We start from the raw sequence: 72,089 nt of genomic DNA on the forward strand, positions 1-72,089 counted from the left end.
TGATCATTTGGATCTTGGTTAAAAAATTGCCACACTACACTCTTCCTACTATGGAATACCTTTTCAGACATTGCACGCTGTGCTACTTTCACCGGATGGCCACGCTGTCCTAAAACTGTTTTTGTTTTTGACAATTGTTTTTGGCCTTATACGGGCCTGCCAGATGACAGCTGTTGTGATGTAGATGGCTGCTGCAGATCATCCTCCTCCGCTTCTGAGCTACTGGCAGCGGCACCCTCTTCCCCCAATGGCTGCCAATCTGGGTCAACAACTGGGTCATCTATCACCTCCTCTTCAATGTCATGGGCACCTTCCTCTGTGTCACCGTGTAAGGTGCTATAGCATTCGGGACGGGGCACCATAGTCTCAGCAGGGTCAGATTCTGGCTCAGTACACTGGGAGGGCAATGTAGTGATCTGAGTCAATGGAACAGCATAATTATCTAGCTGTGGCAGTGCATCAGTGCACTCCATGTCCGATTCATCTTATAATGGGCAGTTAAAAATTTCCCTTTCTAACCCAGGCACGGTATGCGTAAAGAGCTCCATGGAGTAACCTGTAGTGTTGCCTGAAGCATCCTTCACTTTTGGTTTGGGTGAAGGACACAAGGAAACGTCTTGTTCCTGACCAGGAGCATCCACTGACGACTCGCTGCTTTTATATTTGGAACTTTCTGAAGAGAAGGCGAAAGAGCTAGAGGCTGTCAGCAAGGAAAGCCAAAACTTTTTCCAGCTGCGCCGGCTTTAAAAGCTGTTTTCCTACTCCCAGATAAGGGAACCTTTGAGGCCTTGTGTAGCCAGACAATGATGCTGGCTCAACACCTCCAGCCTTAGGTGCTATTGTGCTTTTGCCACTACCACCAGATGAACCACCACCACCACCACCATCAGTACCAGAAAATCTAACCAAACTAACAACCGTTATATGGTACTGTAAAACAAGTTAGAAGCTGTATATAAACTTGTTGAGAATTTAAATCTCCCTTTTTTTGGGGAGACTGAACCAAAACTCAGGCCCAGTGTATATAACAACGCAATCTAAGTGGCAGAAAGTGGCTGGCTGATATACGACAAACTAACAGGACTAAAGTATATCCACTTTGTGAGAATTTGAATCTCCCTTTTTTGGTGGAGACTGAACGAAAACTCAGGCCCAATGTAAATAACAATGCAATCTAAGTCACAGAAAGTGGCTGGCTGACATACGACAAACTAACAGGACTGAAGTATATCCATTTTGTGAGAATTTGAATCTCACTTTTTTGGGGGAGACTGAACCAAAACTCAGGCCCATGTATAAAACAACACAATGTAAGTGGCAGAAAGTGGCTGGAAGACATAAGAAAAAATACAAGGACTGTAGTACAATTTCAATCTCCCTACAATGATCTCAGGAAAAGTATGGCAGCAATAAAAAGGACTGCTGCACACAAAAGTGTGGACAAATAAACAAGATAACTGTGCAGAAAGGAGCTACAGGATTTTTGCTTTTAAAAAAGCAGTTGGTTTGCACAGCAGCGTGCAAACAGCAATGCAGCTAGCAGGGAGCCTTATAAGGCAGCCTAATAAGCTACAGAGATGATGCACAAAAATATAGCCTCCACTGTCCCTGAAAAAAAAATGGTGGTGTTGGACAGTGGAAATCCCTACAGCACAAGCAGTTTGGGGGTTAATCTTCCCTCTCTAACTATATCCCTTCTTCTGATGAAGCTGCAACAACCTCTCCCTATGTGAAGATCGGCAGAAGTAAGATGGCGGCCGGCATGCACGCCCCTTTATAGCCCCTGTGATGCCGCAGAAAGCAAGCCAATCACTGTCATGCCCTTCTCTAAGATGGTGGGGACCGAGACCTATATCATCATGCTGCCCACACTCTGCGTCCTCCTTCATTGGCTGAAAAATGGTGCTGAAAGCATCATACAAAACGCGACTATTGCACGCAGATCGCCGACCTTATGGTTGATCCCACACTAGGATCGGGTCGGGTTTCATGAAACCCAACTTTGCCGAAAGTTTGCGATTTTTTAATTTGTCCGATCTGTTTCGCTCAACCCTACTCCTTTTAATACGGCTTCCAGCTGTGCTCGGGCCTCTTCCTGTTCCAGGTCCTTGGCAACTTCCTTCTCCTGCCATCTGAAGGGGAACCATTGGTCCAGTTCCTTCAGCTGCCAGCTTCCAGGGCGTGGGACCGTTTCTGCCCGGGCTGCAGACCACTCCTAGTCCTGGTGTCCTATGCGTCCTTGATAGGACATGCTTCTTCTTTGCATCATTCCAGGTAATGGCATCTCTCCTTCAGACACGCTGGCTGGTCCATGTGGGTCTCACCCATTCATGGGTGGAGTCACTTCCGGCTGCTCCATCCATTTCTTCATATTCTACTCTAAGGGCTGAGGCTTCTTCTTCGGCCACACCCATTTCATGTGGGCACCAGACACAATGGGATGTGGCCTCGGCTCAGGCTACTGTCTCTTCCATCTTCATGCTCTTTTCTTCTCAAACACCCAGGAAGTTCGGCAATGCCCTCAGATTTTGCACCACTGACCACTTTCTTCTTGTCAGTGTTCGGCACTATCTTAAAGTAACTCAGCTGCCATCTTTAACTTCTTCATAGCTGACATTTCTAGGGCTCATTCGGTTTTACATACTAGGCATTGGCATCCTGCCAACTATGCCAATTTTGAAAGGTGGCAAGGATGGTAGATGTGGCAACTGGCTGTACTGTTCCCACACCCTGGTGCCTCACAGATGAAACAACAAGTTGTTTTAGCTCTGTATACAGTAGGATACTCACTTCAGCTGCTGGAGTCTCCGCGATTCCTGTTACTTCAGCCTCTGATCCAGGAGTCACACAAATCACTCTGTACTCCATGCTCTTGTTCAACAGTATATTTTTACTTAATATTAGAGCAGTCTTTACTTCTGCATTACACATCACATGCAGAGTCATCTTCCTATCTTTACCTGTCATCTCGACAGGCCCTGTTCTAACTAGCAGCTTACTATACCCAGCAATCTCCACCATAACTTTTGGACAGGGACTGGGACTTGGGCCCCTTACTGCTACAGCAGCTTTTTCCCCATGGCTGTAATCCTCTGCTCTATCACTGCTAACACGTCCTGCCCATGGGCACGTTGCCCAGGCAGCTGACTCTAATCAGGAAGTATCCTGACTAAACTTCCCTGCTCTCTGCTGCCCCTCCAATTTTCTTAAGCCCTGTGCTTCCTACCTCCTACTCTATCCTATGCTGTCCTCTATCACTAATGTGCCCCCCTCTATTCTACCCCACTGTTGTCCTAAACTACCTAAGATCCTATTCCAGCCCAAATCCTATAAACAGTACATAACATCACAGTATACAACATTACATATCACATCAATAACACTAGGTAACCGCACATGACATTAATAAACAATGAGATGTAAGTGTATGAACATTGATTAAGCGAAAGGGGGCATGTGAGGGTCCCCACCACCTCCTTACAAGAGAGCCATAAAAATACTTTTAATCAGGAAATTCCATAGTTTGTCTATCTCCTGTTTATTTTTCTTGATATTTAATATTGAATATGCCCAGTGTTGCATATGGAGAAAAACTAGCCACTATCAGCAACAGAATTTTCAGGTGCTGTTGGGCTCCCTCCATCAACAGCAGTTGTGACTCTACCTACAGAAGTATATCTGCTTCTAGAAGAATATTTGATCAATCGTCAGGTCAACTCTTATTCATCACAGCACCAACCACTTCTTCTAATGACAACATCTTTGACACTCTGACCAGTTCCATTGTTCTGATCCATATGTCTGGTCTAGAGTTGAGCGACCTTGACCTTTTTAGAGTCGAGCCGGGTTTTGCGAAACCCGACTATGTCCAAAGTCGGGTCGAGTGAAATCGGCCGATTATGACGTAAAGTCGGGATCGACCGAAACACGAAACCCAATGCAAGTCAATGGGGCAGCATAGTCGGCAGTGAGTGGGGGCCAGGAAAACACCTAGAGTGCCCATTTTAATGTCAAAACCATCCATTCTTCTTAATGAAGCTTGTCAAGCGTAATTTACCTTATAATAATTGGAAGGCATTTGAAATTGGGGGTCATTTGGCTAAAGTTGTGGGGGGTAGGGCTGGTTCAAGTAATTAGTGGGCCCAGGAAATCTGGACCACGTCACGGCAGTGGAGCAGGGAGAGGTAAGTATTTCAACTTTGCAAGTGCTGTGAACCTGAGCAAGCAGGGGGGGCCCACTCGTTGGCATTGGCACTGGCACAGGGCCCCTCAAAGTACAGCGGTGTGTTTGCACGGCGGGGGCGCCTCCCACCGGCAGCAACACTTTTGCGTACTATGAGAGGCCCTGTGCCAGTGACGTCGCCAACTAGTATTCCTCCCCCCACCTGATGAAGGAACCTGCACTTTCATCTGCACCTTCCTCTTTGTCCCCGTGTAAGGTGGTATGGTATGCGGGAAGAGCAACCTGACTTTCAGCAGGGTCACAATGTTGTTGTGTAGCGTGCACGGGGAATGTTGCGTTATGGGTCAATGTACCAGCAGACTCATCTATCACTGGCTGGGCAATGGGCACGATGAAGTGGAAACACAGATATAGGCCCAAAGAAGAAAGTGGGCTAAATGCAGTTCAAAATTGGTAACACAGGAATAACCAGGGGGCATTGCAGTGGAGGACAACTGGAATGAGAGGCTGACACAGAGAGTAGGGCCAAATCAGTAAGTAGTCGAAATGCAGTTCAAAATTGGCAACCGTAGTAAACAGGCGGCACAGCTTTGTTCAGTGGAGGAGAACAGCAAGGAGTGGCAGACACCGATAGTAGGCCCCAAACCAACTAGTACGCCAAATGCAGTTGTTCCATTTAACCACAATTTAATGAGAGCCTGAAGATAGAAGCTCAGGAAAGGCAACCTGGGGAACACCTTGGAGTGTAACACACCATCTCTCTCCACCCCATACCCATTTTGTATGGCCTAATGCAGTGTACTTTTCTACAACTACTAAACGAGAGTCGGAAGACCGAAGCAATGGCAAGGAAACCTGGGGAACACCTTAGAGTGTAACACACCCTCTCTCTACACCCCATACCCAATTTGAAGGTCTAATGCAGTGCAGTTTCCAAGAACTACTAAACGAGAGCCGGAAGATCGAAGCTCAGGAAAGGCAACCTGGGGAACACCTTGGAGTGTAACACACCCTCTCGCTACACCCCATACCCAATTTGAAGGCCTAATGCAGCGTAGTTTCCAACAACTACTAAACGAGAGCCGGAAGATCGAAGCTCAGGAAAGGCAACCTGGGGAACACCTTGGAGTGTAACAAACCCTCTCTCTACACCCCATACCCAATTTGTAGGCCTAATGCAGCGTAGTTTCCGACAACTACTAAACGAGAGCCGGAATATCGAAGCTCAGGAAAGGCAACCTGGGGAACACCTTGGAGTGTAACACACCCTCTCTCTACACCCCATACCCAATTTGTAGGCCTAATGCAGCGTAGTTTCCGACAACTACTAAACGAGAGCCGGAATATCGAAGCTCAGGAAAGGCAACGTGGGGAACACCTTGGAGTGTAACACACCCTCTCTCTACACCCCATACCCAATTTGAAGGCCTAATGCAGTGTAGTTTCCAAGAACTACTAAACGAGAGCCGGAAGATCGAAGCTCAGGAAAGGCAACCTGGGGAACACCTTGGAGTGGAACACACCATCTCTCTACACCCCATACCCAATTTGAAGGCCTAATGCAGCGTAGTATCCAACAACTACTAAACGAGAGCCGGTAGATCGAAGCTCAGGAAAGGCAACCTGGGGAACACCTTGGAGTGTAACACAACGTCTCTCTACACCACGGAAGGGATGATTCTTAGGAAGGAAGGCTGTTGGAAATAAGCATTGCGCGTCCGAGGGTGATTAGATTCTTATTAGGTATATACTCACCCTCGGACGCGCCCTGCTTCTTTATTTGGAATGAATGTTTATTTGCAATGTGGTGTTGACTTTCTCTATTATTTTGGTAATTAATGATTTTATTATTTTCATTATTTTGCATCTTCTCGGCAATAATATAAAGAAGACGCGACAGGACAACACTCGGTGGATGCCATATGTGTGTTTTCAATTTAAAAAACCTTTCAGTTAACTACTTGCAGGAGAAAGTAATTGTAGCTGGTGGCCATTTTTAGTACTGTACCAGATTTTAGCTGTTTGTTTGTTTTTAATGTCAAAATGTCTGCATTTGATATCTCACCAGTATTTTCTTTTTTATAAGCAAAATCCTTTTTTTTTTATTTTATGATGTTGGTTCAAGGGGTACACGGGCAGCAGTAGACAGGTCAGTGGAGGCCTAGTGGAAGGAGGGACCGCAGACAGGCTTCGAAGCCCTAACATAATAAATTGGGCTGCCTGTAGGCAATTTAAAATTGGTTCCAGGGGAACACGGGCAGCAGTAGACAGGTCAGTGGAGGCCTAGAGGAAGGAGGGACCGCAGATGCGCCAATGTTTCCCCCATACCAAATTTGTAGGCCTAATGCAGTGTAGTTTCCAACAACTACTAAACGAGAGCCGGAATTTCGAAGCTCAGGAAAGGCAACCTGGGGAACACCTTGGAGTGTAACACACCCTCTCTCTACACCCCATACCCAATTTGAAGGCCTAATGCAGTGTAGTTTCCAACAACTACTAAACGAGAGCCGGAATATCGAAGCTCAGGAAAGGCAACCTGGGGAACACCTTGGAGTGTAACACACCCTCTCTCTACACCCCATACCCAATTTGAAGGCCTAATGCAGTGTAGTTTCCAAGAACTACTAAACGAGAGCCGGAAGATCGAAGCTCAGGAAAGGCAACCTGGGGAACACCTTGGAGTGTAACACAACGTCTCTCTACACGACGGAAGGGCTGATTCTTAGGAAGGAAGGCTGTTGGAAATAAGCATTGCGCGTCCGAGGGTGATTAGATTCTTATTAGGTATATACTCACCCTCGGACGCGCCCTGCTTCTTTATTTGGAATGAATGTTTATTTGCAATGTGGTGTTGACTTTCTCTATTATTTTGGTAATTAATGATTTTATTATTTTCATTATTTTGCATCTTCTCGGCAATAATATAAAGAAGACGCGACAGGACAACACTCGGTGGATGCCATATGTGTGTTTTCAATTTAAAAAAACTTTCAGTTAACTACTTGCAGGAGAAAGTAATTGTAGCTGGTGGCCATTTTTAGTACTGTACCAGATTTTAGTTGTGTGTTTGTTTTTAATGTTAAAATGTCTGCATTTGATATCTCACCAGTATTTTCTTTTTTATAAGCAAAATACTTATTTTTATATTTTCTGATGTTGGTTCCAGGGGTACACGGCCAGCAGTGCCCTGGTCAGTGTAGTAGTAGTTGAAAGAATGGACCGCAGACAGGCATCGAAGGCCTAAAATAAAAACACATGGCTGTAGGCAATTTTAAATTGGTTCCAGGGGTACACGGACAGCAGTGGTGTGGTCAGTGGAGGCCTAGTGGAAGGAGTGACCGCAGACAGGCATCGAAGGCCTAAAATAATAACACATGGCTGTAGGCAATTTTAAATTGGTTCCAGGGGTACACGGGCAGCAGTGACCTGGTCAGTGTAGTAGTAGTTGAAAGAATGGACCGCAGACAGGCATCGAAGGCCTAAAATAAAAAAATTGGGCTGGCTGTAGGCAATTTTAAATTGGTTCCAGGGGTACACGGGCAGCAGTGGTGTGGTCAGTGGAGGCCTAGTGGAAGGAGTGACCGCAGACAGGCATCGAAGGCCTAAAATAATAACACATGGCTGTAGGCAATTTTAAATTGGTTCCAGGGGTACACGGACAGCAGTGGTGTGGTCAGTGGAGGCCTAGTGGAAGGAGTGACCGCAGACAGGCATCGAAGGCCTAAAATAATAACACATGGCTGTAGGCAATTTTAAATTGGTTCCAGGGGTACACGGGCAGCAGTGACCTGGTCAGTGTAGTAGTAGTTGAAAGAATGGACCGCAGACAGGCATCGAAGGCCTAAAATAAAAAAATTGGGCTGGCTGTAGGCAATTTTAAATTGGTTCCAGGGGTACACGGGCAGCAGTGGTGTGGTCAGTGGAGGCCTAGTGGAAGGAGTGACCGCAGACAGGCATCGAAGGCCTAAAATAATAACACATGGCTGTAGGCAATTTTAAATTGGTTCCAGGGGTACACGGGCAGCAGTGACCTGGTCAGTGTAGTAGTAGTTGAAAGAATGGACCGCAGACAGGCATCGAAGGCCTAAAATAAAAAAATTGGGCTGGCTGTAGGCAATTTTAAATTGGTTCCAGGGGTACACGGGCAGCAGTGGTCTGGTCAGTGGAAGTCTAGTGGAAGGAGTGACCGCAGACAGGCTTCCAAGGCCTAACATAACAAACTTGGGCTGGCTGTAGGCACTTTTAAATTGGTTCCAGGGGTACACGGGCAGCAGTGACCTGGTCAGTGTAGTAGTAGTTGAAAGAATGGACCGCAGACAGGCTTCGAAGGCCTAACATAACAAACTTGGGCTGGCTGTAGGCACTTTTAAATTGGTTCCAGGGGTACACGGGCAGCAGTGGTCTGGTCAGTGGAAGTCTAGTGGAAGGAGTGACCGCAGACAGGCTTCCAAGGCCTAACATAACAAACTTGGGCTGGCTGTAGGCACTTTTAAATTGGTTCCAGGGGTACACGGACAGCAGTGGTGTGGTCAGTGGAGGCCTAGTGGAAGGAGTGACCGCAGACAGGCATCGAAGGCCTAAAATAATAACACATGGCTGTAGGCAATTTTAAATTGGTTCCAGGGGTACACGGACAGCAGTGGTGTGGTCAGTGGAGGCCTAGTGGAAGGAGTGACCGCAGACAGGCTTCCAAGGCCTAACATAACAAACTTGGGCTGGCTGTAGGCACTTTTAAATTGGTTCCAGGGGTACACGGGCAGCAGTGGTCTGGTCAGTGGAAGTCTAGTGGAAGGAGTGACCGCAGACAGGCTTCCAAGGCCTAACATAACAAAATTGGGCTGGCTGTAGGCACTTTAAATTGGTTCCAGGGGTACATGGGCAGCAGTGTATGGTCAGTGGAAGTCTAGTGGAAGGAGTGACGGCAGACAGTCTTCGAAGGCCTAACATAACAAAATTGGGCTGACTGTAGGCACTTTTAAATTGGTTCCAGGGTAACACGGCCAGCAGTGGCCTGGTCAGTGTAGTAGTTGTAGAAAGAAGGGACCGCAGACAGGCTTCGAAGGCCTAACATAACAAAAATGTCAAAACAATGGTATTGTCAGTGCCAGGCATTGAAGGATGTCAGCGCCTAGACTACACATTGGTGAAGCTGTGAGAGATAATTTTGCTAGTGGTAGAGCACTGTTTGAGCTGGGGGGGGGAACTGTCTTGTGGCCGGCGTTACAGGCACAGGGCCCCTCATATTACAACGGTGTGTCTGACGTTGGGTGCGCACCACCACCGCCAGAGACACTTTATTGTACTATGAGGGACCCAGTGGCAGTGCCGTCGACCAAAAGCGGCCACACCCACCTCTTCAGACAAACAGCACTCTCAAGGGTCCAAGCGCAAAGTGGCGATAGCACGGCCCCGTGTGGGGAGTTTGGCCATTTCGTGAGGTGGAAACATGTCGTATGCTGGACAATCAGGTGAAGAAAATTACGAGATTGGAAAAGTCATTCAGAATAGTCCACAGGCAAGACCTTTTCATAGGAAAGCTAGGTGTCAGCCGGGCAGGGTGGGGCAAAAGATTTTGAAATCCAGTTGTGGTTCATTTTAATGAAGGTTAGATCATCTACATTTTGGGTAGCCAGACGAGTCCTTTTTTCTGTTAGTATTGAACCTGCAGCACTGAATACTCTTTCTGATAGGACACTAGCTGCCGGGCAAGCAAGCTCCTGCAATGCATATTCTGCCAATTCTGGCCAGGTGTCTAATTTGGATGCCCAGTAATCAAATGGGAATGACGGTTGAGGGAGAACGTCGATAAGGGATGAAAAATAGTTTGTAACCATACTGGACAAATGTTGTCTCCTGTCACTTTGAATTGATGCTGCAGTACCTGTCCTGTCTGCGGTCATAGAAAAATCACTCCACAACCTGGTCAGAAAACCCCTCTGGCCAACGCCACTTCTGATTTCTGCCCCTCTAACACCTCTGGTCTGCTGGCCCCTGGAGCTCGTGTGAGAACGATCACGGGCGCTGTGTGCAGGGAATGCTAGAAGCAAACGGTCAACAAGAGTTGATTGTTTTGTTGCTAATATTAGTTCCAAGTTCTCATGTGGCATAATATTTTGCAATTTGCCTTTATAGCGAGGATCAAGGAGGCAGGCCAACCAGTAATCGTCATCGTTCATCATTTTTGTAATGCGTGTGTCCCTTTTGAGGATACGCAAGGCATAATCCGCCATGTGGGCCAAAGTTCCCGTTGTCAAATCTGCGGTTGTGCTTGGTTGAGGGGCAGTTGCAGGCAAATCTACGTCACTTGTGTCCCTCAAAAAACCAGAACCCGGCCTTGCCACGCCACCAATTTCCCGTGCCCCCGGGAAAGCTTCCTCATTAAAAATATACTCATCCCCATCATCCTCCTCATCCTCCACCTCCTCTTCGCCCGGTACCTCGTCATGTACACTGCCCTGACCAGACAATCGCTGACTGTCATCAAGGCTTTCCTCTTCCTCTGGTGCAGACGCCTGATCCTTTATGTGCGTCAAACTTTGCATCAGCAGACGCATTAGGGGGATGCTCATGCTTATTATGGCGTTGTCTGCACTAACCAGCCGTGTGCATTCCTCAAAACACTGAAGGACTTGACACATGTCTTGAATCTTCGACCACTGCACACCTGACAACTCCATGTCTGCCATCCTACTGCCTGCCCGTGTATGTGTATCCTCCCACAAAAACATAACAGCCCGCCTCTGTTCGCACAGTCTCTGAAGCATGTGCAGTGTTGAGTTCCACCTTGTTGCAACGTCTATGATTAGGCGATGCTGGGGAAGGTTCAAAGAACGCTGATAGGTCTGCATACGGCTGGAGTGTACAGGCGAACGGCGGATATGTGCGCAAAGTCCACGCACTTTGAGGAGCAGGTCGGATAACCCCGGATAACTTTTCAGGAAGCACTGCACCACCAGGTTTAAGGTGTGAGCCAGGCAAGGAATGTGTTTCAGTTGGGAAAGGGAGATGGCAGCCATGAAATTCCTTCCGTTATCACTCACTACCTTGCCTGCCTCAAGATCTACAGTGCCCAGCCACGACTGCGTTTCTTGCTGCAAGAACTCGGACAGAACTTCCGCGGTGTGTCTATTGTCGCCCAAACACTTCATAGCCAATACAGCCTGCTGACGTATGCCAGTAGCTGCCCCATAATGGGAGACCTGGTGTGCAACAGTGGCAGGTGCGGATGGAGTGTTTGTGCGACTGCGGTCTGTGGACGAGCTCTTGCTTCTGCAGGAGGACGAGGAGGAGGAGGAGGAGGGGGTGCGAACGGCTACAGACAACTGTTTACTAGACCGTGGGCTAGGCAGAACTGTCCCAAACTTGCTGTCCCCTGTGGACCCTGAATTCACCACATTTACCCAGTGTGCCGTGATGGACACGTAACGTCCCTGGCCATGCCTACTGGTCCATGCATCTGTTGTCAGGTGCACCTTTGTGCTCACAGATTGCCTGAGTGCATGGACGATGCGCTCTTTAACATGCTGGTGGAGGGCTGGGATGGCTTTTCTGGAAAAAAAGTGTCGACTGGGTAGCTCGTAGCGTGGTACAGCGTAGTCCATCAGGTCTTTGAAAGCTTCGCTTTCAACTAACCGGTAGGGCATCATCTCTAACGAGATTAGTCTAGCTATGTGGGCGTTCAAACCCTGTGTACGCGGATGCGAGGCTAAGTATTTCCTTTTTCTAACCATAGTCTCATGTAGGGTGAGCTGGACTGGAGAGCTGGAGATCGTGGAACTAGCGGGGGTGCCGGTGGACATGGCAGACTGAGAGACGGTGGGAGATGGTATTGTTGCCGCCGGTGCCCTAGATGCAGTGTTTCCTACTACGAAACTGGTGATTCCCTGACCCTGACTGCTTTGGCCTGGCAAAGATACCTGCACAGATACAGCAGGTGGTGCGCTAAATGGTGGTCCTACACTGCCGGAAGGGATGTTGCGTTGATGACTAGCTTCATTGGCCGAGGGTGCAACAACCTTAAGGGACGTTTGGTAGTTAGTCCAAGCTTTCAAATGCATGGTGGTTAAATGTCTATGCATGCAACTAGTATTGAGACTTTTCAGATTCTGACCTCTGCTTAAGGAAGTAGAACATTTTTGACAGATGACTTTGCGCTGATCAATTGGATGTTGTTTAAAAAAATGCCAGACTGCACTCTTTCTAGCATCGGATACCTTTTCAGGCATTGCAGACTGAGCTTTAACCGGATGGCCACGCTGTCCTCCACCAGGTTTTGGCTTTGCCACGCGTTTTGGGCAAGATACGGGCCCGGCAGATGGAACCTGTGGCGATGTTGATGCCTGCTGTGGCCCCTCCTCCTCCTCTGCTTCAGAACTGCTGCCGCCTGCACCCTGTTCCCCCAATGGCTGCCAATCGGGGTCAAGAACTGGGTCATCTAATAACTCTTCTTGTACCTCCTGCGCAACTTCGTCTGTGTCACCGTGTCGTTCGGTGGTATAGCGTTCGTGATGGGGCAACATAGTCTCATCAGGGTCTGATTCTTGATCAGCACCCTGCGAGGGCAATGTTGTGGTCTGAGTCAAAGGACCAGCATAGTAGTCTGGCTGTGGCTGTGCGTCAGTGCACTCCATGTCAGATTCAATTTGTAATGGGCATGGACTGTTAACTGCTTCACTTTCTAAGCCAGGGACGGTATGTGTAAAGAGCTCCATGGAGTAACCCGTTGTGTCGCCTGCTGCATTCTTCTCTGTTGTTGTTTTTGCTGAAGAGGACAAGGAAGTGACTTGTCCCTGACCGTGAACATCCACTAACGACGCGCTGCTTTTACTTTTACCAGTTTCACGAGATGAGGCAAAAGAGCTAGAGGCTGAGTCAGCAAGATAAGCCAAAACTTGCTCTTGCTGCTCCGGCTTTAAAAGCGGTTTTCCTAATCCCAGAAAAGGGAGCGTTCGAGGCCTTGTGTAGCCGGACGACGAACCTGGCTCCACAGCTCCAGACTTAGGTGCAATATTTTTTCCCCCACGACCACCTGATGCTCCACCACTACCACTACCCTCATTACCAGCTGACAATGAACGCCCCCGGCCACGACCTCTTCCACTAGACTTCCTCATTGTTTTAAAAACGTAACCAAACTAACGTTATTTGTTGCAGTCACACAACTTACACGGTGAGCTATAACTTCAGTATGATTTAGCTACCCCTTTACAGGTTGGTGAGACCACAGCGAAAATCAGGCCCAATGTTACACACTCTTTTTTTGGTGGCTGCAAATTAGAGAGATGCCCCACACGCAGGACTGTCACTGAAGCACAAATGTTAATATTAATGTCACACTATTATTTTTTTTTTATTTTTATTTTTTTCAGGAACACTTTAGAAACCCCCCCCAAAAAAAAAAAAAGATTTTTGCAGGGAGAATTTAGAAAACAAATGTAACAAACTATATGCTTTCTATGGGCCACTGAGTGAGAGATGACGCACACAGGAATCAGGAGTGGCACACAAGCCCAGAGGCCAATATTTTTCTACCAATGATTGATGTAGTTATTTTCTCTGGTAGATTTTAGAACCCAAATCAAGGAAAAAAAATATAGGCTTTCTATGGACCACAATTGGAGAGAGAGAGAGAGAGAGAGAGAGAGAGAGAGATGGCACACCCAGGAGTCAAGACTGGCACACAAGCAGAAAGGCCAATATTAATCTCCCACTGTTTTTTTTTTTTTTTTTTTTTTTTTTTTTTTTCAGGGAGACTTTAGAAAAAAAAATAATAAAAAAAATATGATTTTATCAGGAAGAATTTAGAAACCAAATAAAATAAAATGATTTTTTCAGGGAGAATTTATAAAACAAATAAAAACAAAAATAGGCGTTCTATGGCCCACTGACTGAGAGATGACGCACACAGGAGTCAGGAGTGGCACACAAACCCAGAGGCCAATATTTTTCTACCAATGATTGATGTAGTTATTTTCTCTGGTAGATTTTAGAACCCAAATCAAGGAAAAAAAATATAGGCTTTCTATGGACCACAATTGGAGAGAGAGAGAGAGAGAGAGAGAGAGAGAGAGAGAGAGAGAGATGGCACACCCAGGAGTCAAGACTGGCACACAAGCAGAAAGGCCAATATTAATCTCCCACTGTTTTTTTTGGTTGTTTTTTTTTTTTTTTTTTCAGGGAGACTTTAGAAAAAAAAATAATAAAAAAAATATGATTTTATCAGGAAGAATTTAGAAACCAAATAAAATAAAATGATTTTTTCTGGGAGAATTTATAAAACAAATAAAACCAAAAATAGGCGTTCTATGGCCCACTGACTGAGAGATGACGCACCCAGGAGTCAAGACTGGCACACAAGCAGAAAGGCCAATATTAATCTCCCACTGTTTTTTTTTTTTTTTTTCAGGGAGACTTTAGAAAAAAAAATAATAAAAAAAATGTGATTTTATCAGGAAGAATTTAGAAACCAAATAAAATAAAATGATTTTTTCAGGGAGAATTTAGAAAACAAATAAAACCAAAAATAGGCGTTCTATGGCCCACTGACTGAGAGATGACGCACCCAGGAGTCAAGACTGGCACACAAGCAGAAAGGCCAATATTAATCTCCCACTGTTTTTTTTTTTTTTTTTCAGGGAGACTTTAGAAAAAAAAATAATAAAAAAAATGTGATTTTATCAGGAAGAATTTAGAAACCAAATAAAATAAAATGATTTTTTCTGGGAGAATTTATAAAACAAATAAAACCAAAAATAGGCGTTCTATGGCCCACTGACTGAGAGATGACGCACCCAGGAGTCAAGACTGGCACACAAGCAGAAAGGCCAATATTAATCTCCCACTGTTTTTTTTTTTTTTTTTCAGGGAGACTTTAGAAAAAAAAATAATTAAAAAAATGTGATTTTATCAGGAAGAATTTAGAAACCAAATAAAATAAAATGATTTTTTCTGGGAGAATTTATAAAACAAATAAAACCAAAAATAGGCGTTCTATGGCCCACTGACTGAGAGATGACGCACCCAGGAGTCAAGACTGGCACACAAGCAGAAAGGCCAATATTAATCTCCCACTGTTTTTTTTTTTTTTTTTCAGGGAGACTTTAGAAAAAAAAATAATAAAAAAAATGTGATTTTATCAGGAAGAATTTAGAAACCAAATAAAATAAAATGATTTTTTCAGGGAGAATTTAGAAAACAAATAAAACCAAAAATAGGCGTTCTATGGCCCACTGACTGAGAGAGAGAGAGAGAGAGATGGAACGCTTAGTACTGGCACACAAGCCCAAAGGGCAATATTAATCTCCCTTTTTTTTTCCAGGGAGAATTTCTAAAACCCAAAAAAAAAAAAAAATAGGCTTTCTATGGCCCACTATTTGTGAGAGAGATGGGACGCTCAGGACTGGCACAGATGGCACGCTCAGGACTGGCACAGAAGCCCAGAGGCCAATATTAATCTCCCTTTTTTTCTGGTAGAATTTATAAAACCAAAAAAAAATTTAAATAGGCTTTCTATGGCCCACTATTTGTGAGAGAGATGGCACGCTCAGGACTGGCACAGATGGCACGCTCACAACTGGCACACAAGCCCAGAGGCCAATATTAATCTCCCTTTTTTCAGGGAAAATTTATAAAACAAAAAAAAAAAATAAATAGGCTTTCTATGGCCCACTATTTGTGAGAGAGATGGCACGCTCAGGGCTGGCACAGATGGCACGCTCAGGACTGGCACACAAGCCCAGAGGCCAATATTAATCTCCCTTTTTTTCAGGGAGAATTTATAAAACCCCCAAAAAAAATAAAATAGGCTTTCTATGGCCCACTATTTGTGAGAGAGATGGGACGCTCAGGACTGGCACAGATGGCACGCTCAGGACTGGCACAGAAGCCCAGAGGCCAATATTAATCTCCCTTTTTTTCTGGGAGAATTTATAAAACCAAAAAAAAATTTAAATAGGCTTTCTATGGCCCACTATTTGTGAGAGAGATGGCACGCTCAGGACTGGCACAGATGGCACGCTCACAACTGGCACACAAGCCCAGAGGCCAATATTAATCTCCCTTTTTTCAGGGAAAATTTATAAAACAAAAAAAAAAATTAAATAGGCTTTCTATGGCCCACTATTTGTGAGAGAGATGGCACGCTCAGGGCTGGCACAGATGGCACGCTCAGGACTGGCACACAAGCCCAGAGGCCAATATTAATCTCCCTTTTTTCAGGGAAAATTTATAAAACAAAAAAAAAAATTAAATAGGCTTTCTATGGCCCACTATTTGTGAGAGAGATGGCACGCTCAGGGCTGGCACAGATGGCACGCTCAGGACTGGCACACAAGCCCAGAGGCCAATATTAATCTCCCTTTTTTTCAGGGAGAATTTATAAAACCAAAAAAAAAAATAAATAGGCTTTCTATGGCCCACTATTTGTGAGAGAGATGGCACGCTCAGGGCTGGCACAGATGGCACGCTCAGGACTGGCACACAAGCCCAGAGGCCAATATTAATCTCCCTTTTTTTCAGGGAGAATTTATAAAACCCCAAAAAAAATAAAATAGGCTTTCTATGGCCCACTATTTGTGAGAGAGATGGCACACTCAGGACTGGCACACAAGCCCAAAGGCCAATATTAATCTCCCACTGTATTTTTATCAGGGAGAATTTATACACCCCACAAAAAAAAATACAGAAAAATGAAAAGGCTTTCTATGGCCCACTATGTGAGAGAGATGGCACACACAGGGATGGCACTCTAGCAGAAATGCCAAATTGCCAATCTTAATCTCCCACCAAAAAAAAAACAAAAAAAAAAACAGGGAATGTCCTACAATTACTATCTCCCTGCCTGCAGTAATCTCAGCCAGGTATGGCAGGCAGCTACTATCTCCCTGCCTGCAGTAATCTCAGCCAGGTATGGCAGGCAGCAATAAGGAGTGGACTGATGCACAAATGAAATAAAAAGTGTGGACAAACAAAAAAGATAGCTGTGCAGAAAGGAAGGAACAAGAGGATTTGTGCTTTGAAAAAAGCAGTTGGTTTGCACAGCGGCGTACACACAGCAATGCAGCTATCAGGGAGCCTTCTAGGGCAGCCCAATGAGCTACAGCGCTGAGGGGAAAAAAAAAAAAAAAAAAACTTCCACTGTCCCTGCACACCGAGGGTGGTGTTGGACAGTGCAAATCGCTGCAGCACAAGCGGTTTTGTGGTTAATGGACCCTGCCTAACGCTATCCCTGCTTCTGACAAAGCGGCAGCAACCTCTCCCTAAGCTCAGATCAGCAGCAGTAAGATGGCGGTCGGCGGGAACGCCTCTTTATAGCCCCTGTGACGTCGCAGACAGCAAGCCAATCACTGCAATGCCCTTCTCTAAGATGGTGGGGACCAGGACCTATGTCATCACGCTGCCCACACTCTGCGTTTACCTTCATTGGCTGAGAAATGGCGCTTTTCGCGTCATTGAAACGCGACTTTGGCGCGAAAGTCGCGTACCGCATGGCCGACCCCGCACAGGGGTCGGATCGGGTTTCATGAAACCCCGACTTAGCCAAAAGTCGGCGACTTTTGAAAATGTTCGACCCGTTTCGCTCAACCCTAGTCTGGTCCAATATACAATCATTATCATCATGATTATCATCAACACTGACTCATTGTATAGTAGTAGTGTAACCTTGCTTCACCCCCTGTTGAATCCCAACCTTAGATTTGCTCAAAATGCTATTATCACTTAGACTGGTTCGTAGGTCCTATACACCACATAGTCATCGCTATCATCAAAATCTTCATCATCCCTGAAATGACTGACAGTTGTTTCAGTGTGGGATATGTCATTTAGCTACTTGCCTACCTACCCACTCCAGATTCCCACCACAAGATTTGCCCTCACTCAAAGGGACACTACCATCTCGTCTTCCACTGCCAGAGCCCCTACCACCACGTCTGAAAGAGTCACTGATACAGCTATTAGTTTGAATAATGTTCTCTATCTCATCTGCTCCACCTCATCTGAGTACAACGGCTGATAGTTCATCTCATCCAATAAATCAATTAGAAAACATTGTTGTTTTGAACTATCTTCCTTAGCTCCTGGAGTGCTATGAGGACTAGAGGGCTGAAAAAGACAAGGTGTCTTTGATGAAAGTGAATCTTTGCAAGGTAAAAGATTAACAGTTATGGTGGAGGAGGAAGACTGTGCAATACACCAACTCACACTGTGGTAGGTAAGCAATGTGCCATATATTCCATAATATTGTCTGCTTTCTTCCACTCATATGGTTGCAGGAGGCAAAAGAAGCCAATTATGAGACCTGCGCTTGCTAGTACTACTGCACAGACAATTGGTGCCAGTTTTGTTTGTAGTGCTGCTTCTGGGTTTCACTATTTATTGCCAGATGAATTTTTAGGTTTGTTTTTTCACATTACCACATCCAATTTCATTGCCACGTTTTCATTTACTATACATATTTTACAAGACTATTATTAACTTTTGTCACTGTCAACCACAAAACTTTTTATTATAATGTATTAGTATTATTATTATCTTTTTTTTATTATTATAATAATAAATAATATATATTATTAAAACTTTTTATTATAATTTATTACTATTATCTTTTATTATCTTTTATTATTAGTATTATTATTATTATAAACTTGTGTCACTGTCCTCCTTTCCCAAAAAAGACTGAACAAGAAATGCTAGTTACACATGCAAAACTCCAGCAGTGGCAATAGGCCACAATATTGTTGATTCTTGGATGTCAAATTTAAAGTAGGTGTGCAAAATAGAAGTAGTTTTGTGACACTCACCCTTGAGAGATAGATATTCACAGATATATGGATTTTTAAGAATTTTGCAAATGTGAGGGTGGGGTTAAATACAATTCTTTTCCACTTTTAAAAAAAAACTTAACAAGAAATGCTATATGCTTGTCCAAAATAACAGGAGTAGCTGTATTTGAGTGTATGAATAAAAAACACATGCACACTTTGAGAGGTAAAAAACCAGGAACCAATTAGCGCTATGGGAAGAATACGCAATAGGAGGGATTTAACCACTTTTGAATGTATTCATGTCTTATTGAACGAGTGGTAAAATTTGTGTTGACATTTTAACATTCAGACACTACATATGCTAAGGAGTAAATATGACCAATGAGCCTACCGTGTCCATCTATATGTTAGTGAAATCAATGTTGCGGGAACTGTCTACCCACTGTTGGGAGAAGCTGGATTGCACTAAGCCAAATATTACTCCATAATCATATACATGGATAAAATATTATAAATAGTGTACCTGCATAAACCGCAAAAGAAGTTTGCACCAGCTTAAATTTTAGCCAGTATATACAGTGGGGCAAAAAAGTATTTAGTCACTCAGCAATAGTGCAAGTTCCACCACTTAAAAAGATGAGAGACGTCTGTAATTTACATCATAGGTAGACCTCAACTATGGGAGACAAACTGAGAAAAAAAAATCCAGAAAATCACATTGTCTGTTTTTCTAACATTTTATTTGCATAATATGGTGGAAAATAAGTATTTGGTCAGAAACAAACAATCAAGATTTCTGGCTCTCACAGACCTGTAACTTCTTCTTTAAGAGTCTCATCTTTCCTCCACTCATTACCTGTAGTAATGGCACCTGTTTAAACTTGTTATCAGTATAAAAAGACACCTGTGCACACCCTCAAACAGTCTGACTCCAAACTCCACTATGGTGAAGACCAAAGAGCTGTCAAAGGACACCAGAAACAAAATTGTAGCCCTGCACCAGGCTGGGAAGACTGAATCTGCAATAGCCAACCAGCTTGGAGTGAAGAAATCAACAGTGGGAGCAATAATTAGAAAATGGAAGACATACAAGACCACTGATAATCTCCCTCGATCTGGGGCTCCACGCAAAATGCCACCCCGTGGGGTCAGAATGATCACAAGAACGGTGAGCAAAAATCCCAGAACCACGCGGGGGGACCTAGTGAATGAACTGCAGAGAGCTGGGACCAATGTAACAAGGCCTACCATAAGTAACACACTACGCCACCATGGACTCAGATCCTGCAGTGCCAGACGTGTTCCACTGCTTAAGCCAGTACATGTTCGGGCCCGTCTGAAGTTTGCTAGAGAGCATTTGGATGATCCAGAGGAGTTTTGGGAGAATGTCCTATGGTCTGATGAAACCAAACTGGAACTGTTTGGTAGAAACACAACTTGTCGTGTTTGGAGGAAAAAGAATACTGAGTTGCATCCATCAAACACCATACCTACTGTAAAGCATGGTGGTGGAAACATCATGCTTTGGGGCTGTTTCTCTGCAAAGGGGCCAGGACGACTGATCCGGGTACATGAAAGAATGAATGGGGCCATGTATCGTGAGATTTTGAGTGCAAACCTCCTTCCATCAGCAAGGGCATTGAAGATGAAACGTGGCTGGGTCTTTCAACATGACAATGATCCAAAGCACACCGCCAGGGCAACGAAGGAGTGGCTTCGTAAGAAGAATTTCAAGGTCCTGGAGTGGCCTAGCCAGTCTCCAGATCTCAACCCTATAGAAAACCTTTGGAGGGAGTTGAAAGTCCGTGTTGCCAAGCGAAAAGCCAAAAACATCACTGCTCTAGAGGAGATCTGCATGGAGGAATGGGCCAACATACCAACAACAGTGTGTGGCAACCTTGTGAAGACTTACAGAAAACGTTTGACCTCTGTCATTGCCAACAAAGGATATATTACAAAGTATTGAGATGAAATTTTGTTTCTGACCAAATACTTATTTTCCACCATAATATGCAAATAAAATGTTAAAAAAACAGACAATGTGATTTTCTGGATTTTTTTTTCTCAGTTTGTCTCCCATAGTTGAGGTCTACCTATGATGTAAATTACAGACGCCTCTCATCTTTTTAAGTGGTGGAACTTGCACTATTGCTGACTGACTAAATACTTTTTTGCCCCACTGTAAATTCCATATAGAAACATATATAAAATTAATTAATGACAACCTCTTACGCCTGTGTCAATACCTACATGGGAATGAATAATGTATTTGATAGTATGCAGTCAGAGGAAATCCTTACTGCCCACATTTACCATATAGAGGTGGTTGGTGAAACTGGAACAAAATATAAGACACAAAAGTTCATATCTATCCGTACTAGCTGAAATAGTCCCGGTGACTGGGTGTCCTGAATTTAATAGCTGCTCACTCCGGGCAACAGTAGTAACAGAAATGGTCCAAGGTGTTTATTCAAATGCTCCAAGGATGTTGATTTAAGATTCCGGGCGGCTGGTGGCACGCACCTGTTACGTACAGTGTGAGAATACTAAGTGCAACACGAGGGAAAGAGAGGGAGGAAGCCCAAACGCTAGGGAAAGGGGGAGTGGAGACCCCCCTAGGCAGATCTAATAGCACCCTGCCTCCACTACCATCTCAGTATGGGTTCCACACCAATCACCAAGCAGGAAACCTAAGCCTTATATAGCCCTAGAGTTGGGCTTTCAATAGGGAAAGGGGGATGAGCACTGGTCAGACCCCACTGTACACTAAACGCATGAAGGAAGACAAACAAGCTTGAATAAACTTAGCTTGAGCAGACTCCAGAGAGGTAGCAACAAACATCCTCCAAGAGCACCAGAGAGGAAGCAAACCGAACGCTATACTGTAGTTTCAAGCCTTCACAAGGGAAAATGTGAATGTCACAGGTGGTTCCCTGAAGCAGACTGAGAGACTATAAACATCCAGGTAGAAGTGTGTCAGTAAGAGTCTGAGGAAGGTTGCCATAGAGTCCAAAAGTCAGAAGGATTAAGAAGTTGCTTGTAATGCCCCAACGTCACAGTGGTTGCAGATTAATGGACCAATTCTTAATAATATCATCTGTTATTAATTAACAAAAACACTTTGAGAGATAGACAGCTGCTTAAGCCAGTACATGTCCGGGCCGGTCTGAAGCTTGCTAGAGAGCATTTGGACTATCCAGAAGAGTATTGGGAGAATATTATAGGGTCTGATGAAACTACAGTAGAACTGTTTGGTAGAAACAAACCTCGTCATGTTTGGAAGAGACAGAATGCTGAGTTGCATCCAAAGAATGCCATACCTACTATAAAGCATGGGGGTGGCAACATCATGCTTTGGGGCTGTTTCTCAGCAACTGATCCGTGTACATGAAAGAATGAATTGGGCCATGTATCGTGAGATTTTGAGTACAAACCACCTTCCATCTGCCAGGGAATTGAAGATGAAACATTGATGGATCTTTCAGCATGAAGATGATCCCAAGCATACCGCCAGGGCAATGAAGGAGTTGCTTTGTAAGAAGCATATGAAGGTCCTGGAGTGGCCTAGCCAGTCTCCAGATCTCAAACCCATAGAAAACCTTTGGAGGGAGTTGAAAGTCCATGTTGCCCAGCGACAAGCCCAAAACATCACTGCTCTAGAGGAGATCTGCATGGAGGAATGGGCTAATATACCACCAACAGTGTGTGCCAATCTTGCGAAGACTTACAGAAAGCATTTGACCTCTGTCATTGACAGCAAAGGATATTTAACAAAATATTGAGATGAACATTTGTTAATGACCATAGATTTATTTTCCACCATAATTTGCAAAATAAATCTTGCCAAATCAGACAACGTGAGGTTCTGGATTTGTTTTCTCATTTTGACTCTCGTAGTTACAGTCTATCTATGATATCAATTACAGGCTTCTCTCATCTGTTTAAGTGGGAGAACTTGCACAATTGGTGGCTGACTAAACTAAAACATTTTTCTTACATAATTATTTCCCCCTTATCAAAATTAACTGCTCAAGAACAAGAAATGCAAAAACTCACTATAACATCTACAGTAGCTTGGGAAGTGTAGACTCTGTCACTGAGTTTAGATTATTTTTTATTTGCCTTCCTGTTTTCTTTTACTTCAAGAATGAAAAAAGGTGTAATTAAAATGCAGAAACTTCCAGCTACACCAAATCCCTCTGTGATTAATGACGCACACAGCTGTTGCCAGTTCTTTTCACATCTTTATTACTTGAATCTCTATATTAGTTTCAGAATAGTAGTTTTTGTTCAATATTTTATGTTTTTCTCTCTATATCTCTATTGCTGTGTTGGGAACTTTGACATCATCTCCGTATCATAAATCACCCTAAAACGGCTGTTGTGTTCCCTACTTTGGCTTTCATATTGGCTATGATAGTCTCTTCTGATTGACTGTGCTGTGACTTGTGATGTGATAGGCTCAAGACTTCAAATCATGGGAGAATTCTCTGGCTGATGCAATCTTCTGGTTTGTGTAAAAGGTTGCACACATCTTTGGCAATTTACAAATTATTCAAACCTGTCAGATCCAGCAATTTAAAGTTTGTTTCAAATCTATTTGCTCATCTCTAAGGTCTACTTCTAAATGCATGGAAAAAATGCATCAGTACAACTTTTTTAATTTTTAGAAAACTAATATTGCAATTAAATGGGTTATGAAGACATCTGTGGATCTCCATCCGATCACTGACCACAATGTATGCACTGGCCACGGGTCTCTTCAATCAGAGTATGACAATTTCACATATTTCTATGAAGTTTTCAGCTCAGGTCGGAAAACTTGCAGCCAGTCTATGCATTGTGGTCTGTGATTAGAGATTCATGGACATCTGCTTGAGCCCTAAGGCTGCTTTTCAGTGTGGCAAATCTGCTTTATTCTTAGGACACGTATACATGAAAATTATCAAGTACACAGTTACTCCAGAAAAAAAGCCACTGATTTAGCCACTGCTGAGGATTTGCCACATATATTATCTTTTATGTTGCAAATTGTGGATTTTGCTGAGAAATCCACAGACAAAATTGATGTGATGTGGATCTCAAATCCACAAAACTGGTCAATTTCATGGCTACTTCCTTTGCATTGTGGGTGTCACGACTCTGTTGTCAGGTGTCCCGAGACCAGGGGCTCATTCCCTGTCCCTAATGCTAGGGGCGCCCTTGCTCGCCCTGTTCCCTGGGTTGCTTCCAATGATGAACATGCCAGGGTTGCGTACCTTGCCTTAGCTCCTGAATCTGCCCTCAGTCTGTACACTTCCCCCACCCAGGGAAGAGGGGAGTAGTAGTATACAGTAGTACACCAACCAAACTAACAAGGTAATATAAACAGGGGTAATGAAAAAATACCAAACATGCAAATTTACTCACACATACAACAGAGGGATGCACCGGGGAGTGGAGGATGTGGTTAAACCAAAGTAGAAGAAGAGGGAATTATCACACACTCAAAACCTAGCAAGTCACAGAAAAATCCACCAACCACCTACTCCAATAACCACCAACAACAACCTTCAGCCATGCAGCAAAAGCTAGTTCTAACAATGAGTACAAGCCAGGATCCAGTTTACATAGGAGATAGGATTGGCTAACAGTGCACAGCTGCGAGCCTTAGCTCCAGGAGCTCTCAATAGAGTAGATCAAACCCTGCAGTGCCAAAAGGAATTTACAACATTTAATAAGAAGTTACCATAAGTGATTCTGATCAGTACAGGAGCAGGAGAAATCAGACACTGTGGTCTTCTGGCTCCTATTTGTCATGGTAAGCCTGTGAAAATGGGGCTAAGATTTTGGGAAATCTCACGCACAATAATTTATTTCTGAAATGCAGTAGATTTTCCATCTTACTAATTCACTATGTTTCTAGCCCGTGTGCACAACCTAGGAGATAAAAACTAGGGTGTGATATGTTTTACTGACTTTTATTGCATGCTAGAAGTGTTTTGCTTTACTACCCTACTGATTGTATATTGGCTCTTTCTTAAGTACTTTTTTCAAGTCATAGACTGGTGTCTTTTGTTGAGTGTGATTTGGGTTTGTTAACATTGTGCATTGGTAATTATTGTCTCTGGTTGCCCTGAGTTAAATTGAACTTATCACCTGATTCATTCTACTCAAAGCTGGTCAATTTTTGTAACTTCTTCCTCTACATTTGGAGATAAGATTTTAGGGAATCTCTCCCACAACACTTTAGTTGGGAAATTCAAAGGATTTTCTATATGTCAGACTGCTTCTCCCAGCACCACAGCAGGTGATTGACAGGCCTCTCACATAGCAAGGGAGAGGAGGTGTCAAGGCCTCAGAGGGTCCCTGGCCTGATCTGTGAAGTATATTTTCTGAGAAACACTGAATCGTGCAGCCTGGCTGCAGGTCATGCAGTCCGCGGTTTTGGCCGCATGAATAACGTGACATATTCCCTTTAAGATGTTTTTATACGAGGATATTTAAGTCTTGCAAATTGTGAGATGTGAACTTCATGATGCAGATGGAATTTTCTAGTAGATCCCACAGACATTAGAGTGAATTATGGGGTATTAGTAGGCCAAATCAATACTTTAAACTTTTGTCATGTTCCTAAAAGCATACAGAAACCACTTTTGGTGGCACATTTCTCTTGTTGAAAGAGGTTATTGCCAATAGGGAAGTCATAGAGAGGATTACTTGGTCTGCAACATTTTCTAGGTAGGCGGTATGTGTAACAATCACATGAATGTCAGGATTGCCTCAGCTGGCTTTCTTCTTATCATGATGTTTCCAGGTGCCATCTCTTCTTTGAGCAAATGATGCACATAAACACAGCAGTCCATATTTTGTAAAGGAAAACTTAATATAATATGTTTATGCCCTTGATGTTCGATTAGATGATGGTACAGTAAATGTTTAGTGGATATATACTATACACAATAGTCTGCAGAACATTTTGTACTCTTTTTAGTTATAACAGTAGAGGACAATGTTAAGAATTTCATTTTTTAACAAATTATTTAAAAAATCAAAAGTGAAGAGGTGCAACAAAAATAGAAGCAATTTGCAATCATTTGCACTTCTCTTATGCAAATGACCTGTTAAGAAGTGAAATGTTAGCATGTTTCTGATTAGCATATTTATGCAAGTGATTTATTAGCAGAACACACTTGAGAAAAATATATTCTAAAATGAAAAAATTACAAAAATCTGCATCACCTAAATTGTAGAAGTTTAGAACAGTTAAGAACAAACTCACATGAGGTTTTATTTATGCATCAGCATTTTTGATCAGTCTTTTATTAGTGCTTTCTGACACAACTAGGAGTTTCTCCAAAACACAGAACTTTCAATTATAGTTTTTCTCTCCAATCCTGGCTTTGGCATAAAAACAATGATGTAAGCTACAGACCAAATACTCATATGTAAATAAGCTCTTGATCAAATTTACTAAGAGCAACACAAGCTAATATTCTGGAACAATGTAGGGGGCATTTTGCTTTCCTGGAAAAGCATAGAGCGTGATATCTAAATATCTGAATTAGCCAAAAACTCTATGGTGAGAAATGTACAGAGATTATGGCTATATGTACAAGAAAATTACCACATTAATGATTAATATATTGCTCTTAATAATGGAACAGTATAAGTAAGCTCTTAATCTTTCTAATGCCTATTACTCACTTGCAAAATTGTATAATTTGCCGCACAGTACATGCATGGGATTTAGAGCTATGTATCAGAAAAACTACTACTCATCTCTACCCAATTTATATGGAATATAAATTCAACTATGATTTGAATTGTTTAGAGGCTGGGTAGAGGAACAACACATTTGAGGGGTAGCTGCCAAAATCACTACTGTACTCTAGTTGTGATCTTTAAAACCATCCAAGAAAGTCCCATCTACTATACTGTATTAAATAAGGCTTAAATAGGAGTTAATTGATCTGTCAACTTTAAAAATGTGATTACGTTCTATCAAACATTTCTTATAAAAGAACATGTCATAAAATAGGTAAGGTAGGTAAGTCAGATTTCATTAATTGATGTTGAGGTTGACATAAAAATTTGTGGGTAATTTCTTATGCTTACAGAACCTTGAAAAATTAATCATATCTAGGGATCAGCGAACCTGTGGATGTTGGGGTTAATTGGGCTGGGTCAAACTATAGTTGGGTTTGATATTCCAACCTGACCCCGAACTTGATCCCAAACCAAAACCCAATAGACGTCAATGGAGACACGTAGTTCAGTGCTTTAAAATGGCTGTAAAATGGTCATAGTAAAGGCTAATTGACTGCAAAAGGAAGCTAAGCGGGGGTAAGAGCAGGACAATTGCGCTGCAAACAAATGTGGATAGGGAAATTACTTAAAATAGCATAGCATGAAAAAAAGAAAAAATAATAAGCTTGACCCAGAAGGCGGAGGTCCAAGTGGAGAAGGAGGTGGAGGTGTACGTGGTGATATAGGTAGAAGAGGCAAGAGGTAATACAACACTGGATTTTGGTGTGTTTTTTGCTTCTAACTAATTTTTTTAAGTTTTTTTTTCTTTAACTGACATAAAAGAACATAGAATTAACTAAACAAAAACTAACAATGTAGATCCAGGAGGTGGCTGTCCAAGTGGAGGAGGAGGTGGACGTGGCAGTGTAGATGGGAGAGGCAAGGGAAGAGCAATCAAATACTGGTTTTGGATTTTTTTTAAATCTTTTCTTTTTTTTAAAGGAACTGCCTTAAACGGGTTATCTAGTCAAAACTGATAACTGTGACTGCAGACTTTGGAATCCCACAGCGCACACATTGTGCACTGTGGGTATTCTCTGGTTTCAGGCCACTCCTGGGAAGTGGGTGTGGTTTCGCTCTCCATACACCCTCTACTTTTCAACGCCCACTGGCCATCTGCATCACTAGTCAGGGTGCAGCCTCAGTTCCGTACAAGTGTTAGAAGCAAGGCCGCGCCAACTGGCCGGATGTATGTATAACTCGTACATACTCTCTGATCTCGGGTCTAAAACCAGCGAATCCACCCAACGTATTGTGGAATTCATAAGCCTGCTGCAACACAGAGTGACTGCAGACTTATCAGTTTTGACTGAACAACCCCTTTAAAAGAACATAGAATTAACCAGACAAAAATTAACAATGTAGACCCAGGAGAGGGAGGTCCAAATGGAGGAGGAGGGGGAGTAGATGGAGGTGGATGTGGCAGTGTAGATAGAACAGGCAGAAGAGAAGGTGGCCAACACTGTTTCAATTGCTTTTTTTTTTTGAAAAGGTCCAAAAAGTAAATGAATGGCAAATAGAATTTAAGACTGGCTGGGTGCAGCTGATATAATTGTCTAATCAGCCTAAGAAATTTTAATACATCGTGAGCCAAATTATTATGCAAGTTGGATTTAAGTGTCATAAAGATTTAATTGTTTTGTTTTCAAATAAACTCATGTATGGTATTGTGTCTCAGGGCTCAATGGATCACTGAAATCAATGTTAAACACATGTGATAATTAGTTTTCCAGGTGATTCTAATTAAAGTAAAACTACTTAAAATTGATGTTCCACATTATTAAGCAGGCCAAAGGTTTCAAGCAATATGGGAACTAAAAAGGATCTCTCTGCTGCTGAAAAGCGTTAAATAGTGCAATGCCTTGGTCAAGGGATGAAAACATTAGATATTTCACGAAAACTTAAGAGTGATCATCATAATGTGAAGAGATTTGTGACTGAAACAGAGCACATACAGAGTTCATGCAGATAAAGGCATAATGAGGAAGGTTTCAGCCAGACAAATTTATTGGATTAAGAGAGCTGCTGCCAAAATACCATTACAAAGCAGCAAACAGTTATTTGAAGCTGCTGGTGCCTCTGGAGTCCCTCGAACCTCAAGGTGTAGGATCCTTCAAAGGCTTGCTGTGCATAAACCTACTATTCGGCCACCCCTAAACAGTGTTCACAAGCAGAAACGGTTGCATTTGGCCCAGACATACATGAAGACTAGTTTCCAAACAGTCTTGTTGAGTGTCGAGCAACACTGGATGGTCCAGATGGATGGAGTAGTGAATAGTTGGTGGATGGTCCCAACAAGGCCGCAACTTCAGCAAGGAGGTGGAGGAGTTATGTTTTGGGCCAGAATCATGGGGAAACAGCTGGTAGGACCCTTTAAAGTTCCCGAAAGTGTGAAAATGACCTCTGCAAAGTATATAGAGTTTCTGACCGACAACTTTCTTCCATGGTCTAAAAAGCAGAAACATGCCTTCAGGAGCAAAATCATCTTCATGCATGACAATGCACCATCACATGCTGCAAAGAATATCTCTGAGTAATTGGCTGCTATGGGCATAAAAGGAGGTAAACTCATGGTGTGGCCACCATCTTCCCCTGACCTCAACCCTATAGAGAAACTTTGGTGTATCATCAAGCAAAAGATCTATGAGGGTGGGAGGCAGCTCACATCAAAACAGCAGCTCTGGGAGGCTATTCTGACTTCATGCAAAGAAATACAAGCATAAACTCTGCAAAAACTCACAACTCCAATGGATGCAAGAATTGTGAAGGTGATATCAAAGAAGGGGTTCTATGTAAACATGTAACTTGGCCTGTTAGGATGTTTTGGAGTTAAATAGCTTTTTGTTCAGTGAATGTGACCTCCTAATGCTACAAATTCTGCAAATGAACATTTTCAGTTATTTAAAACTTTTCAAATGTTTAGAAATTCTACTGTGCTTAATAATTTGGAACAGTGCATTTTGAGTTTTTATTCATTTTGGAGATTATACTGTTATCATTGGGAGGTTTCTTCAATAAAATTCAATGTATAATCTAACAGGGCATGACTGGAGCATGGATGGGAGGATACAGAGGACCATACACCTCCCACCGAGGACAGCTTGTCATTTCCTCTGGGCAGCCTGGCACACATGAGCCAATAAATGCTACTGTTCCTGCGCAACGTCCGGCGAGTTGCCAAATTGTTACCACTGCTGGTTACTGGGATGCCACCCTGATGGATCACTGCTACAAGGACAACATCATTATTCCACTGGAGTGGGATCACAAAGTGCGTGAATACAAGCGCATTTTGGTAGAGACACTACTGACGCCGTTACCACCTGACAATGGCGGCTCACTGGAAGAACAAGGCAGAGGAAGAAGTTGCCAACATAGCTGGGGCACCACCACCATCTCGGAAGGCAAGTTTAGCATGACCAATATGTGCCACAATGTACTGGGCATGCCACATCTGATATGGTGCGTATTAGCAAGAGGTAGCACTACAACAACATGGTGGAAGTATACCTGTCCACATGTTTCCACATACTAACTGACATGTCTGCCCAATTTTAACTTCTGTGGAAAGTGCTTTATTGGAACATATGTTTAGCATGGCAGGGAATGTGATCATAGATTGGCGCATCTGCCTGTTCTTAGCCAAGTTGGGAAAGCTAACATTTACAGCGTGTTCCAAATTATTATGCAAATTATATTTTTCTCAGTTTTTCCTAAATGGTCGGTGCAAATGACAGTCAGTCTAATAAAAGTCATCACCTTGAGCTTTTTTCAGTGCCACCCTGTTGTGAACATGGTTCCTCCTCATCCTCAAAAATTGTCCCCTGGCTGGACACTTGTGTACCTGGCCGCTGTTAGTATAGGAACGCACTCTCCAAACCACGTGTGGCGAGAGGCTCGATAACTTTGTGAATGCACCCTATTTCTCCTGCTCCTCTTCCTGTGTGCTACCATCTCATCCATTGTCACCTGAAGCTTTTTTTCCAGCATGCATAAGAGTGGTATAGTAAGGCTCATGATGGCATCACTAGTGTTGGCCGTATTGGTGGAGTATTCAAAGAAGCACAAAAGTCCCCCATGAAGGCCCACTCATTGGTAATGAAGTGGTATTTTTCCACCGAGTGACTCAGCCGGGCGTGCTGCAGCTGAAACTCCACTGTTTTCTTGTACTGCTCGCACAGTCTCTCCAGCATTTGCAATGTGGAGTTCCACATTGTGGCACACCATATAACAGCCAGTAAGCGGGAAGGCAGAAGTGACACTGCAGCACAGAAAGGTGAGCAGCAGCGAGGTGAGAACACTGCCTGAACGTTCGAAGAAGCTCTGACATATTTGGGTAGTTTTTAAGGAACTCTGCACCATCAAATTCATATGAACCAGGGCCCAGAGCTACTATGAGATTTCACACATTATGACACACCACCAGGCCAGGCTTGAGGTTAACCAGCACCAACCACTCGTCTTTCTGTTGTTGGATTGACGTCCACTGCTCCCGCATGGTGTGAGATTTGTCCTCCAAGAAGATATGTTTCAGAACAGCCTGCTGCGTCTCCCCTGGATGTGCTAAAGTTGGTGGTGTAGGTCTTGTTACCGGAAGAGGAAGCGGTGGAGGAAGTAGAGTTGGAGGAAGAGGCAACTTGAACAGAGGAACGTCCAGCAATCCTTGGTAGTGATAGGACATGTGCTAGAATGCCTTTCACCTCAGATTCAGCCACCACTATGTTTATCCAGTGGGCAGTTACTACATGCTTACTGATCCATGTATTGGTGGTTTGTCGAACTTGCCACTCAATATAGTGGTTCAGAAACCACTGAACCACTTAATTGAGCACGTGGGTCAGGCATGGTACTTGTGCAAGCTTGCCAAGTTTCAAAGCTGCCCCTAGGTTATGGCCATTATCACACATGACCATGCCTGGTTGTATGTTCAGCGGCGAGAGCCCCAGAGCTCTCTGGTCTATTATACCTTTCAACAACTCTGAAGCAGTGTGCTGTTTGTCACCTGAACAAATTAGTTTCAGCAGAGACTGCTGCCGCTTCACTGAGGCAGTGCTGTAGTGCTTCCAGCTTGCGACTGATATGACAATTTGCTCCTAGATGACAATTCAGAGATGGATGATGAGGATGAGGAGGTGGTGACAGAACTGGTGTAGGAGGTTGAGGAAATCCTGATGGAACTAGGGCCTACAATCCTCGGCATTGGTAGCATATGTGCCGTCCCAATGTCTGACTCGGTCCCAGCCTCCACAAGGTTCATCCAGTGCACCGTGAGAGAAATGTAGCATCCCCGGTCACAAGTACTTGTGTACATATTGGATATTAAGTGTATCTTCCCAGTAACTGTGCTGGTTAGGGCACAGGTTCTGTTATGGGAAACATGCTGGTGTAAGGTGGGAAAGGCACACTGGGAAAAATAGTTGTGACTGAGGACCAAGTACAAAGGGATGGCGGCAACTATGAAGTTTTGGAAAGCCTCAGTGTCCACAATCCTAATTGGCAACATCTACAGAGCAGTGAGTCTAGATATGTGCCTTGTATAGTGTTTGGGCACTGCGCTGGAACACAGGATTGGATGTGGTTGCTGATGGTGCTTGCAAATGTGCAACGACAGGAGAAGGGCAGGAGGCATCCACACCTGCATACTGGACAGGGGATTGGCAAGTATGTAGCACAAGGAAAGAGGCAGTGGTGTCATCCACAGACACTAATTGTGGACCCAGGTGTTTGGCCCACCTAGTTGGGTGCTTGGATGACATGTACATCAGTTTGCTGGTGTTAATGAGTCTGGTAGTTCTCAGGCCCCTGCTGATCTTGGTATGGCACACGTTGCAAATGATCATTCTTTTATAACCCACACTGTCTTTAAAAAAGTGGTAGATTGGGGAACACCTAAAACTTGGCCTGAGAACTTGACGCATGTAAGTTTTCTGGGGAACAGTATCCCGCCTTCTTTCTCTGTCCACCACACTACTTCTCCCTGTCTGTTTTGGTGCTGCAGATCACTCCCTTTCTGCACTGCTGGCCTGGCTCTGCATGCCACCTTCTCAGGTTGGATCAGTGAATTCTTCGGCCACCACCTCGTCTTCCACTTTCGCACTCTTGTCCTCCTGACCTGTTGACTTAACATCACTTGTTGGCAACTGTGTTTCATCATCATCTACCTCTTGAGACACTAATTGCCATTCCCCATCATTGTCTTCTTCTGACCATGGCTGCTCAAATATGTGAGCATTACTATACATGATTTCCTCATGTTCCTCTTGAAAAATGCAAGGCGAAAGGCCAGAATCAAATGGAAATGTGAAGAGCTTCTTGAAGTGTCCGAGTGTGGAAACACTTGTCTCCTGAGACTCGCCATGGCAGGAGTAAGGAAGATTAGGATGAGGATTATGTGGTCCAGACTCTTGGCTAGTGAGACTGGACTATGTGGAAGACAAGGTGGTGCTGTGAAACTTAATGGAAGCATTATTTGCCATCCAACTGACTACCTGTTCACACTATTCTGGCTTCAATAGTGGTGTCCCGTGCCCCCCTGAAAATTGAGACAGAAAGCTAGGTCTCGTGGATGAGCATGTTTGTGCTTCGCGGCAGGCACAGTTTCACTTGGCCCACAGCCTCGGCCTCGGCGTGCACCATCAGCAGCACATCCACTTCCACGTTTCATACTTCACTCTTTGCTCATTTATGTGTATATATAATATATGCCAGCAACCTTTCCGGTATTATAAGGGAAAGGAAAATATGTAGCCTTGAAAAGGACTTTTGATTTAGGTTGCAGTAGCAGTGTACCTAAAGAAGGACTATATTATTATTATTATTATTATTTATAATGTGATTATGATTATTATTATTTATTATTAGTTGGTCCAGGAAGGGAGCTAACAACAGCTCGGCAATGCTGTGCTCATGCATCTGGATATATGGAAACCCTTTCTCCTCCATAGCACACTGCCAGTCACAAGCTGAAATGATCTGAGAGCTATGTAAGTGTTCTCTTTTCAGCGTTAATCCTATTTTATTTTGTAATTTATAATGTACCCATGATTTTGTCTTCTTTATAATATCTTTTTAATACTTTGTAAACACTGCCCAACCTTTTTTTGGAGTAAAATATATAATTTACTAGCTTTTCCCTTCATGCTCGATAAACGAACTGTCACTTCCTCTGAAGTGAATTCTGTTACTGATTTGGGTTGGCTCCGGACCCATTAACCGTTGTGGAATCGGAGCTGGTGGCAGCATACTTTGTTCTGTGTAATTGGGAATCTATGTAGTGACGGCGGCGTTGATAATTATTGTTCCCGCCTGTGTGTAAGTAGCTATATTGCCCTTGCTGCAATGTGCCCTTTAGCCAGTACATAGCAGGCAGCCTTTTTGGCGACTAATTACCCGAGGTGCAGTACTTAATATGACCTGAGGGTAAAGGGGGCACCAGAGAGCTGCAAGTTCCAAACCGAAACTGGGAAGTGGGATATAGGTAAATCCCCTTCAGAAGGAACCAGGGGCAACAAAACCAAACTCAAATTGTTGTGAGTAATGGGGACGATAAAGACATCCTGACATGTTTTTGGGATCCGTGACATGTGACATATTATTGGCAGCACGGTGTGAACCGTGACACATTGTAAGGCAATAAACCCTGCCAATATGTCTCTAATCCAAAATGATCGCCCTCCATCAGCTATCCCTTCACTAACTGCAGGTAACATCAGTTTTACTAGAGAAAGGGCAATAAGTAGGCCAGAAAAGGACTTTAATGGTGCAGCAGTGGTATGTAAGTACCTGAATGTCATTTAAACACTGCCTATATGCCTGCTCTAATCTAAGTTCTCACTCCTAGATCAACTGTCCCTGAACTGCTTCCAGAGGACAGTGTGCTGAGCATCTTGTCTCCGGGTCTTATATAAGACCCGATTATGAGTTTTGGCCAGCCAATCACAGTAATGCCAGTAGCCAAAATGGCTAAGGCATTACCATGTACAAGCAATCTCTGCATGTTTATTGGCTACAAGCAGCAAAACATGTGGGGCGGGGACTCAAGCATGGTGCTTCAGCACCCGAAATACACGATCGAGTAACATGCGTACCTGAACACCCCAATGCTCGATTGAGTATTGAGCAGTGACGCGCACTCTTGCTCATCACTAGTAATAACAAATGAGGTAGGGAAAAATATTGAACACATGAAGAATTACAATTCCTTCTACAATTATTAGGTTCTGTAGAAGGACGTAGATCTGGGGATTTATTATGATGGAATATAGGCTGAACTGGATGGACAAATGTCTTTTTTCGGCCTTACTAACTATGTTACTATCTTACTATGTAAGAAAGATATGTGCAAAAAGGCCATGGAAAGTCATGAAAGCAGCAGAAGTCTATCAGTAATTAGAAAGCAATCCTGCCACTTAGTGAAAAATAATATCAGCTGGTTCAACTGATAGCCTATTAAAAGGAATTCTCATAATCCCGGTGCCATATAAGAAACATCTCATGATGGGTAAAACCAGTGAACTGTCTTAAGACCTTTCTCTCACAGTCTATAATATAAACGCTTAGGGTAGCTTAAACTCAACTCACAGAAAAATCCCCAGAAGGCAATTTCCAAAATAACCATAAAATATAACCTTTATTTAATATATTAAAAACATACGTGTGCACTTGACAAATCACCAGTAAATACAAGCGTACTATAGGAAAGGCCGGAATAGTGCCAAGTCCTACGTTCTCTATGTGTCCCCTACCTGCCTGCGGAGGTTGGCACCCTATTTGCCTACAATGCCCTAATAGGTATAATCGGTATGCATGAAATGACGGAATTTTAGTGCCCTATATTTATAAAGGCAACACATCTAGCTAGTTAGTTATACTGACATATTTATGTCCTTTCAAGTTATCCACATTTTACATTGTACGTGTGATATATTTCTCCCCCTGTCCTATTAGGGCGTTGTAGGGATAGCAGGGATAGCCGGCGTTGAGTGGGGGCGCCACGGCGTAGGCAAATAGGGTGCCAACCTCCGCAGGCAGGTAGGGGACACATAGAGAACGTAGGACTTGGCACTATTCCGGCCTTTCCTATAGTACGTTTGTATTTACTGGTGATGGTTTTTGTCAAGTGCACACGTATGTTTTTAATATATTAAATAAAGGTTATATTTTATGTCTTAAGACCTTTGCAGCCTTATTGTTGCAAAACATACTGATGACGTTGGTTTCAGACAAATTTCTAAACTTCTGCACTGTTGGGGCCGTAATCCAGTAGTGGAAAGAACATTATTTCACCATAAAAGGCCATAGCTAGGTGCTCCCCACAAGATTTTTGACAGAGTAGTGGAAAGAATTGTCCAACTACCAACTGTGGAGAGCTACAGAAACACCAGAAAATTGGCAGCTACAATTGTTTTAAAGAAAAGATAAGAAATCCACTCAACTTCCATGCCATGTACAGTGGGGGAAAAAAAGAATTAATCCATTGCTGATTTTGTAAGTTTGCCCACTGACAAAGAAATGAATAGTGATGGGCGAGCACTAGAATGCTTGGTTGCTCGTTGCACGGGTCGAGCAAATTGGAATGCTCGGGTGCTCGACCCCAGCAACAAGCCCAATGTAAATCTATGGGAAACTCGAGAATTTTACCAGCGGCCCCTTCGGCAGTCTCCAGAGAGACTAGAAATTGTGGAAATTGATGGGAACAGTGCTCAAATGACATGGGAACAGCATGGGGAATACCCCTGGAAGCATTTATGACTCCCAGGTCACTGATGTGAACAATGCTGTCAGAGTCTTACACCACTTTTACAGACTCACAATACAAGAACAAAGCTAAAATGGAGTTTCCTGGGAAATATGTTAATGAACATCCTGTCTAGGGTAATGACTTGTATATGAGGCAAAATAAATAGCCAAAATAAAAAATGCTCCTCCACACCTTGGGATATGTTTACACATAGCATTTTTTATGCATTTTTGAACTTTAGCATTGCTTTCAACCAAGACAAATGCATTCACTGGGAAATGTCACTTTAAAATTTTACAACCTTATCTGGCCATGTGGTGTGTGACATATTATCAGGCACATCCTGTTTTATTTATGAAGGAGGGACTGTGAAAGTCACAAAACCTATTTTTATAGGGCCATCAGGCAGCCTTTACTATTCTTAAAGGGCCAGCAGTTGGTCCTCACTATTCTTAGAGAGTCATCAGCCGGCAATGCTTTGTTGTTCACATTATGAAACAGTGGGTCTCATGTACTGTTATTGAATATGTGGTGAGTGGCAGGGTTTCCCAAAATTTGGATGCACCCCAATACCCCTTTGAAGAGACGTACAGGAGAGCCTCCTGAAAACAATGTTTCCATTATTAGAAAGTGGGTCTCCCATACTGTTTGCCTATGCAGTGAATGCAAGGGCTGTCAAAAATTTGGACCTACTCCAATGCCCCTTGAAAGAGACATAGAGGAGGGCATCATGAAAAAAAGTTCCCATTATTATGACGTGGGTCTCCCTACAGTTTTTGCCTATGCAGTGAAGCAACAGCTGCAAAAAATTTGAAGGAACTCTCATGCCCCTTGGAAAAGATGTAGATGTCAGAGGGCCTCCTGAAAACAATGTTCCCATTATTAGGAAGTGGGTCTCCCATAGTGTTATGCTATGCAGTGAATACAAAAGTTGTCAAAAATTTGGGAGCACTCCAATACCCCTGAGAAGAGACGAAGAGGAGGGCCTCATGAAAAAATGTTCCCATTATTAGGAAGTGGGTCTCCCATAGTGGTTACCTATGCAGTGAATGCAAGGGATGCCAAAAATTTGAAGGCGCTTTAATGCCCCTTGGCATCATAAACACCCTTTAAAAAATGATGTGGGTGTTACATCACGGACCACGGTCACCCTGGTGATATGGTGGTGGAGAATGAGGATGAGGAAAAGGAAGAGGAAAACAGCAAATAGCCAAAATCACGGAGCGTATACCCATGTGGGGGGGAGGTGAAGAGTTGCATGGAAATAGACCTCCCAAAAAAGGCACTGGATTTGAGTTTGTTACGCTGCTATCATTCAGTGGTATTGAGAAGTCTGACCCAATCCAACCCTTGTTCATTTTTAGAATAGTCAGCCTGTCAGCATTTTCAGTTGTCAGGCGGATGCGCTTATCAGTTATAATTCCACCAGCGGCACTAAAGACCTGCTCTGACAAAATGCTAGCGGCAGGGCAGGCTGGACCTCCAAAGCATAGAGAGCCAGTTCATGCCACATGTCTAGCTTGGATACCCAATAAAACCTGCAAGAAACAAAATGAGCAAAAACCCTGTTGTAACTAAATCAGTAAAAAGCAAGTACATTTAAATAACACAGATTTCTTAGTAAATACTGTTTTTGATCAAAAATAACATAAAAGCCATCCCACCGTTGACAAGGTGACTCTGAGCAAATTCACTCATCTCTAACTATGAATTCTGCTGTCTGCCAAAAAATCTTTAAGGAGAATGTTCAGCTATTTGTTCGTCATCTCAAGCGGAAGCACACTTTGGTTGTGCAGAAGTACAATGATCCAAAACACACCAACAAGTCCACCTCTGAATGGCTTAAGAAAAACAAATCAAGATCTAAGGGTACCGTCACACTGAACGATATCGTTAACGATATCATTGCTTTTTGTGACGTAGCAATGATATCATTAATGAAATCGTTATGCGTGACAGCAACCAACGATCAGGCCCCTGCTGGGAGATCGTTGGTCGCTGGGGAAAGTCCAGGACTTTATTTTGTCGCTGGATCTCCCGCGGCGCAGGGCCGTGCTTAGTAACCCAATGTTTACCCTGGTTACCGTTGTAAATGTAAAAAAACAAACACTACATACTTACATTCCCGGTGTCTGGTCATGTCCCCCGCCGTCACCTTCCCGCACTGACTGGTGAGCGCCGGCCGGCCGTAAAGCACCCTGTGCAGCGGTGACGTCACCGCTGTACTTTACGGTCGGCGCTCAGTCAGTGCGGGAAGCTGAAGGCGAGGGACATGACCAGACACCGGAATGTAAGTATGTAGTAACATACATAGTAACATAGTAACATAGTTAGTAAGGCCGAAAAAAGACATTTGTCCATCCAGTTCAGCCTATATTCCATCATAATAAATCCCCAGATCTACGTCCTTCTACAGAACCTAATTGTATGATACAATATTGTTCTGCTCCAGGAAGACATCCAGGCCTCTCTTGAACCCCTCGACTGAGTTCGCCATCACCACCTCCTCAGGCAAGCAATTCCAGATTCTCACTGCCCTAACAGTAAAGAATCCTCTTCTATGTTGGTGGAAAAACCTTCTCTCCTCCAGACGCAAAGAATGCCCCCTTGTGCCCGTCACCTTCCTTGGTATAAACAGATCCTCAGCGAGATATTTGTATTGTCCCCTTATATACTTATACATGGTTATTAGATCGCCCCTCAGTCGTCTTTTTTCTAGACTAAATAATCCTAATTTCGCTAATCTATCTGGGTATTGTAGTTCTCCCATCCCCTTTATTAATTTTGTTGCCCTCCTTTGTACTCTCTCTAGTTCCATTATATCCTTCCTGAGCACCCGTGCCCAAAACTGGACACAGTACTCCATGTGCGGTCTAACTAGGGATTTGTACAGAGGCAGTATAATGCTCTCATCATGTGTATCCAGACCTCTTTTAATGCACCCCATGATCCTGTTTGCCTTGGCAGCTGCTGCCTGGCACTGGCTGCTCCAGGTAAGTTTATCATTAACTAGGATCCCCAAGTCCTTCTCCCTGTCAGATTTACCCAGTGGTTTCCCATTCAGTGTGTAATGGTGATATTGATTCCCTCTTCCCATGTGTATAACCTTACATTTATCATTGTTAAACCTCATCTGCCACCTTTCAGCCCAAGTTTCCAACTTATCCAGATCCATCTGTAGCAGAATACTATCTTCTCTTGTATTAACTGCTTTACATAGTTTTGTATCATCTGCAAATATCGATATTTTACTGTGTAAACCTTCCACCAGATCATTAATGAATATGTTGAAGAGAACAGGTCCCAATACTGACCCCTGCGGTACCCCACTGGTCACAGCGACCCAGTTAGAGACTATACCATTTATAACCACCCTCTGCTTTCTATCACTAAGCCAGTTACTAACCCATTTACACACAATTTCCCCCAGACCAAGCATTCTCATTTTGTGTACCAACCTCTTGTGCGGCACGGTATCAAACGCTTTGGAAAAATCGAGATATACCACGTCCAATGACTCACCGTGGTCCAGCCTATAGCTTACCTCTTCATAAAAACTGATTAGATTGGTTTGACAGGAGCGATTTCTCATAAACCCATGCTGATATGAAGTTAAACAGTTATTCTCATTGAGATAATCCAGAATAACATCCCTCAGAAACCCTTCAAATATTTTACCAACAAGTAGTGTTTTTTTTTTACATTTACAACGGTAACCAGGGTAAACATCGGGTTACTAAGCGCGGCCCTGCGCTTAGTAACCCGATGTTTACCCTGGTTACCCGGGGACTTCGGCATCGTTGGTCGCTGGAGAGCGGTCTGTGTGACAGCTCTCCAGCGACCAAACAGCAACGCTGCAGCGATCGACATCGTTGTCGGTATCGCTGCAGCGTCGCTTAGTGTGACGGTACCTTTAGAGTGACCTAGTTAAAGTCCTGACCTTAATCAGATTGAGATACAGTGGCATGACCTTAAAAAGGTGAGTCATGCTTGGAAACACTCCTATGTGGCTGAATTACACCAATGCTGCAAAGATGAGTGGGCTAAAATTCCTCCAGAGTGTTGGAAAAGACTTAGTGCCAGTTATTGCAAATGCTTGATTGCAGTTGTTGCTGCTTAGGGTGGCCCAACCAGTAATTAGTTGTGATGAGCGAGTATACTCGTTGCTCAAGATTTCCCAAGCATGCTCGGGGGTTCTCCGAGTATTTGTAGGTGCTCAGAGATATAGTTTTTGTTGACGCAGCTGAATGATTTACAGCTGCTAGCCAACATAAGTACATGTGGGGGTTGCCTGGTTGCTAGGGAATCCCCACATGTAATCAAGCTGGCTAACAGATGTAAATAATTCAGCTGTGGTAAGGAACACAAAATCTCTGAGCACTAAAAAATACTCGGAGGACATCCGAGCGTGCTCGGGGAATCTCGAGTAACAAGTATACTCGCTCATCACTAGTAATTAGGCTTAGGAAATCACTTTTTCACACAGGGTCCTGTATGGATGTATTTCTTTTTCACTTAATAATAAAGACCTTCACTTTTTCACACAACTGTATATACCAGGATAGATGACATATGTGCTAGGAAGGGGCACAGGATTGGTGGGCATGTATACAAGGATAGGGGATATATATACCAGTAAGGGGTCCAGGATGGAGGACATTAGTAAAGGATAGGAGGCATTACTACATCAAAGAGGAAGCAATGCATATGCCCTTACAGGCTTTAGAATGCTACAAGAGCCCATATATCTTACCAACATGCGGAGGGAGGGCAAGTCCACATTTTGCACTGCCTCCCATTTTAATTTAGTTTCACTCATTATTATTAACCATTGCCTGTTGGAAGATTCGTCTTGGTTATTCCTTGTGTAATCTCTGGCTTACCTTACCAGACAGCATTCCTATGGTCAACTGCTTCCTTACTTGAAAATACCGGTTTCCTATACTACTACCGTTCCTGTGAGTATCGTATCCACATATCGGGCTCTGCTTCATCTGTTCTATCTACTACGCTTGCTTGTCTGTTGTTGTCCTGGTACTTATTGATCCACGTGTTACCTGTCAATACCCACATCACTACACTATTGTCTGTTGTCCATGCTGCTTTCCCAGTCCTATGGCTTAGAGAACATGCCTGGAATCAAGCTAGAGTCAATCTGGAGTATTCATCTGTGATTGGTTGGGCTTTTTGGCTGTTGTCTCAGCCAAACAGTGATTTTGTTGTTCTTCTGTGTACAGTACAATGTGATTTTCTGGATTTTATTTTTGATATTCTATCTCTGAATGTTAAAATTAACCTACCCGTAAAATTATAGACTGTTCATGTCTAGTGATGAGCGCACATGCTCAACACTACTCGGTAGTCGCCCGAGCATCTCACTACTTGAGATGCTCAGAGCTTGCTGAGTATTTCCAGGGTTGCTCAGCGGGAGCTTGCGTCCTCTTCCTGCATGTTTGGTGGTTTTAGAGAGCCAATGAACATGCAGGGATTGTCTCCCACACACTGAATGCCGCAGTCATGTTTGTTGTGGCATTACAGTGATTGGCTGGCCTCACAGCATTATCAGGTCTATTTCAGACTTGGCACCGTCATGCTCGTCACATTCTACTCTGGATTGGCAGTGTAGGGAGAGGTGCGGCTGAGCTATCACACGGATCACATATAAGTGCGTTCAAAATTCTGCCATTTCTGGCCTCAATTTAAATTTTGTTGCAGTGTGTAAGCGAAGTTATTGACACCAGTTTTCTGCTAAAAAGAGTTACCTAAAAGCCAGCTATTTAAAACTGTGGTTTGTCTGTTACATGGATCACATATAAGTGCTCTCAAAATTCTGCCATTTTTGGCCTCCATTTCAATTTTGTTGCAGTGTGTTAGCAAAGTTATTGATATCAGTTTGCTATTAAAAATAGTTAGCTACAGGCCAACTATTTAAAACTGTGGTTTGTCCGTCACACAGATCACATATAATTTCGCTCAAAATTCATGATGTACAATAACAAATTGTATTGTGGTACCGTGTTAGCCAGAAAAGTCGATGTGAATATTTTTCTGCCCAATGATGACAGAAGTATTCCAGGAGTGATACCTTTATTGGCTAACCAGAAAATAGACCTGGACACAGTATGACAGACTTAATACTTCTGTCATCATTGGGCTCAAAATTCAGAACGTGGAACGTGGAAAATATTGTCCTCCATTTAAAATGGGCCAGGCACATGGCAAAGGACTGGGAACTGGATGTGATGGTGATGATGCATGCAGAGGCCGGGCACCAACCTTCATGTCCCAATTACTAGGGGACCACAGCACACCACTATTCAACCCAGAGCTGTATCAAAAAGTTGTTGGTTGGATAGCGGATAATGCTTCCAGTCACTTTGCCATCACCACCACCCTGTCTTCCACACATCAAGTCTGAGTAGCCATGAGTCTGGACCGCATATTCCTCACCCTAATCCTCCTTCCTCCCACCATGCCGAGTGCCAGGAGACAGTTGATCCCACACTTGGACACTCTGAAGAGCTGTTCACATTTTCATTTATAGCTTTGGGCCTCTCATCCGGTCCACTTGAAGCTGGGCAAGAGGAGATCACATGTAGCGATGCCCAAATATTTGAGCAGCCATGATCACACAAAGGCGACGTTGGGAAAGTGTCATGAGAGGTGGACGATGATGAGATACAATTGCCAAAAAGTCAGAAGGAGGACCATGGTGCGGAAGTGGAACACGAGGTGGTGGATGATATAGTAACTGACCCAACCTGGCAGGAGGACATGCAGAGCGAGGACAGCAGCACACATGGGGAAGGAGGCATAGCACCCCATCAGTCAGGAAGAAGCAGTGTGGAGGCCGCAGACAGAAGGCAAGCAACCGTTGCTCATAACACCAACAAAACGGAAGTTGCTACTACAACTGTTAGGTCTTCCTGAGTCTGGTTGTTTTTAAAGGACTCTGCTGACAACCCCAAAAAGGCCATTTGCACCACCTGCCAGGACAGCATCAGCAGGAGTAGCAAAACTACAAGCCCTGCATCTGTGGTTGCACATACTCAACTAGCACCATCAGCAAGCACATCCACGTCCTTGTCCCAGTGCAGCAATCTTTTGTCCATACCCCAGTCCTTGGAATGCAAGCACAAATATGCATCTGTGAGCAGAAGAGGGCAGTTGTTGGCTAACAGCATCAACAAGGCTTTGGGCATTCAGTTCAGATTCCACATATAAGACATCAGGAGTTGATATGGATGTCAGACAAATGTACCATCCTCTAAAACTTTGAGGACTCCACCAAGATGGTGAGCGGCGAGGATGCCATAATTAGCATCACCATCCTGCTTCTGAAATGCTCTCTGCTCACTATCAAAGAGGATGCATTGCAGGTGGAGCATGATGAGCTGGAAAAAAGAACCATACAGGGTGATTACACACAGCCCTGCCTCATCTCATCCCAACGTGGATTGGGTGACAATGAGAAAGAGGAGGAGGAGGAAGAACAGGAGCTAGTTTCATGTGCTATAGACAGTAATACATGCACAACTGTCATAATGTGTGTTCAGCGTGGATGGCCTGAGGACAGCAAGGAGGAGGAAGAGACCATGGTCAGTCATCCTCTTGGTGAGGACATGGAAGTCTTGCCTGTTAGCAGTCTGGCACGCATGGCTGAGTTTATGTTATGAATTTTGGGTGACAGTCATTACTGGTTGGTAACACTTTTAGACCCACACTACAAGAAGATCTATCTCTTATTCCTAAGGTGGACAGGTCTACTAAAATGGGGCAGTACCAGAAGGCCCTTGTTGCGGAATTATTAAAAATATTCCCATCTTAAAATGTTTGCGGCAGAGGTCACACTTCGCTGGACAACCAAGGAGTACAGTCAGGAGAGACACAACTCCAATCCAGCAGAGGCAGGGGAACACTGTCAAACTTATGGGAAAGTTTTATTAGACCTTCCCATCGCACAGGCCCTGAGGCATGGTGTACTCTCACAAGGAGTGCAAAGTTTGGGAAGATGCAGAGGGAGTACCTTGCTGACCATACTAACATCCTCCATGATTCCTCTGTGCCTTATAATTATTGGGTATCCAAAGAAAAACACAAAAATTGAGCTTGGTTTGAAACAAACCTTTGGACAGCAGTCTAGGGAGGCCATTAAATGTAATTTCCAGCTCAGGAGAGGAAGTCACAGCTGGGTTTTTGATCATTTTGCTTCTTGTAGGTTTTGTATGTTTTATGGCCAATGTGAACATGTGTTTCTGTGCTGCATGTATACCAACTCAAACCAAGCTCAATTTTTGTGTTTTTTTCTTTCAATTTTTGCATTCTGTGCAAGACCGGGTGTGGCCTCCCCCTCCTGAGCTGGAAATTACATTTAAAGGCTACCCTAGACTTGTGTCCACTGGTTGGGATCCAGTCGTTTTGTCTGCCTTTATTCACTCACTGAGGTCAACTTTGACACATGATAAGGTTTTTTATATTAGACAGCGTAGGACCATCCTGATCAGGTTCCCTCTTATTCAGCAAGCTATAGCGCTTGCCGAATAAGCTGCAGAGGAAACTCGGCTTCCTGGATCGTGCCGGCCAATCAGCTGATCGGCGCCGCAGCTTCATGTGACGTGGCTGTGTGACAGTCACAACACGTACATGGAGAGCCTGTTTGTTGGTGAAATGAAACATTTAATATTGACAAACAAGCAAAAGAAAAGGAAATCAAGATGGGGCAAACATCTTTTCACACAACTGTATGTTCCCCATACTGGTATATACAATGAGTGAAATAAATATTGAACACGTCATCAATTTCCTAAGTAAATATATTTCTAATGGTTCTGTTAACATGAAATTCTCACCAGATATCAGTAACACAACCCATCCAATCCACATTGTCAAATAAATCAAACCATTGATGTCCATAAATTAAGTTATGTGTAATAATAAGATATGATGCAGGGAAAAAGTATTAAACACGCTTACTGAAATTTAATGAAAACTTCTTCCAAAGCCAATGTTGTTGATAACAGCTTCAAGAATGGAGAAACTAATCATATACAGTACGTTACTCATGTGTAATTTTGGACCATTCTGCCACACAAACACTATTCAAATCTTGAAGATCCCTTGGGCTCTTTCTATGAACTCTGAACGTTACTTCCTTCCATAATTTTTTTTATTGGATTCAGGTCAGGTGATTGGTTGGGCCATTCCAGCAGCTTTATTTTCTTTCTCTAAAACCAATTGATAGTTTCCTTGGCGGTGTCTTTGGGATCATTGTCTTGCTGAAATGTCAACCCTCTTTCTGTCTTCATTATCCTGGTAGATGGCAGCAGATTTTTATCAAGCAGTCTAGATACATTTGTCCATTCATCCTTTAACCCCTTAATCCCATATGACGTACTATCCCGTCGAGGTGGGGTGGGCTTTAATTCCCACCGACGGGATAGTACGTCATAGGCGATCGGCCGCGCTCTCGGGGGGAGCGCGGCCGATCGCGGCCGGGTGTCAGCTGCCTATCGCAGCTGACATCCGGCACTATGTGCCAGGAGCGGTCACGGACCGCCCCCGGCACATTAACCCCCGGCACACCGCGATCAAACATGATCGCGATGTGCCGGCGGTATAGGGAAGCATCGCGTAAGGAGGGGGCTCCCTGCGGGCTTCCCTGAGCCCCCCGCAGCAACGCGATGTGATCGCGTTGCTGCGAGGGTCTCCTACCTCCTTCCTCCTTGCTGGACCCGGATCCAAGATGGCCGCGGCATCCGGGTCCTTCAGGGAGGGAGGTGGCTTCACAGAGCCTGCTCAGAGCAGGCACTGTGAAGCCTGCAGTGCTGCATGTCAGATCGGTGATCTGACAGAGTGCTGTGCAAACTGTCAGATCATCGATCTGTGATGTCCCCCCCTGGGACAAAATAAAAAAGTTAAAAAAAATGTTTTCAAATGTGTAAAAAAAAAAAAAAAATTCCTAAATAATGAAAAAAATATATATATTATTCCCATAAATACATTTCTTTATCTAAATAATAAAAAAAACAATAAAAGTACACATATTTAGTATCGCCGCGTCCGTAACGACCCGACCTATAAAACTAGCCCACTAGTTAACCCCTTCAGTAAACACCGTAAGAAAAAAAAAAAACGAGGCAAAAAACAACGCTTTATTATCATACCGCCAAACCAAAAGTGGAATAACACGCGATCAAAAAGACAGATATAAATAACCATGGTACCGCTGAAAGCGTCATCTTGTCCCGCAAAAAACGAGCTGCCATACAGCATCATCAGCGAAAAAATAAAAAAGTTATAGTCCTGAGAATAAAGCGATGCAAAAATAATTATTTTTTCTATCAAATAGTTTTTATCGTATAAAAGCGCCAAAACATAAAAAAATTTAAATGAGGTATCACTGTAATCGTACTGACCCGAAGAATAAAACTGCTTTATCAATTTTACCAAACGCGGAACGGTATAAACGCCTCCTCCAAAAGAAATTCATGAATAGCTGGTTTTTGGTCATTCTGCCTCACAAAAATCGTAATAAAAAGCGATCTAAAAATGTCACGTGCCCGAAAATGTTACCAATTAAATTGTAAACTCGTCCCACAAAAAACAAGACCTCACATGACTCTGTGGACCAAAATATGGAAAAATTATAGCTCTCAAAATGTGGTAACGCAAAAAATATTTTTTGCAATAAAAAGCGTCTTTCAGTGTGTGACGGCTGCCAATCATAAAAATCCGCTAAAAAACCCGCTATAAAAGTAAATCAAACCCCCCTTCATCACCCCCTTAGTTAAGGAAAAATTAAAAAAATGTATTTATTTCCATTTTCCCATTAGGGTTAGGGCTAGGGTTAGGGCTAGGGCTAGGGTTAGGGTTATGGTTAGGGTTAGGGCTAGGGTTAGGGCTAGGGTTAGGGCTAGGGTTAGGGCTAGGGCTAGGGTTAGGGCTAGGGTTAGGGCTAGGGTTAGGGCTAGGGTTAGGGCTAAGGTTAGGGCTAGGGTTAGGGTTAGGGCTAGGGTTAGGGTTGGGTCCACAGTTAGGGTTGGGGCTAAAGTTAGGGTTAGGGTTGGGGCTAAAGTTACGGTTAGGGTTTAGATTACATTTACAGTTGGGAATAGGGTTGGGATTAGGGTTAGGGGTGTGTCAGGGTTAGAGGTGTGGTTAGGGTTACTGTTGGGATTAGGGTTAGGGGTGTGTTTGGATTAGGGTTTCAGTTATATATGAGGAGTTTCCACTGTTTAGGCACATCAGGGGCTCTCCAAACGCGACATGGTGTCCGATCTCAATTCCAGCCAATTCTGCATTGAAAAAGTAAAACAGTGCTCCTTCCCTTCCGAGCTCTCCCGTGTGCCCAAACAGGGGTTTACCCCAACATATGGGGTATCAGCATACTCAGGACAAATAGGACAACAACATTTGGGATCCAATTTCTCCTGTTACCCTTGGGAAAATACAAAACTGGGGGCTAAAAAATATTTTTTCTGGGAAAAAAAAGATTTTTTATTTTCAAGGCTCTGCGTTATAAACTGTAGTGAAACACTTGGGGGTTCAAAGTTCTCACAACACATCTAGATGAGTTCCCTGGAGGGTCTAATTTCCAATATGGGGTCACTTGTGTGGGATTTCTACTGTTTAGGTACATTAGGGGCTCTGCAAACGCAATGTGACACCTGCAGACATTTCCATCTAAGTCTGCATTCCAAATGGCGCTCCTTCCCTTCCGAGCCCTCCCATGCGGCCAAACAGTGGTTTCCCCCCACATATGGGGTATCAGCGCACTCAGGACAAATTGGACAACTTTTGGGGTCGAATTTATCTTCTTACCCTCGGGAAAATACAAAACTGGGGGCTAAAAAATAATTTTTGTGGGAAAAAAATTTTGTTTTATTTTTACGGCTCTGCATTATAAACTTCTGTGAAGCCCTTGGTGGGTCAAAGCGCTCAAAACACATCTAGATAAATTCCTTAGGGGGCCTACTTTTCAAAATGGTGTCACTTGTGGGGGGTTTCAATGTTTAGGCACATCAGTGGCTCTCCAAACGCAACATGGCGTCCCATCTCAATTCCTGTCAATTTTGCATTGAAAAGTCAAACGGCGCTCCTTCCCTTCTGAGCTCTCCCATGCGCCCAAACAGTGGTTTATCCCCACATATGGGGTATCAGCGTACTCAGGACAAATTGTACAACAACTTTTGGCGTCCAATTTCTTCTCTTACCCTTGGGAAAATAAAAAATTGGGGGCGAAAAGATAATTTTTGTGAAAAAATATGATTTTTTATTTTTACGGTTCTGCATTATAAACTTCTGTGAAGCACTTGGTGGGTCAAAGTGCTCACCAAACCACTAGTTAAGTTCCATAGGGGGTCTACTTTCCAAAATGGTTTCACTTGTGGGGGGTTTCAATGTTTAGGCATATCAGGGGCTCTCCAAACGCAACATGGTGTCCCATCTCGATTCCAGTCAATTTTGCATTGAAAAGTCAAATGGCGCTCCTTCGCTTCCGAGCTCTGTCATGCGCCCAAACAGTGGTTTACCCCCACATATGGGATATCGGTGTACTCAAGACAAATTGTACAACAACTTTTGGGGTCCATTTTCTCCTGTTACCCTTGGTAAAATAAAACAAATTGGAGCTGAAGTAAATTTTTTGTGAAAAAAAGTTAAATGTTCATTTTTATTTAAACATTCCAAAAATTCCTATGAAGCACCAGAAGGGTTAATAAACTTCTTGAATATGGTTTTGAGCACCTTGAGGGGTGCAGTTTTTAGAATGGTGTCACACTTGGGTATTTTCTATCATATAGACCCCTCAAAATGACTTCAAATGAGATGTGGTCCCTAAAAAAAAAATGGTGTTGTAAAAATGAGAAATTGCTGGTCAAATTTTAACCCTTATAACTCCCTAACAAAAAAAAATGTTGGTTCCAAAATTATGCCGATGCAAAGTAAACATGGGGGAAATGTTACTTATTAAGTATTTTGTGTGACATATCTCTGTGATTTAATTGCATAAAAATTCAAATTTGGAAAATTGCGAAATTTTCATAATTTTCGCCAAATTTCCGTTTTTTTCACAAACAAACGCAGGTACTATCAAAGAATTTTTACCACTATCATGAAGTACAATATGTCCCGAGAAAACAATGTCAGAATCACTGGGATCTTTTGAAGCGTTCCAGAGTTATAACCTCATAAAGGGACAGTGGTCAGAATTGTAAAAATTGTCCCGGTCATTAACGTGCAAACCACCCTCGGGGCTTAAGGGGTTAAACATTTACGGCGTAATGTGTTACCAATATTTTTCTTGGTGTCTGTGTTCCCAGCTGCCTTGAGATCATTAAAAAGTTCCCCCATGCAGTTTTAGGCTTATCTCTCACCTTCCTCATGACCAAGGATACCCCACAATGTGAGATTCTGCATGGTTCCCCAGGTCGATGTTGTTTATCAGTCATTTTGTATGTCTTCCATTTTCTTACTATTGCACCAACAGTTTTATCCTTCTCACCCAGCATCTTACTTACAGTTTTGAAGCCCATTTCAGCTTTGTGCAGGTCTTTGACCTTATCTCTGACATTCTTTTAAAGCTCTTTGTTCTTGCCCATGTTGTAGAGGTTAGAGTCTGATTAATTGAGTCTGTGGACAGTAGTGTTTTCTAAAGGTGACTATGTAAGACAGCTGTCTTTAATGCAGGTAACGCAGTACGGAGCCAGTCATCCAGCAACAGGAGGATCTACGCTCACACCATCTTTCCAGCATCTAGTAATTGCACAATTCCATCTGTTGCTAGCCTCCTATATGTCAGTCATTGCCCTCATGCACAGCCCCTAGTGCAATTAGAGGCACCCACACCAGCGCAGGTGATTTACCACTGTTTTTTCGCTATTGTTACCTAACCTACAGGGTGGTACACAGACCCTGTTTCATCACCAGCAGCTACTACTGTTTCCTTTTTTTCCCCATCTCCCCCCCTCACTCTCCACTTTCCGAGCTCCAGCGTATTGTTTTTTCCATATTATCCAGTGAAAATTGTTATTGTGCTGTTTACTAGTGGTCTCAAGGAGCCGTGCATATCTAGCATATGATCTTCAGAGTACGTTTATATGTTAGTTTTACTCCCTTGGTGATTCCTTTTTCCAAAGCATCAAGAGAATATATGCATGATATCCTGTTGGATACACTGGAAAGAAAATGATAAACTGGTTATATAAATGTCTTTGATGTGAACAATCTTTTGTTAAACTCATGGAAAATGTGGATCCTCTAAGGGTACCGTCACACAGTGGCACTTTGATCGCTAGGACGGCACGATCCGTGACGTTCCAGCGATATCGTTACGATCTCGCTGTGTCTGACACGCTGTTATGACCTGGTGATTCAGAACTACAATGGAAAAACCCACAGCGCCTAGCAAACTCCAAGTCCATCAAATTCAGGGCAGCGCCTGAATCCACAAATGCCATGACAGAATAGGATGACAAAGAGCAGATCAAAGTAACGGACAAAAGAAATTTCGACTGTACCGTACCAATGGTGGCAGACCTAGCGAACCGCTTAGTGCGCTTAGGACAATCGGAGATAGCATGAGTGGAATCACCACAGTAAAAACACAGCCCATTCTGACGTCTGTGTTCTTGCCGTTCAGCTCTGGTCAAAGTCCTATCGCACTGCATAGGCTCAGGTTTATGCTCAGATAATACCGCCAAATGGTACACAGTTTTACGTTCACGCAAGCGTCGACCGATCTGAATGGCCAAAGACATAGACTCATTCAGACCAGCCGGCATAGGAAATCCCACCATGACATCCTTAAGGGCTTCAGAGAGACCCTTTCTGAAAATTGCTGCCAGCGCACATTCATTCCACTGAGTGAGCACAGACCACTTCCTAAACTTCTGACAATATATATCTACCTCATCCTGACCCTGACACAGAGCCAGCAAATTTTTCTCTGCCTGATCCACTGAATTAGGTTCATCATAAAGCAATCCGAGCGCCAGAAAAAACGCATCAATATTACATAATGCAGGATCTCCTGGCGCAAGGGAAAATGCCCAGTCTTGAGGGTCGCCACGTAATAAAGAAATAATGATCTTAACTTGTTGAACTGGGTCACCAGAGGAGCGGGGTTTCAAAGCCAGAAACAGTTTACAATTATTTTTAAAACTCAGAAACTTAGCTCTATCTCCAGAAAACAAATCAGGAATAGGAATTCTTGGATCTAACATAGAATTCTGAACCACAAAGTCTTGAATATTTTGTACTCTTGCAGTGAGATGATCCACACAAGAAGACAGACCTTTAATGTCCATCACTACACCTGTGTCCTGAACCACCCAAATGTCTAGGGAAAAAGAAAGACAAAACACAGTGCAGAGAAAAAAAATGGTCTCAGAACTTCTCTTTTCCCTCTATTGAGAAGCATTAGTACTTTGGGCCTCCAGTACTGTTATGACCTGGTGATTCAGAACCACAATGGACCTGGTGGTTAAGAGCACACAAAGTGACCTGATAGCTACTAATAACATAGGACGAGCTCTGAGACGTGGGAACTCTGCTGACCGCAATCCCTAATCCTATCACACCACACTAGAGGTAGCCGTGGAGCGCTCCTGACCAGACCTAGGCGCCTCGGGCACAGCCTGAGAAACTAGCTAGCCCTGAAGATAGAAAAATAAGCCTACCTTGCCTCAGAGAAATTCCCCAAAGGAAAAGGCAGCCCCCCACATATAATGACTGTGAGTAAAGATGAAAATACGAACACAGAGATTAAATAGATTTTAGCAAAGTGAGGCCCGACTTACTGAATAGACCGAGGATAGGAAAGATAACTTTGCGGTCAGCACAAAAACCTACAAACAACCACGCAGAGGGCGCAAAAAGACCCTCTGCACCGACTAACGGTACGGAGGTGCTCCCTCTGCGTCCCAGAGCTTCCAGCAAGCAAGAAAAACCAATATAGCAAGCTGGACAGAAAAAATAGCAAACAAAAGTAACACCAGCAGAACTTAGCTTATGCAGTGAAGACAGGCCACAAGAACGATCCAGGAGAGAGCAAGACCAATACTGGAACATTGACTGGAGGCCAGGAACAAAGACCTAGGTGGAGATAAATAGAGCAGCACCTAACGACTTAACCTCGTCACCTGAGGAAGGAAACTCAGAAGCCGCAGCCCCACTCACATCCACCAGAGGAAGCTCATAGACAGAACCAGCCGAAGTACCACTCATGACCACAGGAGGGAGCTTGACCACAGAATTCACAACAACACGCTACTGCGATCAGGGACCCCGCTGAGAATCGTACGTCGTAGCAGATTGTTTGAAACTTTATTTCGTCGCTGGATCTCCCGCTGACATCGCTGAATCGGCGTGTGTGACGCCGATTCAGTGATGTCTTCACTCGTAACCAGGGTAAACATCGGGTTACTAAGCGCAGGGCTGCGCTTAGTAACCCGATGTTTACCCTGGTTACCAGCGTAAACGTAAAGAAAACAAACACTACATACTTACCTTCCGTGTCTGTCCTCCGGCGCTGTGCTTCTCTGCACTGGCTGTGAGCGCTGGCCTGCCGGAAAGCACAGCGGTGACGTCACCGCTCTGCTTTACGGCTGACCGGCGCTGGCAGTGCAGAGGAAAGCACAGCGCCGGAGGACAGACACGGAATGTAAGTATGTAGTGTTTGTTTTTTTTACGTTTACGCTGGTAACCAGGGTAAACATCGGGTTACTAAGCGCGGCCCTGTGCTTAGTAACCCGATGTTTACCCTGGTTACCAGGGGACTTCGGGATCGTTGGTCGCTGGAGAGCTGTCTGTGTGACAGCTCTCCAGCGACCACACAGCGACGAAACAATGGCGATCGGCATCGTTGTCGTATCGCTGCAGCGTCGTTTCAGTGTGACGGTACCCTAAGACATAATCAGTCTGACACTAGCTAAACTGAGGTTTGTAGTGTGAAGGTAGCAGTCAATACCAGGACTGAACCCACAAAAATCAGAAAACAAATCTAAATGGTGGGGCTGGAGCCAGACCTAGAGGGAAGACAATTATCAAGGCCAGGATCAAAATCAATTGCATGAACAGGAACTATACATATGCAGTGATCTACAGGTAAGTAAAGCATATCTGCCAAGCCTAATATCATTAATGGCCACTAGTCGCCAAGTCAACACAGCCGGTAGATAGCAGCAGGGAGACCCAGTCATTATTGCAGCAGTACAGATAGAAAAGGAGACTTTGAGACTTACTATTGCTACTAAATAAGGTGAGTAACATTAATAATAAGAGAATAATGTGACAATTTGTCTGGCAGGCAAGAAAAGGTTTTGCACTCAATCACTCTTGATAGTTATAGAGTTATTCTGTCTTAGATGTTACTGCATTTTTCCTATGTTCTGCCTTTATTAAAGCAAATCAATAAAAGTGATTAGAAATCTAACAAGAACAAGTTTTGTGCTCAGTGCTTTGTTCACACTACTAGCACTTTGGCCATATGCTCCTGTCTTACTTTGATGTTTACTCCTGCACACAGAATTGAGCTGTAGGAAGATTAATTACTATCCAATATCAGATTGTCTGGAAAGGGTAATTTAATTATAAGACAGCATCAAATAAATTAATTTAATTATTTTTTCAGGGTAAAATGAGATCCATGAAATTATTGCCTCGCAACCTCTTTCAGACCTAAAGGAAACATTGCCTTTATCAATACATGCTATCATGGGTTTTGCATTTCCTGGCTTTTATCACAAGGAATTAAGCATTTGGTCTATGTACGGTACTTTTTTTATCATTTAAGTAAAAGGGGCTACTTTTCCACTGTCTTGAATTTCTGCAAAATCTTTAGTGCTTCCTCAATGACAGTGAGTTCTAGTCTACTGTTACAACTACCATTTAAAGGGAACCTGTCAGCAAGATTGTGCACAGTAAACAACACACAGTGTGAGGTCGGCACCATTATATTGATTAAAATGATACCTTGGGTGATGAAATCCATCTTGTGGTTGTTTTTTAATCTTTACCTTCTTTTTATTAATGATATGCTCGTGCTTTGGGGCGGCCTATGAAGGGGATCTTCATATGATGATCTGATTAGGTATTCATAATGCAGACTGCTGACAGGTCACTGATGCCTCAGTGTCCTGCCCCCTAGTTTGCATAATGATTACCTGTACATACCTGAAGAAAAAAACAAAAACCGCTTCTGCAGGCAGGTCGGCCGTGCCGCCTCCGCTGTAGCATAATCACATGTTTAGTGTCTTGTTAGTAAGTATTCTTGATATTATTGAGCAAGTGTAAAAAAAAAAATTTTTAAATGGTGCCTGCCGCATCTGCGCAGTAGCAGCTATTGGTGTGTACAGAGATCTGATAGCTACCATTGCGCAGGTGCCAGTGGCGCCATCTTGCTGGATGACAAGTATAATGGTGCTGACCTGAAACTGTGTGTAGGTTACTGTGCACAATCCTGCTGACAGGTTCCCTTTAAGGAACATCAGTTCCCACTTAATTGACATCTACAGTCCTAGAGTGGTCAAAAACCACACCCATCACTAAAATATGTTAGCCAACCAAAAGGTCCTCTATTTCAAGACTTCCAATTTTACCAACTGGTGAGGTAGATACTCTTACATTGCTTTTCTACTCATTGTAGCCTCCCTTCCCGAAATGCAAATGTAGGGGGTCTCATGGTTGCACACACCCTAACATATTCTTATTATTGAACTTGGTTTTATCTTTGGTTAAATCTTTCATTCAAATCAAGGTCAAAAGGTCAAGCAGTAGGCTATTATTGGCTTTTTTTTCAAGTTTTTGATTGGTTGTTTTAATCAAAGAGCGGGAGAAAAAAGAGTATAAAAGACTGATGTGCTGTCTGTTAGGGGTTGAGTTCCCGCCTCTGCACAGGGGGAATCTCGGGCCATCTCTGCTGCGGTCTCCCATTCTTTTCCTGAGCAGTGGAGCCTGCTCAGTGGAGACGTCGGTCCCAGCATCTCGCTCAGTCTGACTCTGTACAAAGGTTTACTGCTGCTTTTCCAGCTTCTGCCATTGAAGCCAGTGTTGGGCAGCGGCGAGCAGACGCTTTTGGGACTAAGTCCTGCTTTTCCCCTTCTGAGCATGCCCAGGGTAAGATCTCTCATTGGAGATCGAGGGTCACATGCTTAGATACTGCAGCAAGGCCCATTGGTTCTCCAGGAAGGACATGAAGTTCCTCAGGCTCTGTAGGAGCCTCTCATTGGTCCCTCTAGGAGGGTCCTGTACGTGCTGCAGCTATATAAGGTTCGCATGGCCGCGCGGCCATGCGCTAGTGTCAAATCTAAGTTATGTGCTTTGCGCCAGTGTGGTTATGTGAAAATGTATTCAGGGACCCGGCTGAAATAAGCCCCTAGAATACCGGCACCTCCGGTGAGGAGATTGTATGAGTGTGTTCAGGGACCCAGCTGAAATAAGCCCCTAGAATACCGGCTTCTCCGGTGAGGAGATTGCGTGTTGCATAACCACTGACTGTTATCAACTTGGCAGTATGCTTGTGCTCCTGTGAGGCTAACAGGGCGCAGTGCTTTCCTTTCATGGCTACTCTGTGAGGTAACAGAGCTAGTCTATACTGCCAAACAGTGCCGCCATTCGCTAGCAGCAGGTTCCTCCTGCACGGTGGACCCCGGGCTGCGAACGCACCATTTATAATAAACATCTCTATTTACCCGGTGCGTTCCGCTAACCCTAATAGTATACTAGCACCAGGGTCTGGCTAGTAAATGGCGGACGATCAGCATTTACAGCGGTACATCCAGCAGCTGGAGGGTAGGTTGGCGGCTCTCGAGCACACAACCTCAACTGTGGATATTACCGCAGTCGCTGTTCAGGCTGCAAGTGTAGCTGCAGCCAGTTTGTCCTCTGCCACCCCTGCTCTGACTATCCCATCTCCCGCTTCCAGACAAGATTGCTGGTGACAGTAAGCTATGTCGGAGATTCGTGAGTCAGTGCTCAATACATCTTGAGCTCTTGGCTGCACGTTTTCCAACGGAACGGGCAAAAGTGGGATTCATTTTATCCCTTTTGTCTGGCAGGGCGTTGGAGTGGGGAACGCCGCTATGGGAGCGCAATGATCATGTGGCGCAGAGTGCTCCTCTCTTCCTGGACGCTCTGAAACAGGTCTTTTTGGGACCTCGTGTCACCCACGATACCGCGCTCCAATTGTTGGCAACAACACAGGGTTCGTCCATGGTCAGCCAGTTCGCCGTCCAATTCCGGACTCTGGTCTCTGAGCTGGAATGGCCGGATAAAGTCCTTATTCCAGTGTTCTGGAGAGGACTGGCAGACCATGTGAAGGACGCCTTGGCAACTTGGGAGATTCCCGCCACACTGGAGGAGCTTATTTCTATATCTACCCGCATCGACCTCCGTTTTAACGAGCGGAGGTTGGAGCAGGCCCAGTGTAGGCAGAGGTTTCGGCTGGCTCCCACATTCGCCAGACCTCTAGAAGCTTTCGTTCAGGCGTCCGACTCCCATGAGGCCATGGAGGTTTCTTGAGCGGGACCTAAGTCTCGGACTGCTCAAGTACCCGTGGTTTGCAGAAATTGCCAACAAGAAAGACATTATGCCAATAAATGTTCACGGTGGTCGGGTAAACGATCGCGTCTAATAACCATTGGAGGAGGATATTGGGTTGGAGTGATTCATGTAAGGGCAGATGTGTGAGAGAGTGCTTTCAGGTTTCTACCACCGAGATACCCGCAGATCTTTCTTCCCTTCCCAAATGCTATTGGTCCTATGCAGACGTCTTCTCCAAAACGGCTGCGGAGACCCTTCCGCCTCACTGCCCCTATGACTGTCCTATTGATCTCTTGCTTGGAGCAGAACCTCCTCGGGGACGGGTCTATCCCCTCTCTCTCCCAGAGACAGAGGCTATGTCCCAATACATCCAGGAAAATTTGGCAAGAGGTTTCATTTGGAAGTCAGTGTCACCTGCAGGGGAGCGATTCTTCTTCATGCAGAAGAATGGAGAATTACATCCTTGCATAGATTACAGGGCTCTTAACGTCATCACCGTTAAGAATAAGTACCCATTGCCCTTGATTTCTGAGCTCTTTGATAGGCTACGGGGAGCAAGGGTATTTACCAAATTAGATCTGCGGGGTGCTTATAACCTGATTCGCATCCGTGAGGGGGACGAATGGAAGATGGCGTTTAATACCAGGGATGGGCACTATGAATATCTGGTGATGCCCTTCGGGCTCTGTAATGCCCCAGCCGTTTTCCAAGACTTTGTCAACGACATCTTCCGGGATATGCTCTCCACCTTGGTCTTAGTCTATCTGGATGATATTCTCATCTTCTCTCCAGATATTGACTCCCACCAGAGAGATGTTGGCAGAGTCTTTGACCTCTTATGGGCAAATTCCCTCTATGCAAAGTTGGAGAAATGTATGTTTGAGCAGGAGTCTTTACCTTTCCTGGGCTATATCATCTCCGCCCAGGGATTGGCTATGGATCCTGCCAAACTACAGGCTGTGATGGACTGGCAAGAACCCCATTCTCTTAACCCTGCTGTTCTGTTGGTCAAAAATGACCGACTTTGAACTTCAATATTCTTTAAAATATTCAAGATGCGGCTCTGAAACCCGTGGCCGACCGACCCATCCTCATTTAAGTCAATCAACCACAAGTTTCAGAACCGCATCTTGAACACCCCAAAAAATACCAAAGTTCAAAATAGGTCTCCCCAGACCGAACAGAACAGCAGGGTTAAAGCGGTGCAGCGCTTTATGGGGTTCATTAATTATTACTGCCAGTTCATTCTCCACATCTCAACTTTGGTAGCTCCCTTGGTAGCCCTCACCAAGAAGGGAGCAAATCCCAAATTGTGGTCGGACGAGGTCTCCAGGGCCTTCTCTTCTAATAAATCTCATTTTGCTAGCGCTCCAATCCTACATCGTCCTGATGTTGATAAGCTGTTTATAATGGAGGTGGATGCCTCATCCGTTGGTGCAGGAGCAGTCCTCTTCCAAAAGGATGCTCAAGGTCGGAAGCATCCTTGCTTCTTCTTCTCCAAGACCTTCACACCAGCGGAGATGAATTATTCCATCGGGGACAGGGAGTTGCTAGCCATGAAGTTGGCTTTCTCGGAGTGGAGACATCTCTTGGAGGGGGCTCGCTTTCGCTTTCAAGTCTTCACGGACCACAAAAATGTGTTATATTTTCAAACAGCCCAGAGGCTAAATTCTCGCCAGGCCAAATGGTCCTTGTTCTTCTCCCGGTTCCACTTCACCCTCCACTATCTCGCTGGGGAGAAGAACATTCGTGCTGACGCCCTCTCTCGTTCTGTTGTGTCATCTGAGGAGGAGGAAGGGGAGTCTCGGCTTATTGTCCCTTCTGAGAGCCTGAGAACCATAGCTCCGGTTTTGCTAGAGTCTGTGTCTCCGGGCAAGTCTTTTGTACCCAATAATTTGTGACCGGAGGTTCTCTCTTGGGCTCATTCGTCCAGGGTGGGTGGACACTTTGGGACAAAGAGAACATCTGAGCTGCTGGTGAGGACATACTGGTGGCCGCATATGGCTCGTGGTGTCGGGGATTATATTTGGGCGTGTGTCTCCTGCGCCAAGAATCTATATCCTCGGCAACAGCCTGCTGGGATACTTTACACTCTGCTGGTGGCAGACAGGCCCTGGGAGATGGTCGGGATGGACTTCGTGATGGGCTTACCTAAATCTCATAGCTGCACCATTACGTGCCTATGCCCTTGTCTTCCACCGACTCCAGGGTGGCAGATTGGGCTGTGGAAGCTCGGGATATTTGGGACCGCCCTCAGGATGCCATTCGGGCCTCCATGGAGAGAATGAGGTCTTCCGCTGATGCACATCGGCGCCCCGCTCCAACCTTTGCTCCTGGCGACTTGGTGTGGCTCTCTGCCCGTAACATCAGGCTGCGAGTTGAGTCCACTAAGTTTGCACCTCGCTACTTGGGTCCTTTCAAGGTCCTTGAACAGGTTAACCCTGTGGTCTATCGTTTAGCCCTTCCGCCACACCTGGGTATCACCGACACCTTTCATGTGTCCATCTTGAAACCCGTATACATGTCCCGGTTTTCCGAGTCGCCTGCTGGGACATTGGGTTCGTCTACGGACGATTACAAGGTGAATGCTATTTTGGGGTGCAAGGTGGTATGTGGCAAAAAAATTTACTTGGTGAACTGGAAGGGTTATGGTCCTGAGGACATGTCCTGGGAGCCTGCTGAGCACATTCGGGCTCCGCAGCTCATTGCTGACTTCGGGCGTGGCGAGGTAATGTTAGGGGTCGAGTTCCCGCCTCTGCACAGGAGGAATCTCGGGCCATCTCCGCTGCGGTCTCCTATTCTTTTCCTGCCACAGTGGAGCCTGCTCAGCGGAGACGTCGGTCCCAGCGTCTCGCTCAGTATGACTCTGTGCAAAGGGTTACTGCTGCTTTTCCAGCTTCTGCCATTGAAGCCAGTGTTGGGCAGCTGCAAGTGGACGCTTTTGGGACTAAGTCCTGCTTTTCCCCTTCTAAGCATGCCCAGGGTAAGATCTCTCATTGGAGATCGAGGGTCACATGCTTAGATACTGCAGCAAGGCCCATTGGTTCTCCAGGAAGGTCCTGAAGTTCCTCAGGCTCTGTGGCAGCCTCTCATTGGTCCTTCTAGGAAGGTCCTGTACGTGCTGCAGCTATATAAGGCTCGCATGGCCGCACGGCCATGCGCTAGTATCAAATCTAAGTTATGTGTTTTGCGCCAGTGTGGTTATGTGAAAATGTATTCAGGGACCTGGCTGAAATAAGCCCCTAGAATACCGGCACCTCCGGTGAGGAGATTGTATGAGTGTGTTCAGGGACCCGGCTCAAATAAGCCCCTAGAATACCGGCTTCTCCGGTAAGGAGATTGTGTGTTGCATAACCACTGACTGCTATCAGCTTGGCAGTAAGCTTGTGCTCCTGTGAGGCTAACAGGGCACAGTGCTTTCCTTTCACGGCTACTCTGTGAGGTAACAGAGCTATTCTATACCGCCAAACAGTGCCGCCATTCGCTAGCAACAGGTTCCTCCTGCACGGTGGACCCCGGGCTGCGAATGCACCATTTATAATAAACATCTGGGTGTATTGGTTTATTATATGAATAATTTATTGGTTTATGGTTATTAATTTATTAATATGTTATAAAGGACTATTCAGTTACCCTAAATAAATATCACTGCCATTCTCTTCCATAATTTGTGCAGAGGCATATCTAGGGGGAACAGATGAGGCATGTGCCCCGGGTGCAGCCAGCAAGGGGGCACAGTCGGGCCGCCCAATGTGGCGGTCTGCAGTGTCTCTCCCAGTGGCTGCATTTTGCCGGTGACAGCCGGCACAGAGAAGATGCAGCACGCCAACTCCCAGGGATCAATTGTACTCACATCTTACAGACGAGAGTACAATTGAGGCTCTGACCTCTGGGTTGGATAATGTGATCACACTGCTGATGTCACTCGCCTGTGCTGAAAAGGTGCACATCGGTGGTAAGTGCTCCAGTGGAGCCGGAATTAGCGAAGAATAAGAGCACAAGGGGGAGATTTGGAGTGGGGATGGGGGGATTTAATTTGTGTGGGGAGATTTGGAATGGGGATGGAGGGATTTAATGTGTGGGGAAGATTTGGAGTGGGGATGGGGAGATTGAATGTGTGGGAGAGATTTGGAGAGGGGATGGAGAGATTTAATGGTAGGGAGGTTTGGAGTGGGGATGTGGAGATTTAATGTGTGGGGGGATTTGAGGACACAAAATGAGGAACAAAGGGGGACATGCAGGGAATGTATGAGGAAACAGTACGCGGCATGTATGAGGAAACAGTATGGGGAATGGTTGAAGAGACAGTATGGTGAGTGGGGGATGGGTGTAGACAGTATCGGGAGCAAACGGGGGAATGTATGTGGACACAGTATGATTTGCGATGGGAAAAATGTATGTGGACACAGTATGGGGAGTGAGAGTGATAGGATGTGTGCAGACGCAGTATGGGGAGTTGGGGGTATGTGTGAGCAGGTATTATAGAGAGTAAGGGGGTAAATATATGAGGAGACAATATGGTGAACAGGGGTATGCGAGAGGAGACAGTATGAGGAGGGAGGGGAATAGTGTGAGGAGACAGTATGGGGGAAAAATGTAAGTGTGAAAAAAGCAATACTAACTAAATCCAATTGGATGTATCCAACAAGATCATACCAATATAAATGGGAACACACCTCTAGTAGGAATTAAAACTTAACCTTTAATCTATACAAGGTAAAAAATAATATGACAATAACAAAAACAAATAATGTCACCCCAAAGCAAAAAATCTATAATGGTATTAGATGATGTAGCCTGTAAGGTAAAACATCACTTATGGGTGATACCAAGATAGAATATAAGTGAGAACAGAAGTTATAAATGCAAAATATACTGTCCTACACTCTCAAGATACCTATGGTTAATAACACGAGCACATAAGTGCAAGAGATGTCAAGCCAGGTGACCCTGTATGTATAGGTATTGGCAGGTATAAAAAAAAGCAAGTAATAAACAGGCAGGAGGGGGATAAGGCAAATAGGGTGAAAATCATATATAACATAAATGTTAAAACAAGAACGATCTCATCAAATGCCGTGGCTCAGGTAGGTATAGCCCATGGTTCGCAGAGTGGAGAAATCCATGAATCAGCGATGTATGGAGACAATACCCTGTCGATCCCTAAAAGGACTAACTGTAAACCTACGTTCCCGAGCTCCCGCCCCTTACAAGGGCAGTCCACAGCTACCCCTAAACAATATCATGCCCTGCACTCTCCCTGTTAGAATGTCCCGATGCGTTTCTTCGCAGGCCGAATCATCAGGGGACTTGCCTGCCTGGGAGCTAAAGTGCATGTGTGCTATAATGAAGGACAAAAAGACCTGCCACCCTCCATATTAAACTGAGGAGAGTGGGAGGAGTTATACGTCTACTTAAATAGTTTAGTGAAAGGCATGATTAGCCAATCACATGCTGAACACAAAGCATGTGATCGAAGTAAAGTTGAGCAAGTGCTTAATACAGCGGTATATGACTAAACCGATGATCAAAAAAAAGAGAGAACCCAAATACAGTAAAAGCCACAGAGTACTGTATTCCATAGTACCTGTGAGGTACTGGTCCGGCATCTAGGCGCCATCGGTCCGATGAAAAGACACAAAGGAGAAATTTCCGGTAACAGCGGAAGTATCAGTTGCCAGGATACAGAAAAGCTGACGTGCGCTAGGACGCGCCGGAACCCAGAAGCTCCCGATAGACCGGAAGTAGTGGTTGCTGGGTTACCAAGACGCTGCCCTGCGCTATGACGCGCTGAAAACAAACCAAAAATGATTTCTCCCTTATTTTACACAATCGCCAAACAGGCGTGATAGGCATAGGTGGAAATAGCTGATTTTTAAAAAACCCCACCACTATATCAATATGTACCTATCATAGAGATTATATAATACCTCAACGTCACTGATGTGCACCAATCAAGTGCCATAACGTCACTATCTGAAACCCATGAAGGTACAAACATACTACTATGCAATTAAAGCACATGAGTGCCATGGCTATATGAAGATTACAATTATGGCAATACGTACTTATATGTGTAAAATAGAGCCCAAGTGGTCAAAAAATATAACCCGACTGCGGAGTTGCTCACATTAATAACCCCAAAAAAAGAACAAAAGAAGGGGTATAGATGGTGATAACAGACAATACTTATACAAATGAAGGAGGGGGCAACAAAAAGGATTTTGGAAGGGCACAAAAAACATGTCCACTAACACCTAGATTATCAATAAAAGAAAACAAAAAAAGTCTTAACGGAGAGTTAAAGAAAACAACCATAGTTGATTTGGTCATTGAGGCCATAGGGTGAAACGGTGTTTAAATAAAAAATCCACTTAGCCTCCTTCTGGAGCAGCAACTGATCCCAGTTGCCTCCTCGAGCGGGCATAGTAACCTTTTCAATTGCTATAAACCGTAAGTTCTTGATTTGTCCATTGTGCAGCTGGTTGATGTGTCGAGACACAGATGTGTCTCTTTTATGAGACACATCGCCCACATGTTCACCAATTCGCTTCTTAAATTCCCTGATCGTCTTGCCTATGTACTCCATCCCACAGGTGCAAGAGGCCCTGTAAATAACCCCTTTAGTGCTGCAGTTGATAAACTGTTTGATGGAATACTCCTTGCCAGTTTCATTACTGACAAAGGATTTGCTGTTGTCAACATATTGGCATGCCGTACAGTGCCCGCACTTATAACACCCCATGACATTACTTTTAAGCCATGTATCCCTAGAGGGATTGGTGAAATGGCTATGAACGATTCTGTCTTGTAGTGATCTGGATTTCTTATAGGTAATCGTAGGGGCGTCCCCCAGATGATCAGAGATATCCGGATCCATCTGAAGGATAGACCAATGTCTCCTGAGGATGTCCCTTACTCGACTGGACCCATTGTCATAAGTGGTAATGAAACAAACAGCGGTATCGTCCTGTTTTTTAGGGGCAGGATTTAGCAGTTCGACGCGGTCCCTCCTTTTTGCCTCATGGTATGCCTTAATCAAGACACCCTGAGGGTAGCCCCTAGCCAAAAAGCGCTCTCTCAATTCTTGGGATTGTGTCTCAAAAACCCGATTGTCAGAGCAATTTCTCCGAACCCGGAGATATTGCCCTTTTGGGATCCCCCTTTTTAAATGCACCTGGTGGTGACTATCCCAATGTAGGAGCGAATTGGTGGCTGTAGGCTATCTAAATGTGGAAGTGAGTAATTCTCCACCCCCACCCTTTGTGATCAGGATGTCCAAAAATGGTAAGGAACAGGCATCAAAGACCGATGTAAAAGAGAGGCCAATATCATTACGATTTAAAGAATTTACGAACGCGGTAAATCCCTCCTCCGTGCCCCGCCAGACAATCAGAATGTCGTCAATGTATCGTGTCCACAGTTCGGACACACGATACAAAGACGAATCACTTTCCTCAGGGTCTTCACCCAGGACCAGTGTCAAGTAATAAACAGGCAGGAGGGGGATAAGGCAAATAGGGTGAAAATCATATATAACGTAAATGTTAAAACAAGAATAATCTCACCAAATGCCGTGGCTCAGGTAGGTATAGCCCATGGTTCGCAGAGTGGAGAAATCCATGAATCAGCGATGTAGGGAGACAATACCCTGTCGATCCCTAAAAGGACTAACTGTAAACCTACGTTCCCGAGCTCCCGCCCTTACAAGGGCAGTCCACAGCTACCCCTAAACAATATCATGCCCTGCACTCTCCCTATTAGAATGTCCCGACGTGTTTCTTCGCAGGCCAAATCATCAGGGGACTTGCCTGCCTGGGAGCTAAAGTGCATGAGTGCTATAATGAAGGACAAAAAGACCTGCCACCCTCCATATTAAACTGAGGAGAGTGGGAGGAGTTATACGTCCACTTAAATAGTTTAGTGAAAGGCATGATTAGCCAATCACATGCTGAACACAAAGCATGTGATCGAAGTAAAGTTGAGCAAGTGCTTAATACAGCGGTATATGACTAAACCGATGATCAAAAAAACAGAGAGAACCCAAATACAGTAAAAGCCGCAGAGTACTGTATTCCATAGTACCTGTGAGGTACTGGTCCGGCATCTAGGCGCCACTGACAGAGGAGATAACACACAAAGTGGTGGTTTTTTAGATCAGGTTTACCCCCTACGAAACCGACAAGCTCAGGGGAGGAAACAATAAATATGCCCCCTTCGACTTTGCCTTGACCAGTGTCTCTCCCTCTATCCAGTCTGGCTCTGATATACAAGTCATCAATTTGTCTAACCAACATATTGATGACTGGGAAATGGCGGTCTTGCGTAGGGGGCTCTCTTTTGTCCCTAGTACTGATTTTGATTTATTCAGGGCGGTAAAAGATCTTAACTAATTTCTGCGTAAACTGAGATGGAAAAAATTCTTTCATAAACAGGACTCCCGTCTATGCTCTGATCTTGGCATCTCGGTGGATATGTTACCTGACGTCAGACTTTTGAATAGTATTGGTGACATTGAACCTAATTCCCAGGGTCTGGGACCCTTTACACAGTTAAAGGAAAAAAAGCACCAAAATGCCACCTAACACGGGTGACCTTTCAGCAATTGATATTTTTTCAAACCTCGTCACTGCAGAATTAAGGGAACTTTCTCTAAGTCATATACAAAGTAACTTCAATTGCTCGAGGCAGGAAATGGAAGCCATAAAACGTTTGCAACAAAATACCAACATAGTGATTAAGCCCTCCGACAAGGGGGGCAATGTTGTTATACTTGGGATCAAGGATTATCAAGAGATGTGTCAGTCTATCTTGACAGATAGAACAACATATGAAATCCTCTGGTATAATCCCACAAATGAATATTGTGCCGAGTTGAGAACAATCCTACAGGAAGGTTTAAATGATGGGATCATCAATAAAACAGAATTTGACTACATCCTTCCCAAAAATCCAGTGACTGCCACTTTTTACGGCCTGCCCAAGATACATAAGGGCCTACACGCTCTCAGGGGTAGGCCCATTGTATCGGGGGTAGGCAGTCTTTGTCAGAATGCAGGCATTTACCTGGATCGTATCCTGTCACCCTTTGTTTCAGCATTGCAGTGATTTGTCAAAGACACCCCAGATTTGCTGCGGCGTTTGGAGGGCCTCACCATTGGTTTAGAATCATCTCTTGCCAGTATCGATGTGGAGGCTCTTTATTCTTCTATCCCCCACGACAGAGGCCTGGAGGCAGTACAGTACTTCCTCAACACCAGGGGTCAACAACATTACCGACATAATTGTTTTGTGCTTAAGCTCCTCCGGTTCTGTCTTACACACAACTATTTTGTTTTTGACGGGCGTACCTACCACCAGCTGAGGGGCACGGCCATGGGGAGTCCCTGTGCCCCGGCCTACGCCAACCTCTTCCTCGGCTGGTGGGAGGAGACACTGGTCCTGGGTGAAGACCCTGAGGAAAGTGATTCGTCTTTGTATCGTGTGTCCAAACTGTGGACACGATACATTGACGACATTCTGATTGTCTGGCGGGGCACGGAGGAGGGATTTACCGCGTTCGTAAATTCTTTAAATCGTAATGATATTGGCCTCTCTTTTACATCGGTCTTTGATGCCTGTTCCTTACCATTTTTGGACATCCTGATCACAAAGGGTGGGGGTGGAGAATTACTCATTTCCACATTTAGAAAGCCTACAGCCACCAACTCGCTCCTACATTGGGATAGTCACCACCCGGTGCATTTAAAAAGGGGGATCCCAAAAGGGCAATATCTCCGGGTTCGGAGAAATTGCTCTGACAATCGGGTTTTTGAGACACAATCCCAAGAATTGAGAGAGCGCTTTTTGGCTAGGGGCTACCCTCAGGGTGTCTTGAGTAAGGCATACCATGAGGCAAAAAGGAGGGACCGCGTTGAACTGCTAAATCCTGCCCCTAAAAAACAGGACGATACCTCTGTTCGTTTCATTACCACCTATGACAATGGGTCCAGTCGAGTAAGGGACATCCTCAGGAGACATTGGTCTATCCTTCAGATGGATCCGGATATCTCTGATCATCTGGGGGATGCCCCTACGATTACCTATAAGAAATCCAGATCGCTACAAGACAGAATTGTTCATAGCCATTTCACCAATCCCTCTAGGGATACATGGCTTAAAAGTAATGTCATGGGGTGTTATAAGTGCGGGCACTGTACGGCATGCCAATATGTTGACAACAGCAAATCCTTTGTCAGTAATGTAACTGGCAAGGAGTATTCCATCAAACAGTTTATCAACTGCAGCACTAAAGGGGTTATTTACAGGGCCTCTTGCACCTGTGGGATGGAGTACATAGGCAAGACGATCAGGGAATTTAAGAAGCGAATTGGTGAACATGTGGGCGATGTGTCTCATAAAAGAGACACATCTGTGTCTCGACACATCAACCAGCTGCACAATGGACAAATCAAGAACTTACGGTTTATAGCAATTGAAAAGGTTACTATGCCCGCTCGAGGAGGCAACTGGGATCAGTTGCTGCTCCAGAAGGAGGCTAAGTGGATTTTTTATTTAAACACCTTTTCACCCTATGGCCTCAATGACCAAATCAACTATGGTTGTTTTCTTTAACTCTCCGTTAAGACTTTTTTTGTTTTCTTTTATTGATAATCTAGGTGTTAGTGGACATGTTTTTTGTGCCCTTCCAAAATCCTTTTTGTTGCCCCCTCCTTCATTTGTATAAGTATTGTCTGTTATCACCATCTATTCCCCTTCTTTTGTTCTTTTTTTTGGGGTTATTAATGTGAGCAAGTCCACAGTCGGGATATATTTTTTGACCACTTGGGCTCTATTTTACACATATAAGTACGTATTGCCATAATTGTAATCTTCATATAGCCATGGCACTCATGTGCTTTAATTGCATAGTAGTATGTTTGTACCTTCATGGGTTTCAGATAGTGATGTTATGGCACTTGATTGGTGCACATCAGTGACGTTGAGGTATTATATAATCTCTATGATAGGTACATATTGATATAGTGGTGGGGTTTTTTAAAAATCAGCTATTTCCACCTATGCCTATCACGCCTGTTTGGCGATTGTGTAAAATAAGGGAGATTCGGTAGCGCTGCGGCGCTCTGATATAAATCATTTTTGGTTTGTTTTCAGCGCGTCATAGCGCAGGGCAGCGTCTTGGTAACCCAGCAACCACTACTTCCGGTCTATCGGGAGCTTCTGGGTTCCGGCGCGTCCTAGCGCACGTCAGCGTTTCTGTATCCTGGCAACTGATACTTCCGCTGTTACCGGAAGTTTCTCCCTCGTGTCTTTTCATCGGACCGATGGCGCCTAGATGCCGGACTAGTACCTCACAGGTACTATGGAATACAGTACTCTGTGGCTTTTACTGTATTTGGGTTCTCTCTTTTTTTTGATCATCGGTTTAGTCATATACCGCTGTATTAAGCACTTGCTCAACTTTACTTCGATCACATGCTTTGTGTTCAGCATGTGATTGGCTAATCATGCCTTTCACTAAACTATTTAAGTGGACGTATAACTCCTCCCACTCTCCTCAGTTTAATATGGAGGGTGGCAGGTCTTTTTGTCCTTCATTATAGCACTCATGCACTTTAGCTCCCAGGCAGGCAAGTCCCCTGATGATTTGGCCTGCGAAGAAACGCGTCGGGACATTCTAATAGGGAGAGTGCAGGGCATGATATTGTTTAGGGGTAGCTGTGGACTGCCCTTGTAAGGGCGGGAGCTCGGGAATGTAGGTTTACAGTTAGTCCTTTTAGGGATCGACAGGGTATTGTCTCCCTACATCGCTGATTCATGGATTTCTCCACTCTGCGAACCATGGGCTATACCTACCTGAGGCACGGCATCTGGTGAGATCGTTCTTGTTTTAACATTTACGTTATATAGGATTTTCACCCTATTTGCCTTATCCCCCTCCTGCCTGTTTATTACTTGCTTTTTTTGATACCTGCCAATACCTATACATACAGGGTCACCTGGCTTGACATCTCTTGCACTTATGTGCTCGTGTTATTAATTAACCATAGGTATCTTGAGAGTGTGGGACTGTATATTTTGCATTTATAACTTCTGTTCTCACTTATATTCTATCTTGGTATCACCCATAAGTGATGTTTTACCTTACAGGCTACATCATCTAATACCATTATAGTTTTTTTGCTTTGGGGTGACATTATTTGTTTTTATTATTGTCATATTATTTTTTACCTTGTATAGATTAAAGGTTAAGTTTTAATTCCTACTAGAGCTGTGTTCCCGGAAAAATGTAAGTGGCACAGAATAGAGACTGAGTAGTGCGAGTGTAGCATGGGGAACAGTGTAAGGGAACTGCCAGGCGGTGGATAGTATGGGGACTGTGATGAGGGGGAGTGTGATGAGAGGGTACAGTATAGGGACTGGGCCCTATAGGGAGGACACAGTGTGAGAGGCCAGTGTGAACAGGGGTCCCAGTATGGAAAGGAGAGCATCTACCATTAGAGGGTCAGTGTGAGGGTCACATTTTGTGCAGACAATATAGTGAGGGGCAATTATTCAGGGGCTTAGTGTAGGGCATATATATTTATTCAGGAGCATTATAAAGACACTGACATCTTTAAAGGCATCAAGTGGGGATGTGCTGCAGAAGATCAGAGAAGATGGAAATCTGCAGAGACTGCTGTGGATGAAAAAACTCATGATGGGGTCTGCACAAAATGAAGAATAGAAGCAGAACGACTCCAGAGATGATGCGACCTATAAAGTACCTGGATGAAAATATTATTTGTGAAACTGACTAATTCTCATGTTATTATTTATATTAGGAGCATTAAAGGGGTTGTCCAGGTTTGTGATGAGCTTGCAGTCATTCTATGTGAATGCAGATTTCTGAATTCTCACAGTGCTCACTGCACACTGTTAGGATTCTCTCATGCCGGTGATTTACATACATGCGGTCACGTGCAGACTAGACATATGTGGCCTCACTCAATAAAAATGAACTGTGTGAGGCTGGACACGTCTAGTCAGAATGTGGCCAGAAATATATAGTATATAGCAAATTGCATTTTTGTGCTGTCATGACCGTCCACTCTTGTACTCGGCAAGGCAGAATCCTAAAAGTGTACAGTGCATTTGTTGTGAGAATTCAGAAGCCTGCAATGTCAGGAGTCAGCTCTGTGTCTCTCAATTTTTCACTGAACTTTGAGAGCATTAGGGAGAGCAACTCGCCGGTACATGACATAGGCTGGAGTCACACAAATTGGTCCGATTTTGACGGGCGAGAATCGCACAAATGTTCCCGAACAGTGATTTGTATATAATCCATTTTCAATGTGAGGATGCGATTTCCTTGCATCTAGTAACAGTGTGACATCCGTATGGCATCCGTATGCAATGAGATTTTAACATGAGCTTTTACATACAGCAGTTCTCTCTATGTAAAAGCTCATGTTAAAATCACATTGTAAAACACAACCGTAAACATCGTTTTAATACCAACACTATGGCTGGGGGCTAATTTTAATAGTCTGGGAAAGGGGACAATTTCCCAAAAGGTTCATAGGCTATTAGAGTGTACAGCTGTTTGCTTAGACTTTACTAGTAAATTTACAGGAAAAATCATGCAGGGTCCCCTATAAATTCAAACCAGCAGAGGCTAAGCAAACAGGTGTGAGTTGATATTAATAGCCTGGGAAGATAGATATTGCCATGCCTCCCAGGCTACCAACATCAGCCCTAAGCTGCCCCAGAAATGGTGCATCTATAATCTTAAGATTAGCCTTGCTTTTTCCACTTGCACTGTGGTAGTGGCAAGTGGGGTAATAGGGTTGGGGTTGATGTCCCCTTTGTATTGTCATGTGACATTAAGCCCAGGGGTTAATAATGGAGAAGTATCTGCAAGACGCCCCCATTACTAACCCCTTAGTAAGTATTGAAATAGGCTAAAAAAGAATAAAGAATAAAATCCTTTATTTGAAATAAAACTTAACACCCTGTTTTATACATTTACTTAAAAATAAAAAACACAGCTCCTTTATACCTAACCTATTGAAGCCCATGTGATAGGCTACTTTCACACTATTGTCGGATTCGGCCCGTCACAATGCGTCGGGCCGAGATTCCGATGCTAGCGTTTGATGCGCTGCACAACGGAGGCAGCGGATGCATTTCTCCGGCGCATCCGCTGCCCCATTGTGAGGTGCGGGGAGGTGGGGGCAGAGTTCCAGCCGCGCATGCGCGGTCGGAAAAAGCGGTCCGTTGGCAGCAAAAAACATTACATTTAACGTTTTTTGCTCCCGGCGGTCCACCAAAACACAGCGCAACCGTCGCACGACGGTTTGCGACGTGTGTCAATACGTCGCAATGCGTCGGTAATGTTACTCTATGGGGCAAAAACACATCCTGCAAACAACTTTGCAGGATGCGTTTTTTCCCCTAAACGACGCATTGCGACATATTGAAAACAACGCTAGTGTGAAAGTAGCCTTAGGTGTCGAGTTCCTGACGCTGCTCAGGCAGAATCTCGAACCATGTCTGTTGCGGTCTCCCATTCTCTTCCAGCTGCAGTGGGACCTGCTCAGCGGTGACATCGGTCCCAGCATCTGGCTTAGCCTGATACTGTGCGAATGGCTCTGCCCTTGTAGCCAGCACTGGTCAGCAGCGAGCAGGCTTTTCTGGGACTAAGTCCTGCTTTTCACGCACTGAGCATGCCCATGGGAGGTCCTCTCATTGGATGTCGGGGGTCACATGCTCAGGCCCTGTTGCAGCTCCTATTGGTCCACCAGGAAGGTCTTGTAGAGCTGCAACTATAAAAGGTTTGCATGGCCGCACGGCCATGCAATAGTATCAAATGTGTTTGGCTTATGCCAGTGAATACTATACCACTCTATTCATATGTGGTTTGAGGCTGTAGCTTTGGGACTGTGCACTGAGGTAGGCAGTTATCGTCAGTGGGGGCAATTAGCCTTGGCTTAGCATCTGGTTCCTTCATGTGTGCGGTTAGCACAGAAGAGTTCCAGAGCAAGCACAACCCATAGTTAGGGTAATCGTTTTGTGTACAGCGCAACTCTGTGAGTCA

This window comes from Ranitomeya imitator, chromosome 1 (genome assembly GCF_032444005.1).
Source record: "Ranitomeya imitator isolate aRanImi1 chromosome 1, aRanImi1.pri, whole genome shotgun sequence".
NCBI classification, from domain to species: domain Eukaryota; kingdom Metazoa; phylum Chordata; class Amphibia; order Anura; family Dendrobatidae; genus Ranitomeya; species Ranitomeya imitator.